This window comes from Hevea brasiliensis, chromosome 5 (assembly GCF_030052815.1).
Source record: "Hevea brasiliensis isolate MT/VB/25A 57/8 chromosome 5, ASM3005281v1, whole genome shotgun sequence".
Classification (NCBI taxonomy): Eukaryota; Viridiplantae; Streptophyta; class Magnoliopsida; order Malpighiales; family Euphorbiaceae; genus Hevea; species Hevea brasiliensis.
The window spans coordinates 20374826-20446914 of NC_079497.1; the positions used below are offsets into that span (position 1 = coordinate 20374826).

The 72089-nt window shown below is 31.9% G+C and overlaps 3 protein-coding genes across 6 annotated transcripts; 2 read left to right on the forward strand and 1 right to left on the reverse strand.

Moving 5' to 3' along the window:
- The first annotated feature begins 16978 nt into the window (after nucleotides 1-16978).
- On the forward strand, nucleotides 16979-23887 carry LOC110666769 (ras-related protein RABE1c). The gene is made up of 9 exons (XM_021827361.2): nucleotides 16979-17340; nucleotides 17494-17576; nucleotides 18585-18657; nucleotides 18747-18847; nucleotides 22608-22673; nucleotides 22919-23016; nucleotides 23100-23162; nucleotides 23249-23341; nucleotides 23605-23887. Exons 2-9 carry the CDS (start codon nucleotides 17504-17506, stop codon nucleotides 23686-23688), a joined length of 651 nt encoding a protein of 216 aa, XP_021683053.2. The 5' UTR covers nucleotides 16979-17340; nucleotides 17494-17503; the 3' UTR covers nucleotides 23689-23887.
- Nucleotides 23888-46531: 22644 nt separating this feature from the next.
- LOC110666772 (WAT1-related protein At2g37460) lies at nucleotides 46532-49189 on the forward strand. The gene is made up of 7 exons (XM_021827365.2): nucleotides 46532-46916; nucleotides 47021-47083; nucleotides 47188-47304; nucleotides 47411-47657; nucleotides 47748-47909; nucleotides 48553-48704; nucleotides 48786-49189. The coding sequence occupies exons 1-7, from the start codon at nucleotides 46720-46722 to the stop codon at nucleotides 48979-48981; spliced, it is 1134 nt and encodes a 377-aa protein (XP_021683057.2). The 5' UTR covers nucleotides 46532-46719; the 3' UTR covers nucleotides 48982-49189.
- Nucleotides 49190-49877: 688 nt separating this feature from the next.
- LOC110666770 (uncharacterized) lies at nucleotides 49878-54129 on the reverse strand. 4 transcript variants are annotated; one of them, XM_021827364.2, is made up of 6 exons: nucleotides 53999-54129; nucleotides 53400-53548; nucleotides 51049-52308; nucleotides 50899-50964; nucleotides 50583-50781; nucleotides 49878-50431 (listed from the first exon to the last, which is right to left on the reverse strand). In XM_021827364.2, exons 2-6 carry the CDS (start codon nucleotides 53400-53402, stop codon nucleotides 50364-50366), a joined length of 1596 nt encoding a protein of 531 aa, XP_021683056.2. In that variant the 5' UTR covers nucleotides 53403-53548; nucleotides 53999-54129; the 3' UTR covers nucleotides 49878-50363. The 4 variants fall into 4 exon arrangements, with proteins under 4 accessions (XP_021683056.2, XP_021683054.2, XP_021683055.2 ...); XM_021827362.2 differs by having other exon boundaries at nucleotides 50899-50967; XM_021827363.2 differs by having other exon boundaries at nucleotides 50899-50967; nucleotides 53946-54129.
- Nucleotides 54130-72089: the final 17960 nt, after the last annotated feature.

The window sequence follows — 72089 nt, forward strand, 5'->3', positions numbered from 1 at the left end:
CTTCTTGAGTTTTTCGAAGCTTCCTTCTTTACTCCTATGCTTTGGAACTCTCTTAAAACACCTGAAAATATATAGAAAACATAGAATTCAGTGCAGAGTAATGAAATTTACAAAAGTTCATGAATTTGATGATTATGCATGAAATTACCTATCTAAATGTTATGAAATGCTGTACAAATGTGCTTAAAAACATCTATATAATATAGGTGTATCATATGCAAATTCTATCAATGGGAGGTACTTATCCCAACTCCCTCTAAAATCAATAATGCAACTTCTAACCATATCCTCAAGTACCTGAATCACACTTTTTGACTGACCATTTGTTTACGAGTGGAAAGCTATGCTAAAATTCAACTTGGTACCTAAGGCTTCATATAGGTTCTTCCCAAACCTCGATGTGAACCTTGGGTCTCTATCAGATATGATGGATTCAGGCACTCTATGTAACCGAACTATCTCAATTATGTACAGCTTTGCTAACTTCTCTAATCAGTAGTTGGTTTTAATAGGTAAAAAGTAAGCAGACTTGGTTAACCTGTCAACTATCACCCATACTGCATCATGCTTCTTCTGTGTAAGAGGTAGACCAATGATAAAGTCCATTATGATGCAATCCCATTTCCACTAGGGTATTGTGATTGGTTGCAACAAAACTAATGGAACTTAATGTTCAGCCTTAACTTATTGACATTTCAGGCATTTTGTCACATAATTGGCAATGTATTTCTTCATGTCAAGCCACCAATAATGAGTCTTCAAGTTTCTGTATATCTTGGTGCTTGTTGGATGCATGGCATAAAAGCTGCTATGTGCGTCTTTAAGAATGCTCCTCTTAAGTTCTTCATCATTTGGAACATATATCTTCCCTTTATAATACAAGTGACCATCTCCTTTGATCTCATACTCACTCTCCTTCCCTTCTTGGATTTGTCTAATAATAGTTACCAATCTTTCATCTAACTTCTAAGCTTCTTGAATTTGATACAATAAACTTTGTGTTACTTGCAGCTCAGCTATAATAGCTCCATCTGGCGCTAGAGTTAGGCGAGCATTCATGGCTCTCGAAGCTACCAGAGATTTCCTGCTTAAAGTATCAACAACTACATTCACCTTCCCAAGGTGGTAATCAATTATGCAATCATAATCTTTCAATAATTTGATCCATCTTCTTTGCCTCAAATTGAGTTCTTTTTGAGTTGGCAAGTATTTGAGACTTTTGTGATCTATATAGAGATAACACTTCTCCCCATATAGGTAATGCCTCCATATCTTTAATGCAAACACGATTGCTGTAAGTTCTAAGTCATGAGTTGGGTAATTCTTTTCATGTGGCTTAAGTTGTCTGGAAGCATAAGCAACCTCTTTCCCTTCTTGCATTAGCACACATCCTAGCCCATTGTGCGAGGCATCAATATAGATCACAAAGTCTTTTCCCGACACTGGTTGTGTAAGAATGTGTGCTTTTGTAAGCATTGCCTTCAACTTCTCAAAGCTGGCTTAACATTTATCATTATATTCAAACTTGACATTCTTATGCAATAATCTAGTCAATGGAGTTGCAATGAGTGAGAACCCCTTCACAAATCTCCTATAGTAACTTGCCAACCCTAAGAAACTTCTAACTTCTGTCACATTCTTAGGCGGCTTCCACTCCACGATGGCTTCTATCTTTTTGGGATCAACCCTAATCCCATCAGTTGATACTATATGTCCAAGGAAAGAAATTTCATTTAATCAGAGCTCACACTTAGACAACTTGGCATATAGTTTTTTCTCCCTTAATGTTTGCAATATAATTCTCAGATGTTCATCATATTCCTCCCGATTCTTAGAATACACCAAAATATCATCAATAAAGACCACTACAAATCGATCCAGGTAAGAATGGAAGATGTGGTTCATAAGGTCCATGAAAGTCGCTGGTACATTAGTTAGCCCAAATGGCATTACCAGGAACTCATAATGCCCATAGCAGGTTCTGAAGGCTATTTTAGGCACATCAGACTTCTTTACTCCCAATTGGTAATACTCAAATCTAAGATCAATCTTAGAAAAGATGCTTGCTCTCTTCAGCTGATCAAACAAATCATCTATCATGGACAAAGGATATTTAGTCTTCACAGTCACCTTATTTAGTTGTCTATAATCAATACATAATCTGAGTGTCCCATCCCTCTTCTTCACAAATAACATTGGTGCTCCCAGAGTGACACACTAGGGCATATAAACCCTTTATCAAGCAACTCTTGTAACTATATTTTTAACTCCTTCAACTCAGTTGGTGCCATCCTATAAGGAGCAATAGATATTGGTGCTGCACCAGGCATCACCTCAATAGCAAATTCTACTTCTCTCTCTAATGGCAAACCAAGCAATTCCTTGGGAAATACATCCAGGAAATCACACACTGTGGGTATGTCATAAATACTAGGCCTTGCCTTTCTACTTCAACTACACTAGCTAAGTAAGCTTCACAACCCTTCCTTATCAATTTCCTTACTGTAATAGCCAATATGATATTAGAGAGAAAATCTGTTCTCTCACCCACAATGGTTAACCCTTCATTGTTAGAAGTTCTCAACCAATCCATCCCCAAAATCACATCAAACTCATGAAAAGGCAATGCTATCAAATCAGCTAGAAACTCATGTCCTTGAATTCTCAAAGGACAATCCCTATAGACCTTGTTCACTGTCATACTATGGCCTAAAGGGTTTGTAACCAGAATATCTTGTTCAATTGTACCCTCTTGTAAACCCCTCTCATCTGGTATAGTGGTATAAATATATGAATGTGTAGAACCTGGATCTATCAATGCATGTATTGAGGAGTCAAAGAGAGTAAATATACCAAAAATCACATCTGGTGTGTCTTGCTCCTCACGGGCTCTGATGGCATAGGCAAGTGCTGGTGTTCGGGTGTCAGGTCTCTCTACTATCTCAGATGCAGCTCTATGAGTACCCCCAGCTACTCAGATCTGCTAGGTCTCCTACCCCTCTGTGATTTAGGAATGAACCTCTTTGTCGATGGTGCAGTGGTAGTCCTCCTCTCCTCCTATCTTCAAGATAAATATGGTTGATATATTTCTTCCTGAACTCAGCCATAAAGAACTCCCATGTTAACTCAACAAGCTGGACCACATGTGATACTGTGTTTCACTACTGATATACATCTTCCTGAAGTAAGGCAACTGCACATTCTAAACTATGCTCAGGAGTATAGTGTAACTGTTGGAGAATCCTCTCTGTCCTCTCTAACCAATACTCAACAGCTGCTGGATCATATTCTTTCTTTCCCTTAAAATCCACTGCCCCATATTTCCTAAGCTTCTTCAGGTGGGACTTCTGTGAAGGCTGAGCTTGTGGGATGGCTCCTGTTATCTGTCTCAAGAAATCAATTATTTGTTGGAAAAAGAACTGCTACCAATGTGCAGGCTGTCCAGATGCCTGTGCAGCTAGATCTCTCATGCCTCTGTCACCACTACTACTAGGGGCATAACTTTCTACCTTTTCATCAACAGCCTTCTGTAATTTTGACTCTATTCTTTAACCTAAAATAAACAAGAGAGTATATCTGCATAAGTGTCACCTCAATTCTCTATAGATGCAATGCATAATCACACACATGTCATGTCTTTCTATCTATCTAGGTCTAGGAACACCTAAACCAAAGCTCTGATATCACTAAATGTAACACCTCCTACCCGATCTACTATGAAACTGAGCAAGAAATGTCACATTCTGTGCACGGAGCATCTAAACTTATATTTGAATAATTTTCTTTCTTAATGATTACTTTTAATTTTTAATTATAAATTTCAAAGGAAAAAACTGTAAGAGTTTCCCCTAAACTTTTTAACATTCACCTGTTAACAATACTTGTTAATAAATATATTTTCAATTTCAACAATATTAATAATCAACTCTTATCATACTTGTAATAAATTCATTTCTTCATCATATGTGAATATTTACATAATATATATTCAGACATAAATTTGTAAATGTAACAAAGTATGTTTATAGTTAATTTATAGTCATCGAAAATAAATTTACATTAAGTATTTTGATACATGAAAATTAGAATACAGAAATGAGTGACCAAAATTACATCTAGTGTTGGTAGTGCATCTACTATAAAGTCCAAGTAGGAGGTGACTTCGGACTTTCTTGCAGATCTACTCCCTCCTCTTCTGTCTCTGGTTATCTACCCTTTACCTTCTGTACCTACGCGAGGAAAAACCTAAGCACTAAGCTTCACAGCTTAGTGGTGCACTAATAATTTAAAAAGAAAAAAAAGCAAAACTTGTATATATATCATAAGAGATTTTATAAATAATGTTCAAGATTTAACATAGTTCTTATTATATTTATGTGCATTTCATTAATTAAAATCATATTTTAAGATTTGTCATGTGCCCACAGTAACCTATGATAAAACCATATGGACTGGATATGGGACTCCTAGTACTGAACAGTCGGTGCCTCTGACCGATTTAACAATGAGCACTCAGTGCCTCTATATAACTGTCTGGATATGAAACTCCCGGTACTGAACACTCGATGTCTCTGACTGATTCAACAATGTGCACTCGGTGCCTCTAATAGACATTCATCGATCCAGTATCATAATTAATGCAGTACTGCTAATGACATCCCCTATTGGCATGCTAATCTATCCAAAACTATAATTCACTGTCTAGGTTTACCCAGGCTTAATAAGGTAATTATTATTTTTATTTTTCACATGGTGTAATCAAAAATACTTGTATGCATATAAATTTATGCTATTATCATATTTTCATATTGCATGCATGTAAATTTCATACATTTACACAAAATTCACAACTATGATATCCACTGTCAAATTCCAATAAAAATCAGACTTTATGCATTACTTTACTCAAGCATTTTGACCTAGTAATTGCAGGATTTAAATTCAACTTTCTTCATGAGATTTTTAATATATGTCTTAACTTTAATATAGTTTTTGAATCACTTAATTTGGATTCAAGGATCAAAAGTCATAGTCAATTAATCAACAGCTGTCCTTAAGCACAATTTCTACTTTACTAGTTACAGGGCAGATTCTGAACACATTTTAGAGTCCAGATTTAAATAAGTTACAATCAGATTTTGCCAATTCATTCTTCATAAAAGTTGATCCCTTGGATCTTAACTTTCTAACAAAACAAGAATCACCTCATTTGAAGTTTCTTAGTTAAGTTATACCCTTTTTACTCTAGACAGTCCAGAATGCACTCCTACCAGGTTTCAGATTCTGTGCCATATATTCTAGTTAATTTTAAGGTTACTTACCCATAATTTTTGAATAGTATTCCTTCATAAAAGTTTTAGCCTTATGTCTTAACTTTCATTTAAATCAATAATCACTCTATTTCAAGGTCTAGATCTCAAGTTAAGCTCATTTTTCTACATACTGTCCAGTTTCTACTTGACTCGGTTTGGATACAATCAGAATTCATGGTTCCTATTCATAGGCCAATTTAACTATCTTAAAGACAGATTCAATTAAAGTAGTCTTCATAAGATATATTCTTACATGTTTTAAGTTTCCAATGGTTCAAGAATCACCTAATTTGGAAAACTATATTGTGAGTTATAGCTAATTTATCAACTATTGTTCATGGATGTAGTGTCATGAGAATTCTAGGTTTTCAGATTTCTAGTTTAGGTTTGCACTCAACTTTCAAATACGTTACACCTAGAATTTGTATAGAGTCTCTAAAGCAAAATTTTAGGCCTATGTCTTAGGTTTTCAAATCATCTATTATCACCTCAATTGAAGTTGTATGGAGGAAGATACGCCCTATTTACTGCACGGAGGTCACAGGACTGATTACTGGAATTCCAGGAATTCTAGTTTTGCAACTCCAATTTAATCTAAAATTTTAACCACTTTACCCTAAGAATAAGGTCCTGGTCAAAACATAAAAATTATAGGTCTATGTCTTAAGAAAAGTTTGGTATAAACTACATCTCAATTAGAGCTCTATAACTCAACTTATAACCAAATTAGTATAGATTGCTCATTGGATATACTATCCTGGCAGCCACCTACCAAGGACTCATAAAGTAACAATTTCTATAATAAGCTTAGACAAGCACTTACCTCAACCTAGTTCAAGCAATATACTCCCAATTGCAACCACTTTTCACTAAAAATTCCCAAGCCAAATCAGTGTATGGATCTTGATCAACTACACCAAAAATTCTGCCTCACCAATCTTGAATTCTTTCTTCACTTTCACTTTGATTTCATGCTTTGATCACCAAATCCTTCAATTTCAACACAAAAAATCATCTTAGATCTATGAATTAGGGTTTTTATTAGAGCTTGGATGAAAGAAAATAGAGGAGAATAGAGAAAGAGAGCTGGCTGAATGGGTAGAAGAAGAAGACCACAATTTTGTTTTATATGCTATTGATATTTACCTCTTCATGCCATGTGTCCCTATGCCATTAGTCCACTCTTTGACTTGTTTAATTAGTGATTAATTAACTCAATAAATTATACTTAATAATTCTAATTAAACTCAATTATGTGCTAAGTTGAGAAATTTAAAATTTTCCCCCCTAACATTATTAATTTTGCAAAAAAGTCCATAGGTGCCTTTTGCAAACTTTTACTTTAACCCCTTATTTAATTTAATTTTTATACCATATTCAATACTTGAATTTCTTACCAAAATATATTGAATACGGTCTATAAATTTTGGGCATTACAAGATCTGAAAGTTACCCCTAGGTACATGACACAGGTTATGTTTAAAAGGAAAGTTTAGGGAGTTGGACATGTTTTAGATCAGTAGAGTTGGTTATCACATCACTTTCATTTCCTATAATCTATAATTCATTGGTAGAATATACAAATAAGGAAAAAAAAATCTAATTTTAGTCAAGCTTCTAAATCAGATAACTGAAATGGAAAAGTCACTTTAGGTGATTAATAGAAGGGGCAAAGCCATTAATTTCAATCAACATGAGTGGCAAAACCACTAGCTTCGAATAATAGAAGTGGTAATTGCACTAAATTATATTCAGAAGTAGTGGAGCCACTAAACTTGGATAGCAAGAGTGGCAAAACCAATAATTTCATATTACTCCCTCATTTTAACCAGAGCCTTGGAAATCTTATCCATTTCTTTCTTCGGATTTATTTTCCTAGCATTTGCTTACATTTATCTTTTCATTCATAAAACTCTATTTCCATAATTACTTCATATAATTATCCAATCAGTTTAAATCTTGCAGTCTTAATTCTCCATGCTTAAAACCATCACCTATGATAGTCCATTTTCTTTCATGACACATATCAACATTAAGGTTTAAATTCTTAATCCTAATTACCATTCTAGAACTTTATTATTAAAATGATCTAGATCCCATATGTATAACTGTACCATAGCTAAATTCAGTATCTAACTAAAACTTAACACCACATACTGTTTCAATTTTAAATACACAAACATATCCAATCAAGATTATCTATTCTCTAAAAGGCTTCCTTTTAACACACATGTAACATAGCTAAAACGAAATCATTAAATAAAGTTATAGACGTGGCTAAGCCACAAAATCTAGTAATAATAATAAATACTATTAAAGTTTGATGTGGCCTAACCGTAAGTGCACAGGTTGTTCAAGTAGTATAGAAAAGTTATCATTCCCTCGAAGAGTTGTGTTCTAAATTGAATTTTTGATATGAAAGTTTACTAATCTAAACTAAATTTAAACTAAAAATTAATTAAATGAAGAGATTGGAGATTTAATATGTATATATGCAAATTCAGCAAAGAAACTAATTGAATGGCAAGTATCACTATAATTGCAAGCAATAAATGCAGCAAAATAAAATATGGCAAAATTAAAGTAATAAGTAATAAAAATTAATGATTAACAATAAAAAATGGTGATTTCAGAGTTTTGAGTTTCATATTTAAGCTATTTTGGGATTTTAAATTAATTATTAATGATTAACAATGAAAAATGGTGATTCTGGAGTTTTGAGTTTCATATTTAAGCTATTTTGGGATTTTAAATTGATTATCCAAATATATGGAAATTATAGGTTTCAAGGAGATTATTTCTTAAATTCTTTGGACACTCTTTCGAGTGAGACAAAGAGTACCTTAATTAACTCCATCCTACTTTTGTGAAGTTGAAATTAATTAAGACCCCTTAGGTTCCTTAATCAATCTATTAATCCTCTTAATCCTTAGTCTATTTCTAGATTTAAGTTAATTAAATCTAATTTCTTAATTATCTATCACTGGGTTTTCTCCTTTCGATACTTTAACCAAGGATTAAGAATAATACTTAATAGGATCCTACACTAAGCATGTCATTAGGCATACAAGAAAATGGATGAAACCTCATAATACCCATAAAATCTGGATAAATTAACTCAAATCCTTAAAATATCTCAAATATTACATACCCAATTCCAGAATCTAAAAAGAACTGCTCATTACTCATTTTTTATACAAGGATTAAGAATAATACTTAATGGGATCCTACACTAAGCAAGTCATTAGGCACACAAGAAATTGATAAAACCTCATAATACCCATGAAATTTGGATAAATCAACTCAAATCCTCAAAATATCTCAAATACTACATACCCAACTCCAGAATCTAAAAAGAACTACTCACTACTCATGTTTGATACAAAGATTTTAGCAAACTAAGGAAATAAAAGATGAAAAGAGAACTAAAATTGAAGAAATCCGATGAAATAAGCATAGAAAAATGGTGGAGAAGATGAAGAATTAGAGCTTCAGATGGAAAATAACAAGATTGGCGACTCCTTTGTCTCCTGCTCTCTCAATTTTTCTTCCTTTTGCAAAATGAGATAACAATGCCTTTTTATATGCCTTGACGTCAACCCTAAAAATGGACTAAAATGGTGTTTGGTGAGGTTATACATGTGTGATAAAATCTTGCATTTTCAATCAATTAATGAGGAGTTGCATAGCCAAAATTATGCCCGTGCAGCATCTTATGTAGAGTCAAAATTGGAAAGAATGAGTGAAAATAGGTTTGCATGATCATGCATGTCCCTGTACATGTTTTGGTAGGCTTTGGAGAGTTTCTGAGGGGGTGCATAAGTAATTGCATAAGCAACGCGAGAGGTTATGCACATTTCGGCAGGTTTGGGAGGTTTTTTTATCAGTTGCATAAGGTCTTGCATAACTTATGCATAAGGTCATGCAGATTTCAACAAGCTTGAGATCATCCTCTGTGAAGGTACATAAGCTATGCAGGAAGCCATGCGCATTTCGGCAGAGTTGCAATGCTTCTCTGGTCTTTTGCATAAGATGGTGCATAGTCTATGCATTAGGCTATGCAACTTTTAACAGTCTTCAAAAATCTTCAATTCTAAGCTTCAATTTTTACACTTTTAGACTTGAACTTCACTTCGCACTTGTAAAATTACTTTTTAGCCCCTTTAAACACCATTTTATTTACAAAACAAAAGCAAAATTTTAAATTAATTTGAAAATTGGAAATTATGAAAAATTAAGTAAATAACTAATAAAATTAACTAAAAATAACTAATAAATGGCTAAAATGACTATGAAATTTAAGCTAATGACTATATGAGATGCATATATCAAAGTTTAATAGTCATTAACTTTCACTCCATTACGCTTTATGAAAAACAAAGTCAATATCATCTTTTCCTTAAATTTGTACTAAAATAAAGTCAAGGATTCATTTAGGGAATTAATGCCTTGATAAAATTCAAAATTCCCTGTTTGTCCTGTGAACTATATGGCACAAGTCTGCTACTATTAGAATTATGACTCAAAATCCTAGTGGGATTTAGAGAGAGATCTTTTTCCTAATTTGAGTGGGAGAAATATTTCTTAATAGGATGGAAGAATATTTCCTTTAATGAGTAGAACTCTTATTTTAGTATTATTCCTAAATTAAGTAGGACTCCTAATCAGATAAGGATTGAGGAAATTAACACTATAAATAGGAGAATGATGGAAAAGGTTATTTAGCTTTTGCCCATTGAAGAGAGTGGCTTTTAGCTCATGGAGTGAGGCTGTCGCCCATTGTAGAGAGGGGCCTTACCAATTACTGCGGATTTGGCTCTGCCCATTGAATAAGGGCTTTTGCCCATTACAGTGGAGAGAGGTTTCGGCCTAAGATGGAGAAAGGACATAGAATTCAAGAGAAAGGGATTCTTGTCCATTGGTGAGAGGGCACTTGCCCATATAGTTGAAAACACTCTTTGTTGTGTAATGTTGTAATAGTAAATATATTGGGTTATGTCTAGAGGAGACTGAGAGGGACTAACTAATATATTTACTATGAGCAGTTTGATGTAGTAAGGGTTCTCTTGGGTGTAATTGGGTTTATGGGTAGTATAATTTTGAGCTTGTAATGATGATTTATTACTATTGATAGTGGAAGATGGCATGCCCGTAGATGTAGCCCTATGTTGAGAGGGTGAACCACGCAAATATTGGTGTTTTGTGTCACACCTTACCCCTCTGTAAGGCATAACATGATCCCGTAGAATACTTAATGAACTACCAAACTTCACCTACCGATAACTCATTAAGTACCCTACAAGGGATTTTAAAACAATTTTCTTACATTTTAGAAGTGGTGAGCATTTTGATAAGAATTTAAAATCATTTATTCAAGTTTAAATACTAATAAAAAATTTTATCCATTTTAATTTTGTCGCAAATTTTATAAAAATTTTGACAGAGTTCCCTCTGTATTTTGAGAAACCAGTTCTTCAAAGACTTGTAAAAAGCACTTCCAAAAATATTTCACAACTCCCAACCTTCAATGACTCAATCATCTCAAAATATTTAATATTTCCATTCACAAAGCATAAAGCAGAAAATTCATATGAACAAATATTAAATTTACAGAAGAGAATCCAAAATAATATTGTTACAATTTATTTACAACTGCTCAACTTACATTGATACAAATAACATTTCTATATTTACATCAAGATTATCTACAAGGGTATAAAATAATACCCGTACAAAATGGTCAGAGTAGTCCTTGATTCAACATCACCTCACTCTGCTGCTTTCCCCTTGCTCTTATCTGCGACAGCAAAATAAGCTATCGCTGGTATAAAAATATTCAGTGGTGCATAATAAAAATTTAAAATGCAATAATTAAATCATTCATTGCCAAACACAATTCAAATGTTTCTCAAACACATTTCAACAATTATCAAAGTTCCTAATAACACCATTTTGTCAAATAATCTATTAAACACAGTTTAGTCAAATAATTTCATAAACACAGTATTGCCAAAGTCATACACAACTTAAGCCATGACACAAAATTTCCGATCAATGCCGCGTTGTACACCACGACAAAGCAATCTCAACCCCATTAATGAAAATCAATGAGGGAGGTGGCTAGCTAGCTAATGAGTACTCATTCTATCTACAACCTCAACTGGCAAGCCAGAGAGGGAGGAAAATAAACGATCTCAACCCCATAAATGGAGGAGGAATAATAAGTAACTGCCATGCTAAGTGTGAATCAAAAATCCATTTCAAACATTTCATTCAAATATTGCATACAAAGATCAAATCAATTTCCAAAGTTACAATTTGGTCACAAGGTGGCAACACAAAAGTTCATAAATTCATAATGCATACTAAATCAATTTTTCAAGGATAAAATGCTTAAATAGGGTTTATTGTGCACAAACCTCAAGCGAGTCGTCCCTTAGCCTCGACTCGGTTCCTCAGGTTCCTTCCCGATATTCTTTTCAACTGAAACACACAATTTTACAATGTTTCAGTACTAGAACTTAACATAAATCCAAAATAAATTTAGCTTCACAATTACCTAGCTTTAACGTGCTAAATTCGACGTTCTTTAAATTTTGTATTTCGGGTTACTATTCACTGCACTATTTAAGTCAAATAGTTGAATTTCTAAGGCTTAATAGGTATGGGAATTCCAACTTCACCCACATACCACATTTTGGTCACTAAACTTGTTGGTTTTGGTCATTTTCTTAAAGCTTAGGTCATTTTGGCAAAATTGCCAATTTTCGATTTTGGTGCTCCGAAGTTGCACTGTTCTATTGGTCAATCTACTGTTGGAATTTGGCAAAACTTCCTTCATAGAAAATGTTCATTATTGTCTTAAGTGTATTCTCATTTTTGGATCACCCCAATCGGAGTTTTGTAGCTCAAGTTATAGCCAAAATACAGTTACTGTTCATGTGCACTGTTCATACTGCAACTATGGTTCTGGCAGGTTTTTTATCCAAATTTGTTCAGTAATTTGATCAAGTTAAGTTCATAATTTGGTCTAACTTTCTTTATATGAAATTTTCTACTATGTCTTAGGTTTCCATCGGTTTAAGAATCACCTAAATCAGAATTTTCTAGAGAGAGTTATAGCCATTCAAACATTACTGCTCAAATGGCAATCCTCTGATTTCTGATCTGATAACTCAAATTTGCTCAATAATTTGAATGGGTTAATGGCATAATTTGGGTTGGTGTTCTTCATGAAAGTTTTAGATCTATATCTTATCTAATTGCTGGTAAAATTTCAGGTCAATTTGACCTGTCTAGCTCGAATTATGACTAAATGAACAGTTACTGTTTATTTAGTCGGTTAATCTTGATGTGCAGCTGCTCTCATTTCACTTTGGTCAACTAGTTCACCAAGTTTTAGTCAGTTTTTTGCCATGGTTCCTTAATGAAAATTGTGGTATTTTATATCTATTTTCATCTCCAATTGGTGGCATATCAATTGGACTTGTAAAATTTCTGTTTTGGTCCTTCAAAGTTGGTTTGGTCATGCTGCTGACCTACGAATTTAACTTCCATTCTCACAATTTCCACACATCTCTTTTGGTCATTATTGACCATTTTTCATCTCACAATAGACCAAAGTCATCATTTATGCATTTCTCCAAAATTTGCCTCAAAACCCTAATCTCACTACTTTGTTGCAATTAATCACATTTAAGAATTTCAACTTAACCATTCAACTAATTAAAGCTTTTAAACTCATTCTAATGCATCAAACCTCAATTACATGTTCAATTCTATCAATTCCATCAAACCCTAACCCCCATCAAGTTGGCTGAATTTCCCTTTTTTCCTCAACACAATATTTCTTTCCTTTTTTCATTAAATTTTCACTTGCTCAACATCATTTTCATAAGTATAAATTAATTTAAGTTAGGAGAGGGAGACTTACCTTTGATGAAGCTTTTCCCAACTTCAATCTCTTCACTTTTTCTTCCTTTCTTTGCTTCTAAGTTCTTAACCAAGGTCTAATATCAAGATTTGGTGTTGGGAATTATGGGAATTATGAAGAAAATTTAGGGTTTTATGAGCTTTAAATATTCATCAATGGAGGATTTTTGAGAGAAATGGTGAGAGAGAGGGACGGTTGGACATGGGGAGGAAGAAAGTGATTTTTTTTTCTTTTTAATTGTTAGTAATTATCCCCTTTTAGAAGACCAAAAATCCCAATTTAATAAAATAAAATAATTAATCCTTGATGACATCATGCATGATGTCATCACCTTTGACTTTTCCATCTTCTTTTTTTTTATTTATTTATTTTTTTCTATTAGTTCTTTAATTTAATTCTCGATTCCGAAATTTTCTTTTCTCCGATTTTATTTGACAGTTAGGTCAGGAGTCAGCTCTCGGGGTCAATTGACCAAATTGCCCCTCGCCGGTTCAACCCGGTTTGTAAATAATTCCATATTTCTTCCGGCTCCCTGAACTAATTATTTGACTGGCTTAACAGTTCTTTTTCGTGATTTTTTCTTTTTCACTGTGTTCATAAGGGTCCTAAGGACTGCGGCGTCACTTTTTACGGTTCGAAATTTGAGTTTAAAATGACTTCGCAGTCCTTCCCGAGAAGGTCACTCATCGCTGTGACTCTCGGCTCGTTTAACCTCTTATGTTCTGTTTTTCTTATTTATAGTTAACTAATTAAACATTATTAATTATTTGTGTTTATGGCTTCTCAAGTTTTCTTAAGTGTGGCCCTAATCCCATTAATTGTCCGGACCGACACTAGTCACCGGAACAGTGAAATATACCAGGCTATACAAATAGAGGTGTTACATTTTGTGTGTTTACTTTATTTCTTTGCAGTTTACATACTTCCACAGTGCACAACAAATTGGTATCGGAGCATGGGAATGATCTTTGTGAGTTTGATTAAAGGTGGAGCTATTGTGATATGTGGAAAGTTACATATGCAACAATGATGATGCAAGTTCAAGGTGATGGAGAGATAAAATTTAGGCGGAGGTCTTGATGCAAAATCAAGATGGTTGATGACGTGAAGATTTTTTTAAGAATAAAGCAAGTTACACCCAAGATGAAGATTAAAGAATTGATGATTTGAATGGTTCAAGCTCAAGCATGGAGATTTGATGATTTGATGACTTGATGACACCCAAGAATTTGAGGATGGAGGAATATTTCCTATAATGAGTAGAACTCTTATTTTAGTGTTATTTCTAAATTAGGCATGACTCCTAATCAGATAAGGATTAAAGGAATTAACACTATAAATAGGAGAATAATGAAAAAGCTTATTTGGCTTTTACCCATTGAAGAGAGTGGCTTTCAACTCATGGAGTGAGGCTGTCGCCCATTGTAGAGAGGGGCCTTGCCAATTGCTGCGGATTTGGCTCTGCCCATTGATGAGGGGCTTTTGCCCATTGCAGTGGAAAGAAGCTTCGACCTAAGATGGAGAAAGAACATAGAATTCAAGAGGAAGGGATTCTTGTCCATTGGTGAGAGGGTTCTTGCCCGTATAGTTGAAGACACTCTTTATTGTGTAATAGTAAATATATTGGGTTATGTCTAGAGGAGACTGAGAGGGACTAACTAATATATTTACTATAAGCAGTTTAATGTAGTAAAGGTTCTCTTAGGTGTAATTGGATTTATGCGTAATATAATTTTGAGCTTGTAATGATGATTTATTACTATTGATAGTGAAAGATGGCATGCCCGTGGATGTAGCCCTATGTTGAGAAGGTGAATCACATAAATATTGATACTTTGTGTATTTGCTTTGTTTCTTTGTAGTTTATACGCTTCCACGGTGCACAACAGCTACACTACTAATCTATCCCTAATTCCAGTTTATCACAGTCAAAATTTAAACAGTTTGTTCCTAATTATTGCTTTTATATCCCAAAATTTACCTCCAATGGTAATTTAATTTAAACCCTTCAAGTTTTTATATTTATGGCTATTTATTCTCAACAACTAGTCACATTTAATTCAATTTCAATTCAAATAATTTGAACTTAAATAAATAATTTATAATTTAGTTCATAAAATCAATAAAACATGTAACTCAATTTCAATTTAACTATGTATTCCATAATTCATTTCATAAAAGCAATTAAACATCTAACTCAATTTCAATTTAACCAAATATTCTAGAATTCAATTCATAAAAACAATTAAACATATAACTTAAGGTGTTTAAGGTTCAAATACTCACATATTTTATCATTCATTCCCATCTATCCTTACTAAAACACCATTAACTACGTTTTCATCTTCAAATACAATCTTTCATGATTTATATTTAAGTGTATTTCAACATGTGTAAGGAATTTTGAAGAAAAAAAAAAAACCAAGAATTTGAAAGAGGTATATACTCACACCAGTCTTCAATTTTAAACTCATAATCTTTAATTGTCCAAAATTTCATTATAACATTCTCCAAGCTAAAACCCTAAGTCAATCTTCCACTTTTTCCTTTTCCTTGAATTTTTCCATGGTTTCAGATATCATTAGAGACCTTGAGCTCTATGTAGAAGCAAGGAATGTAAGTGGCAACGTGAGGTTTTCTTCTTACCTTAGTGTATCCGAACCTTAACTCGATTTTTCTTCTCTATTTTTGTTTGAATCCTCTAGCAATCACACCAAATCTTCTTTACAATATGAGGTTGATGGGCTTTATGAAGAAAGTTTTGAGTTAGAGTGAAGATTAACAATTTATTTTGATTGAGGGAAATGAAAAAAAGAGTAAAAAAAAGAAAATTGATTTTTCTCAATTTTTTTATTTGGACATCAAGTAGAGGAGAGAAAGTGAGATAAAGTAAGAGAAAGGAAGAATAAGTAGTTGAAACTTTATTTTTAACTCTTTATAGTTAACTCAAAATATTTTTCTCTAAATTAGTGAAAATTTAAGAAAAATAATTTAGAGTAAAATATGGATAAATGAATATTATTTATACTAAAATATTTAAATATCATTCTCCAATATAATAAACATAAGAAAAAAATTAGGATATAATAGTTATTTCTTTCATTTCTTTTAATAAAGAAATTATATTTCTTTTATATACTAATAATCTATTTAAATAATATAAAATAAAATAATTTTTTTCCTTTTTTTCCTCATTTTCCTATTTAATTTCTTTCCATTTTTCATGTTAAATTAAGGATCATAACAAGAGGTAAGGTAAATTTGGGTTATGGTTCTCAAAGAGTGGCGGGAAAAATAGGAATGAAGAGATGGGACAGGAATTGATTGGGGGAGGAAAAGAACTGGACAGGAGAAGTGAGGTTTCCATAACCCAACACCATACCCTTTTCCTTCTTCATTTTGATATGTGAAGGAGAGAAACCCACGTGTCTTTAAATGATTTGATCAAAGCAAAATGTCTCCTTAACTCTTTTAACTTAATTATATTGCCACTAGCCATTTTCTTTCTTAGTTTCCCCGAACTATAATCCTAATAATATGTTCTCTACCTTCATTAAATATAATTAGATCCCTCTACTCTGATAGAACAGTAATTTTACGAGCATTATTTTCAATATACATATAATCACTAAAGATTTCATTTAAATCCCTTTCATGGATTTGCAGGTCACAAAGGATTCACCGTGGAATCCTTCTTTCTAATACCATAATTCTTCTGTTGGGCTAAACGAACCTAAAACGCAGTAGATGACGTCGTCTCAGAACTTTACAAATTAAACGATATCGTTGCAGTTAACCCGAATAGTAGAAAATCGTATTCCGCAGTATCTCGGCATTATCATCGACTTCAATATCGAGCGTTGGATATCACACAGATCTAATACAATCCATAATCGAACGGCCATAAGGTGAATACTATAGTTAAAAGTTGCATCGAAGTTTCTCTCTTAACAATCCTCTCTTTTGTTCTCTTTCTCTCTCTAAAAATTTTTCAATGGCCGACCGGTGCTGACGTGCTTGAACAGGAAGACACTTTGCTTCTTCGTTACTAATCTCCTCTAATTAGATAGATCTCGCTCTCACCTTCCCGATCTGGTACTTATTCTTCGATTAATTTGCATTTTATATTATTTTTTTCTCAATTTTCACTGTCCTTCATCATTCATGTTAATTTATGTTCACTGATGCATTTTCTCTCTAGGGTTTTTTTTTTTTTTTCTTTTTTGTTCTGATTGGACTTTGTGATAGTAATTCATCAATGGCTGCTCCACCTGCAAGAGCTCGTGCCGATTACGATTACCTTATAAAGCTTCTCTTGATCGGCGATAGCGGTATGATTTTTATGTTTCTATCCTCTGGTTTGAATTGAAATGTGAATTTCTGATTTTTCTATTCAATTTGAGGTTTGATCGATCATGTACAGGTCGATGAGAATATGCTTACAAGTATATGCTCTGGATCCTGGTTATTAGGCACGAAAGTGACAAGCATTTCAAACGTTTGATTGTATAATGCTTGTTTTAAGCTTACTTTGGCTCGACTTTTAGGTCAATATTGAACGTAAATTTTATCCTAAGATTCGACATCCAACGGGTTTTTTCGAGAAGTGATTAGGAGGCCACCACTATGACTTTGGAAGTGCATATCTTTATGCATAGATGCAGGGAATCATTAAGTTTTGATCGAAATTGCTATTTGTAATAATATCTAAAAGGATGAGTGTTTTATCAAATGCATTGTTTTATGAAGCGGACTTGTGCATTATCAAATTGATTTGATGTTTTTGGCTGATTAATTCTGATTCATTATCTAATTCCTAATTTACTGCTAGCATTGACTCCGTGTGTATGTAGTATTTAAATTCTGCACTCCTTTGCTTTTTTCTAATTACTATGTATGTGACTTAATACAGAGTGGTAAACGCATTGGCTAACTACCGTGTTTACATGTTTGCTCCTCTTAGTCAAAACTCAAGTAAATTGGGTAGGATCTTTAGTGTAAGCTGGTGCAAGTTGATTTCATGATAATAATTTTCTCAGTTGTTGTCCTTGATTAATTATTAATTTATCAAATTACATGAATTGGATGAAGTGGCTGCTGGAATGGAAACAACCATGTCAGGTTTTCCAATGCCAAGATGATGCCTATGGCACCACCAGAGCTTGCCCTGTTTTTCGAGTTATATGTTTTAGATGACTTCGAAAGTACTCCTTTCTTTTGTTTTTATTTTTATTTCTAAATATTTATATTTGTCTGGACACCATTTTTGTTTAAGTTTTATGACTAACTCAGGACCATAAACTTTTCATTTTTTATCGGTTTGATATGTACCTTGGCAGGTGTGGGTAAGAGTTGCCTTCTTTTGCGTTTCTCAGATGGTTCCTTTACAACTAGTTTCATTACAACCATTGGGTAGGTTTTTCTGAACATATATATATTAGGGGGTTCTTTTTGTTTATTCTTGGAATTGCCATTTTTAGTGGCCAAATTTCCTTTTACAGAATTGATTTTAAGATAAGAACAATTGAGCTTGATGGAAAACGGATCAAATTGCAAATTTGGGATACTGCTGGTCAAGAACGTTTTCGAACTATTACAACTGGTTGGTCTCAGGGCTTAATCCTTTTTTTAAATGCCTTTAAAATGTAATCTTGCTGCCAATTAAAATTACAATGTGGATATTTGCTTTATTCTTTGTTAACATTCTAGACAATACTAGAGGATAGCATATTTTCTCAGTTTTACTTGTAGAAATGTGAGCTTGTTTCCCATGCTAGGCCTATATGATTGGAAGTGCAAAATTTTTACTTGATTTGATATCTAATTAAATACAACTATGTTCTTAATAGTTTCTCTAACCCCTTTAGTTTTGCCTTGAATTCATACGTTGTATTGGAGCTCTAGAACTATAAGGTTGATTTCTTAGCAAGTATGGATATAAAAATGGGATATAAGGGGCGGGGGGCGGGGGAGATAAATTTCAATAGTTGTCCCTGAACTTTAGGGGTTATAACAAAGATATCATTTAACTTAAAAATGTAACATAAAACTTCATGAACTTTGAAATTTTGTACAGTAAAATTCTTCTAATTTTCAATAGCTGATTTATAAGTAACACATTGATGTGGACAATCCAGAGTAGCAATAACGTGGATAATTGTTGCCGTTTTTTCGGAATAAAATCCCTCTAATAAGTTGTTATATATCTAGCACTTCATTATCCCATACAATTGAGATTTTTCATCATTGATCTGTGAAAAAAATCTTAATCGGTTTTGTTGTTGTCATATAGAGGAGAGAGAATTGTTTACGTCACCGCTACTCTAAATTGTATAAATCGGCTATTGGGAGTCAAATGGATTTTACTGTGCAAAATTTTAAAATTGAAGATGTTTTGTGTTATATTTTTAATTTTAAGAACAACTCTGTTACAACATCTAAAGGTTAAGGACAACTACTGAAATCTATCCTAAGATATGGATACATGTGTACATTTATTTTTGAAAAATTAAGGATACTATATGGTGGAGCTATGCTAATGAATTGACCTTTTTAAATACATGTGCACATTTATTTATCTTTTTCCCCAATGTATAAATTTCAACAACAAGAACAAGAACAACTATGCCTTAATCCCAAATTAGTGGGATCAACTCAATGGATTATTTTTTGGCATTTAGTTTTATTTGAAACCAATTATGCATTTAAATTTAAAAATTTTTAATCTTTTTATACTACTTCTTTCAACATTATTTTAGGTCTCCCTATTTCTCTTCTCACTCTTTCTACCATTAATTTATCCTACTTCCATGCTAGGGTATTTAATACTTTGTTGTACATGACCAAATCATCTTCATCGATCATATGTCATTTTATTCTCAATATGTGCTATGTGCACTCCTTAGTGAATGTGGTCATTTTTAATTTATCCATTATTGTATTATTAGATAAATATCCATTTTAACATTTGTATTTCTGTCATACTCATCTTGTGAGTATGTTGTACCTTAGATGCCCAATATTTTCTCCCATGCAATATAGTTGCCTTAACTACAATTTTATAGAACTTATCTTTTATTTTGTCAGACATCCTACATCACATGGCATACCCATTGCTCTCTTCCATTTCATCCATTTTGTTTTGATTTTATGAGTTGCATTCTTATCTATTACTTTTTTTCATGGATGATAAAACTCCAACCAATCAAACCTCATCTTTGATCTTTCTATGAAAACTAAACTCACAATGCATATATTATGTCATTCTTTTGCATAGCCTAAAATCCTTACTTTTAAGAGTCCGTCACAACTCTTAACTTTTGGTTAATTCCTTTACTAGTTTCATCCATTAAGATGACATCATCTACAAATAACGTGTATCATGGGATATCATCTTGAATATGACTAGTTAATTCATCCATAATTAAGATAAATAGGTGCAAACTTAAAGTCGATCCTTGATATAAACTCATTGTTATGGGAAGCTCGTCCTTGTCCCCTCCCTATCTTTCTATAAACTGGAGAAAATCTAGGAAATAAATATGTTGTTGATTGATGCATGTTGAATTGATAAGCCATCTAAAGTTTTATTACCAAACTTGTACATTCTTGAATATATATTGAGAATTTTGTTGTCATCGTTGACAAACATGACTATAGAAAGAAATTAAAAGTCAAAGAAAGATAGGCCATAAGATGCCAGACTCTCTCCGTACCTGTACCTCTACCTTTTTCCTCTGTCTGTCTGTCTCTCTCCACAATCCTCTGATATTTCAAATATCAAACTTAACTGCGTAGAGCATCTATTTGGGTCTTTCCTTATTTTTTCAATTATCTCCCATTTATGCTGTCTGAAGTTTGACAATTGTATTGGCAAAAAAAGATAAAGGTATTAGGATAGTTTTGATGAAAATGGAGGATTAGTTGTATGATAGATTAAATGAGGCAAAACCAACTAAACCATATCCTATACTACGTTTCTAAAGCTACATGAATCACATGATATACGATTAATGATTTGATTTTGAATATCAGTTTTATGGTTATTTATTTATGATTTCTATTAAATTTCTTAACAATATAAATAATGGTTATTATTTTTATATACTGAGTGTAGTTTGTAAAAGCTACACATTTTGCTATATATAACTAATATTTGTTAGAGCAAAAAAAGGTCAAGCGTATTAAAATTTGTGTGTATGATTTTTTTGAATATTTGTGAATTTTTTTTTATTACAACTTAAAGCTTATTCAGAAAGATATGATTTTGACTCTTGTTTCCTTTGCAGTTAAGTGTGTGTGTGTGTGTGTGTGTGTGTGTGTGTCTGTGTGTGATTTTAACTCGTTTAGGCTTGTGATCTGAATTCATACATTGTGATATTCGGCTCAGCTCATTTGCAGCCCTCCTATGTTGAACAAATGCTGATCTTTTATCTCCTGATTTCCACCAATGGAATCAAGATTTTTTCCAGCAGAGGAGGCTCTGACCTTGAAGGATATGAGGGATGGTGGCATATTGTCCAACCATATCCCTATTGTATTCAATATTGAGATTATATTCTCTTTTTTCCTCCTTGAAAGTTTAAATGCAGCTGTATATTTAGAACATTTTTCATATTCAATATAGATTTGATGAAGGGACACCTGCAAGTTTTGCCATATGCATGCTTCCTAGCTTCTCAGCATTAGACTGACTTTGGTTGGAGTCTCTTGTCAAAAACTGAAGCATGAAGGCGTGCAATGTACCCCAGAATTGGTCTGTTACTCTGTTTTAACTTGGAATTGAAGTAAAGGGATGACTTTACAAAGAAATTGTTGAAATATAGATTGAGCTGCTTTGTATGATTGGTAAACATTTCCAAATTTATCTTAATTTCATTTTGTTGCTGGTCTAATCAACTTTGTTTACTTGGGAGTTAAATGAACATGCTGAATAGACCTGAGTCAGTGAGCCAGATAGAATGTTTCATCCAACTTTCAAGATGATGGCATGGTACTTTTTTTTTTTTTTTTTGAGGTAGTGGGATGTTGTTTCTTTGGTACGCTTGTTTGTTTCGACTTTCTTGACTCATATACATGCACATATATAGCAGTTTTAAATCTAAGCATACAGATATATCTGTCTGGTTTCGCTTATTGAATGATCCAGCATACGCTTATCCAGTGCTTGGATTCTATACCTGCTCTCGTGGTGACTTTGGATTGAATTCTGGGAGTCTAGCTTCTAGATTATCCTTTCAGATTTTCTTATTTGTTTTTGGTGCCTTTTGTGCAATTTTTTTATTTTCTTTTCTTGTGTTCTTAAACTTCTTGTTTCTTTTAATTGGTTCTGAAGTTTGCTGAAGTACAGTTATCTTTTGCAGCTTATTACCGTGGAGCTATGGGTATTTTGCTCGTGTATGATGTCACTGATGAATCATCTTTTAATAGTAATTACTTCCTTACTGCTATCTTTTGAAGTTTAGATTGCCATGCTTCTGTCTATCATTCTTATTGATTGGATCTCTGAATCATTTGTATTATATTCTATCAAACTATATAATTGTGGACCTTATCATTGCTGATTCTGTTATTATCACTTATGAAATGTGAATGTCAAGGATATCATCATTTATTATATTTTCCATCCTTATTATTTTCTTCAATTATAGTTAATTCATTTATTTATTTCTAGACATTAGGAATTGGATCCGTAATATTGAACAGCATGCTTCTGACAATGTGAACAAGATATTGGTGGGTAACAAGGCAGACATGGATGAAAGCAAAAGGGTCTGTTCTCTCTCTCGCTCTGCATTTCTGTATGTGTATTTTTCCATGTATTAAATAAAGTTGATGAGGAACTTCATTTTTAGGCTGTTCCTACCTCAAAGGGCCAGGCTCTTGCAGATGAATATGGCATCAAGTTTTTTGAGACTGTATGTGGATTTTGTTACTTATGTTGAAATTAGTTTGAAATCTTTTTTATTATATATATATATATATGACAAAGAAACTCTTACAGAGTGCAAAGACAAATTTAAATGTGGAGGAGGTGTTTTTTTCAATAGCTAGGGATATCAAGCAAAGGCTTGCGGATACTGACTCAAGGACTGAGGTACAAATTATTAGAACTTTTCCCTCTAGTGTCATGTTTTTTCAGCTGCAATTTCCTATGTATAATGTAGTTGGTAAACATGGTAATTGTTTTCTTTTATTTAGTTTCTCAAAATCTAGTCAGTATTCATCACTTTGATGTCTCAGAATTTTCTAATCATTTCAATATTTCGTGCTACTAACTAGCCCAAACCCACATTTGAGTTTGTTGCCCTGCCCTCCTGTGTTTTCCGATATGAGCATTTCCCGTGTTGGATTTTGCAGCCACAGACCATCAAAATTAACCAACCTGACCAGGCAGGAGGGGCCAACCAAGCTGCCCAAAAATCAGCTTGCTGTGGTTCTTAAAGAAAAGCCATATTGAAGATGGGATCACGTGGCTACATTCTGGAGCATGTTGATGGAAACTAATTTTGTTACAACTATGTGATTGGTGCTTGTATTTTTTTCCGTGTCGTTATTTTTTACAACTGCTGCACGTTTGGGTGTGAACATTAGATCCTTTCTATTTTGAGAAATTAAATTATATTTAGATGATTTCCCCACACTTTATTCTTGGTGACCTGAAGAAACTCTTCTCATCTTCTATTTGATTTCACTTTTTGTACTTCGAAATTGGCAAAAATGTGATGAAATCATGAAACTAAACCTAAAAATGGAAGTTATCCAGGCTGGGCTTCAACTATTGTGCAAGGTGATCTCCCAATTTGCTATGATGAACCTAATAGAATCCGATCTTCTTCTTTTTTTTTTTTTTCGATCTTTGATTCTGATTAAGGATGAATTGGATTTTTTCAGTGAGGATATAATTTTAGAGATATGGACTTTACAATTGTATCACCAAGTCTTTTGGTGAGTGGGGATATGTTGTTGGATTTGCATGGGAAAGTAGCTGAGTGGGGGTTTTATTATCAATAAATTCTCCTTTTTCTTTTGGTGGGTGGGGATCTCTTTAAGTCACCTTTGGTCCTGTTCTTTAGACTTTGGAAATTAAATGTGCAAAGAAAGGGATTCGTATCCAAAGTTCAAATTCCAAGTTCATTTGGAATCACGTGTGCATATAAATGGATTCTTATCCAAAATTCTTATTCCAATTTGATTTTTAAGATTATTAACTATAATTTAATGATAATTATAAAGGTATTCTTAAAATTTATTGCTATTTTCACACAAGTGTAACATATTGATGTTGATTATTATGAAAAATTGAATGGAAGCTTAATGGGTTGAATAATAATTGAATGGCTAGGAGTAGAATGTAGTTTCTTTTAAATGAAAAAAAATAATAAAAATTTTAAATTAAATAGTATTTGTTTTCAAATTTTAAATTATATATCTGATCATCAAGTTTGAACATAATTTGTTACAAGCCAATTATTAAAAATGAAGATTATCTAACAGTTATGCTAAAATACAAAGCCATTCTTATATGTTCTTGGCAGAATCACCAATTGCGTAATATGATGATTGTTTTAAAGATATTATATTATTTGAGAAAAATAATTAATAATTATTTTAAAAATAAAAATTTAATTTTACTTAGATATATAATTATTTAAAATTTTAATATAAATTTAATTATATATAAAAAGATAATATAAGTTTAAAAATATAAAATATATATAGATTAAATTATATTATTAAAATAAAATAATAAATAATCCGCAAACCATGCAGATAAACGAAGGGAAGACGAGGGAAAGGGAGCATACAATTTTTTGTTTTTTTTGTTTGAATGGATGGAAGGGAAAGATAATTTTTTTAAAAAAATATAAATAAATCCTTGATTTTTAAAATAAAAAGTATAAAAGGACAAGAAAAAAGTTGTTATAATAATAATAATAATTATTATTATTATTAACATAGGGCCCAAACTAAAGCGTAATAAATATCTCTTCGCGAGGAAGGATGATTAGTCTACTTTCTCGGTTTCTCCTCCTCCTCCTCCTTTTAGAAAAATTTAAGAAAAAAAAAAAAAAAACTAAAAAGTTGACAATACGAACTCTCTTTCCTTTTCTTCATTTTCCTGCATTTATCTCATAGTTTCGTGCCCATAAATATCTAAATTTGATCTAGAAATCTCAATGCATGTGTGATTAGAATGATATAATTTAATTAAATAAAATTCTAATTTATTTTTAATTTCATTTTTATTTTATTATATTTAATATATTTATAAGGCAATGTAATTAAATATAATGTAATAAAATAATTATTTATACTTTTTTATTTATTAAAATTTTGTTTACATTTGTAACAAAAGAGTGGATTATACAGCATGGCATAACGAGCTGCGATTTCATAACTGGAAAGGGCAGAAAAAATAAAAAAATAAAAAAAAATTCGTTGGGCTTATTATGAGAAGACAAATTGCACAACAATATATGTGACAATTTTTTTATTTATTCTACCCTACACTCAGTCACGGCCGGTTTGAACCGTTAATCAAATAAGATCAACAATTTTGATTTATAAATAAGTCTGAAGCTAGGTTACAAGGGGGCTAATTATGATCCCTTCCTTGAACCCGAATCGAAACTGGTTCAATACTGACTTGACTCAAAAAAGACTTTTTTTTGTTTTTGAAAAACTATATTAAATTTATATTTAAAAATAAATAAATAATATCTGAAAATTAATTATAATTTGACAATACCATGGTTGAATCTGAATTGAATCAAAATTATATTGAACTAACTTGTTTTTGAACCGAAATTGGTCTAAGAGGCTGGCCAAATCAACGATTCTGGCTAGAACTGGCCTATGACCATATCTAATCCACCCATCCTATTGATCAATGATTTATTTAAATTTATATTAAATTAAAATAATTTAATCCAAATAACTCATAACTATTATAATCAATTTTATATAAAATTAATTCGTTTAAATTTAATTTTATAATTTTAAATTTTATTTAAAAATTAAATTAATAAAACTATTTCAAAAAAAATAATATTATAATTAATTTATTTAAAAATAATATATAATCTATAAATTAATTTAATTTTATACATATTTATAATTTAAAATAAATTTATATAAGAGTAATTTATAAAAGTCCCTAAAATATAGTAAAACTCACAAGTTAATTCCTAATTTATTTTTAATAAGAATTTAGCCCTTAAATTTAAATTATATTAACTAATAAGTTCTTATCATCGACTATTTTTTAATTTAAAACAATTTAATCCTTAAAATTTTATTTTATTAATAAAATAATTCATACATTCAAAATAATTTTATATAATTATTTAAATATAAAATTTAGATATAAAAATTATTTTGTTAATAAAATAAATTTTTGTAGATTAAAATATTTTAACTGAAAAATAGTTAACGATTAATTTAGATAATAAAAATTAATTTATTAATAAAATTAATTTTTAATGAAGACAAAATTATTATTACTAATTTGTAAATTATTTTATTGTAAATTATGTTTTATAAAAATAAAATATAAAATTTGAAATAATTCAATTTCACACTATTAGACTTTATCTGTCTGAGTTTGACTTCACCAACTAGGATTTGTATTTGTAGGAACCACCCTATCTAAATTTAAATTTAAATAATATATTTAAAATTTTAAATTCATTTAAAATCTAATTAAAATTGATTCTTAATTATCTAAATCGATTTTAAATTTAATTATTATTATTTAAAAAATATTTTAATTTATTTAATTTTTTATATTTTAATTAATAATTTACATAAAAATTTATTAATAATTTATATTTTAAAATTTAATAATTTCATAAAATATTAAATTATATTTTTTAAACAAAATATATAAAAATTTATAAATATTATTATAAAAAATATATAATTGATATTTAATTAAATATTTATACAAACGGGTTGTATAACGGATATCCAACTTGTAAAATTTAAATCCAATCCAAAATATTACAGATATTATTCATTAAATCTAAATTCATCCCAAACTAAATTATATATCATCCAAACCCATTATATAAGAATTCGATCAAATCAAATACTAGTAGCACCCTTACCCATTACTATCTCTATCCCCAACTTCCTCAATCTTCTTTCTTCATCAATATAATTTATAATTTTTTAAAAAAAGATTTATAGATATATTTAATCCATTATATAATCGGTAAATTAAATCAATTAAATTACTTTACATTATTAAAATTTATTAAAATTACACGATTAAATTTTTTGAATCAAAATAATTACTATTATATTTTATATAAATAATTTATTTTAAATTTTTTTATATAAAAATATAGTAATATAAATTTCATAGTTCATATTTATATTCTGTTTTTATTTAATAAAAATTTTATTTTTTATTTTTAAAAAAAATGAAAAATAAAAATCACATATTTAATTATAATTCTATTATCATAAAATAATTTAATTATCTTAATTTATAAATAACATGATAGACTAAATCTATTTATAATTTTTTATTTTTTTCATTTTTCGCTTTATTTATAATTTAAATTTAACTTTTTTTATAATTCTAAAAATAATTTTAGTACCACTAATGGTACATATAGTAGGATTAGACTTTAATGAAATGGTTTTCTATTTCAATTTAACAACCGAATTTTTCACCCATGCTTAACAATTTTATTTTTTTTTTTTCATTTTGCAATTTATTTTCAACTATATAGTATAATTTTAATATTATTAAATTTGATTCATGAGTTATTAATTTTATTTTAGCTATCAAATTATGATCTTATAAAATTTTTAACATCATCTTAATTGCTATTTTGCTATTACATAGGACTCTTGTTTTCATTTATTCTATTGGTTGACATAATTTTTGTATGCATATACCTGATATTATTATTATTATTATTATTATTATTATTATTATTATTATTATTATTATTAAAACATACAAGTATTTTATATATCAAAATAAAATAATAAAAAGAATTTGATATTTCAAACGTTTATTTAATGATCATCTTATTGGTTGACAAATTTTTTTTTTTTAAACTTGATTTACTATGAACTTAATATACATGATATATAATAAAATTTATATGTTAAATATATAAAATCCACATATTTATGTTATGAGTTTATGATGGACATGGTCTAAATAAGAAATTCGCTTAGCTAATGTAATCTGTTTTTTTATTTTTTACTTTTTTATTTGCTTATAGGGATATGCATATATACTTGATTCTCAGTCTTACTATTTGTATATTATATGCCTTACTCTCATCTTACTATTTTGTGGAATAAAGGTTATATATTTGAAATGTGTGTTTATTTTATATGGTGGATAATGTAAATTAACATAATCAGTATGACTTAAAATTCTTGTTAAAGTTCAAAATGATTTTTTTTAAATTTTATTTTTAAGTGAGAGAAATAATCCTTGAAAAATATTTTTTTAATTTTTTTAATTTAAATGAAAGAAATAATTCATAATTGAATAAAGAATTATTTTTACAATAATATTTAATTTGCCCTTATATTTATTGGGTATGTTCAATATATATATATATGATTTATAATAGTCAAAGATTTGTAGCTAGGATTCGAGGGAAGAGGGATTTGAAAGACAAAGAGGAATTCTTCAAAGTTAAAGTGTGTATAGAGTTTTGTCTTCACCTTTAAAAAAGGCAAATGGTGAGTTTGAAAAAACTATTAGGACATATTTTGTAGAAGGGAAAGTTAAAAGAGAAAAAATGAGTATATGAAAAGAAAAATTATTATTCTCCTCACAATTCTTTTTCATGGAGAAAGAGAAAAAAAAAAAAAGATTTGATTATTTTCCATGTTTTAAAACGAGGAAAGAAAATTAATATATTTTTATTATTATATTCATATTAAATAAATAAATTTATATTAAAAAATATTTAAGAAAAGAAAGATATAATGGAGAAAAAATAAAAAAAAAAATTAATATTATTTTTCTATTTTTTTTCGCACAACTTGGATAGAAAATTAAATAAAATAGCTCAAAATACTAATTAGTTTGAATCTGAACGTACCTGATTTATATCCACTCGATGGCCTTACGTGTTCTGCATTAAATAATAATTTAAAAGTATTAAATGATGGAAGAAAGTTTTGTGGTTCTCAAACGACACAAAATGTTTACTATTTATAACTAATATAATTAAAAAATAAATAAATTTAATTGAAAAATCTTACACCATTAACTTTTACATTTAAAGTTTGATCATTTAATGATTATACGTTATAAAATAATAGCCACAAATTACAAATGAATGACTATTAAATATAATTTATTATTTTATCTTTTTAAATCATATATGACATAATTTATTAAAGAAAAAAATAAAATTCAAGGAATAAATAAGAAGCATAAAATTGATAATATTCAATTAATATAAAAATAAATTACCAATTGTATTTTAAAAAATATCAAGAAAATAATGCAAAATCGCCACTTGAAATGTCACATACCTGAAGGATTTAAAAAATTGACAATTGAAATATCACATGGTGATCTCTGAAGAGTTTAACTTGTTTTACACTACAAAAAAATAATCAGTTTTATGATCGTTATTATAACTAACTGAAATTGATGACTGAAATTAATTATTATTAGTAATTAATTTTATAATAAATTTGTGATTTTAATTTTTTATAGTAAAATAATTAATTTTAAAAAAATTTAATAATCGATTTATAATTAGTTACTAAAATCGATTACTTTGATTGCTAATATTAGAAAAATCTTAAATATATGATTAGTAACTGATTTAAAATTGGTTACTAAAATCTGTTATTAATAGCAATCGATTTTAAAATTGATTGCTAACAGCAACTGATTTAGGAAATCGATTACTAAATTAAATAATTATTTTAATTAACTTTAGAATTAGCAACTGATTTATAATTAGTTGAAAAAATTAGCAACCGATTTGCAATCAATTACTAAAATCGGTTGTTATTTACAACACATTCTTTGTTGGTTGTTATTTGCAATCGATTTTTTGTAATTATTATTTAATAACTGATTTTTGCAATCAATCGTAAATTGGTCGCTAAATTTTTTCTTTAAAAAATTCTCGCCCATTTTTTTTCTTTTTTTATTTACAATCGATTTGTGAATTTATTGTTAATGGCAACTGATTTTTGCAATAGATTTTCCTCTTTAAAAATTCCCGCCCAATTTTAATTTTTTTATTCGCAACTGATTTTTGCAACTGATTAAAATCAGTTGTTGTTAGCAGTCGATTTTTCAATTGATTTTTTTTCTCCAAAAATTCCTGTAATTTTTTTTTTATTTGCAAGTGATTGCTAGTCGGTTGTTAACAACAATCGATTTTTAAAACTGATTAAAATCGATTCTTATTAGCAACTGATTTTGCAATCGATTTTTTTCTCCAAAAAATTTCTGCCTATTTTTTATTTTTATTTTATTTTATTTTGATTTGCAATCAATCTATAAATTAGTTGCTAAAAACAATCAATTGAAAATTGGTTGTTATTAACAATCGATTTTGTAACCAATTGTGAATTGACTATAAAATTTTTCTCTAAAAAATTTTTGCCCAAATTTTAAAAGAAATTAATAACCGATAATCGGTTGTTAAAATCTATTACTAATTCACTTATATAATTTATTACTCATGTTTTTTTTCCTGCTGCTTTTTTTTTCCCTAATATTTTTTTTCTATCTTTCTTCTCCTTTTCTCTCATTTTTTTCATTATCTTTTTCATTCTCATATATTTTATTTATAATTTTTTCTTTTTTAGCATATTTTTTTCACCATCTTTTCTTTCTCGTCTATTTTTTTATTATTTTTTTCTCATTTATTTTTTTCATTATTTTTTTCTTTCTCATATATTTTCTTCTTCATCATCTTCTTATTTCTCACCTATTTTCTTCTTTATTTTTTTTTCTCATATATTTTCTTCTTCATCTTTTTATTTAACCTATTTTCTTCATTATATTTTTCTTTATAATCTATTTTCTTCATCTTCTTTTTCTTTCTCATCTATTTTTTTTTCTTCATCATATTTTTCTTTATCATCTATTTTCTTCATCTTCATCTTATTTTTTCTTCATCATATTGTGCCTCTCACATGATTTCATTTCTGAGATTGTCCACGTCGGGCACACATATCTTGGAATCTTGCATAAGGGCGCCATTATTAGCAAATCCAAACTCACCACCTTCACCCTGCTGTACTCTTTCTATGATCTTCATCAATTGCTTGTCTCTGTGCTGGGAAACTATGACTCTATCTCGCAGGTCTGGTCTCACTGAAAAATGGGCCAACAATACCCCCTCATCAGAAAAATCTAAAATCAAACATTGATCCATCAACTCATGTGCTTTCTGGATCAATGGTCTCTTCTCCGTTGATATGTGCGCTAAGCTGCCAAAAGATTTTCTGCTCAAAGCGTCTGCTACTACATTAGCTTTCCCAGGGTGGTACTAGATGGTACAATCATAGTCCTTCAGAAGCTCTATCCATCTCCTCTGTCTCAAATTTAACTCCCTCTGTTGGAAGATGTACTTCAAACTCTTGTGATCGGTGTATATCTCACACACTTCATCATACAGGTAGTGTCTCCAGATCTTTAGTGCAAAGACTACAGCCGCCTTTTCTAAATCATGGGTGGGGTAATTCTGCACATGCCTCTTTAGCTGCCTTAAAGCATAAGCCACTACTTTCCATTCTGCATTAAAACACACCCTACGCTAACTCTGGAGGCATCACAGTATACGGTATATCCTTCACCACTCATTAGTAATGTTAATACAGGGGTGGTGGTTAGACACTCCTTAAGCTTTTGGAAACTCTCCTCACAATCATCTGTCCAAATGAATGGAACATTCTTTCGAGTTAACTTAGTTAGGGAAGCTGCTATCCTAGAAAAATCCTGCACAAAATGCTTATAGTAGCCAGCTAGGCCCAGAAAACTTCGCACCTTAGTGACTGTTGTAGGCTTACGCCAATCAGTTACAGCCTCAATTTTCTTGGGATCCACTTGAATGCCTTCACTAGAAGCCACGTGTCCCAAGAATGAGATGCTTTCTAGCCAAAATTCATATTTTCAAAATTTGGCATATAGCCGGTGCTCCCTCAAAGTCTGCAACACTATCCTCAAGTGCCACACGTGCTCTTCCTCGGTCCGAGAGTATACCAAAATGTCATGTATGAATACGATGAAAAAATGGTCCAATAATGGCCTGAACACCCTGTTCATCAAGTCCATGAAGGCCACTAATGCATTAGTGAGTTCAAAAGACATCACCAAGAACTCATAATTACCATATCTTGTCCTGAATACTGTCTTGGATACTTCCTCATTCCTAATTCTCAACTGATGGTAGCCTGATCGTAAGTCTATCTTGGAAAAGAATCTAGCCCCTTGAAGCTTATCAAACAAATCATTGATCCGAGGAAGTGGATACTTGTTCTTCACAGTCACCTTGTTCAGCTGTCTATAATCAATACACAACCTTAAGGACCCATTTTTCTTTCTCACAAATAAAACAGGAGCACCCCAGGGTAAAGTGCTCAGACATATGAAACCCTTGTCCAAAAGCTCCTGTAGTTTCTCCTTTAGCTCTTTCAATTCTGCTGGTGCCATCCTGTAAGGCGGTATTGATATGGATTTTGCACCCAGCACAACATCAATTCAGAACTCCATTTCCCTTCCTGGTGGCAACCCTAGAAGCTCCTCCGAGAAGACATCCATGAATTCTCTGACAACAAGAACATTTTCCATGTTGACACCTTCTACAGATGTATCTCTCACCAATGCCAAATACCCTTGACATTCACGCCTCAATATTTTTCTAGCACTAATTGCCGAAATGAAATTATATGGAGCCACGCTCCTGTCACCATCAAAGCTAAACTCTTCCACATCAGGTATGTGGAAATACACCCTTTTGTTCCTGCAGTCTAAAGTGGCATAATGATTTGCCAACCAATCCATTCCCAAAATTACATCGAAATCCATTACTGGTAGAGGAACTAAGTCTGCTGAAAGGATTCTTCCATCCACTACTATTGGACTACCTGAAAAAATCATATCTACATCTATGTTGTCACTAAGCAGGGTAACTACAGACAAAAGGGCATTCTAAAGTTGTAGGGTTCCTACCCAATCTCATGGCAAACACTGGGGAGACAAATGAGTGCGTAACACCCGGATCTATCAAAACACGAGCCTCATAGGAACAGACTAAAAGAATACCTACTACAACTGCATTGAAAGCCTGAGCATCCTGGTGGGTTAGGGTGAAAACCCAAGCTTGACCCCTATCCTGGGTTGCAGAACCCTGATATTGACTTCTACCTCCTGACGTGCCTCCAAATCCACGTCCTCCTTGTCCTTGGCCATGTTGGCCACTGAACTTATTGCCTGCCATGCTGGAAGCACCAGGATACAACTGATGAGGAACATTTGCAACAGAACCCTGTGATCCCATCTGTGGCTCGCTGAACACTGGACATTCTCTAGCAAAGTGACCCTGCTGGCCACATCAGAAACATACTCCTGAACCTATCATATAAGGTCCTGAATGTCCTCTTCTACACTGTGCATAAGGTATAAAGGAGGATCTTGAACTAGATCCAGAACTGCTATAACCCGAACTGTGACCACTGCTGGATCTGTACCCTGGTCTGAATCCTCGAGATTTGTGTTTAAAACCACCCATTTTGTTGCTTCTACCTCTTCCTCTGTAGTGACTTTGACTGCCACTATCCGTGGTACTCGTGTAGGGAACAGCTGAAGCTGCTCTATTCTTTTTTGCTCTCCCATTGTTATCTCCTGTATAGCTAATCTCAATCTGTCTGGCTCGATCAACTACCATATCAAAAGACTAATCAAACATCATAGCTAGGTTTGCATACCTCCTGTCCAGCCCCTTTAAGAACCTTTTTACCTTCATACTTTCTGTAGCCACTGCGGTAGGGGCATACCTGCTCAGTTCAAAAAATTTTGTAGCATATTCATATATAGATCTGCCATTCTGCCTTAAGGCCTCAAAGGCCCACTGCTTTTGATCTCTAAAACTTTCTGGCACAAACCTGTTAATAAATAGTTCCACAAACTGGGTCTAAGATAATCCCTTAATACGAGGTGGTACATAGTCTGTCATCCACTGTCTTGGCACTGGCCCCAATACATGCTGCACACACTCTATAAGCCTCCTATTAGTCAACTGCAACTCCCTCCCTACCTGTTTGCAGGAATCCAAAAACCGATAGGCATTGTCTGACACATCATAAGTACTAGGCACCAACTTCTTAAAATTAATTATTTTTTTGTAAGGTTCCCCTCTTGGTGCGGTGGGCTGCTGCTGTTGGGGAGGGTGGACCATATACTGTGCCATCATATCGATGGTTCTCTACAATACGGTTAAGGTAGCTGCCATTGGGTCTATGGGACCCTGAGCCATAAAAGACTGATCCTGAACTAGTGACAACTGCTCTTCTACTTGAGCAGCTCTAGGCCTCCTATCCCACCTCCTCGGGGCGGGCGCCTCATCCTGTGCCGACACCTCATCAGGCACATCTAGTTCTGGTGTAGTAGCAACTCTTCTGCTTTTACGCATTTTCCTGAAATTTAGTAGCATTAGCCCACAAAATTCAAAATGGCATATTACACAGCTCTATAGACTTATATTTACACACAATTATATAAAGCAGAAACTAGAAGCAAAGATGACAATGCAAGATGAATGTGGACCCTATTCTCTGCATGTGACTCCTATTAGACTCTTCCCAACACTTTAGACAAAAATTCCCCATGAATCTGGAACTTGGCTCTAATACCACATTTGTAACGACCCAACCTATGGGCCAGACCGGCATTAGGACCTGAGCCAGCCTAAAGCCTCTGAGGCCCATAGTAAGCCTAACTATTCCTCAACCCAACTCTAAGGCTCATTTCGGCCTAATTTCAAGAATTCAACCGGACAGAGTCCGGCCATAAAATGGACCATTTAACGGAGAGTTTTTTACTTGCCCGACCTGTAAACACAATGTACAATAAATTGGGGAGCTCAGCTCACCCTCCTCATAATCAAATTATCATAATTCAAATGGGAGCTCAGCTCCCTCATCAAATCCCATCATGCATGCAAATAATAATTTTACAGGTCCAACATAACTTTTATAATACAGGCCTAAAATAAAATAAGTGTTTCTAACACATGCGGAGTCTAAGAATTTAACTCAATGGTACAAACACATTAAATACTATCAATGGACCTGCGAAGAAGAAGAGCAGATTAGCCACAACAATTAATCCTCCTGTAGCTTGAAAAAATAGATGAACATGAGTGAGCATTTGTAGACCCTTATTTTGTGATGAGTATGTGCGTTGAGTCTGTGGGAAACCCAATGATAAAAAATTATATGACTATAAGATATAATTGAAGGCATGGAACTGAATTAGTAATTCCGTGACATGATCTTGAAAAAAAAAATAATATTATACTTTTTGGGAAATTAATTTAATTTAAATAAAATTTTGTTTTATTTAAATTTAAAATGGATAGTTCTTAAATGGACCTAATTGAGTTTAATTGGGCGTCATGGGCCTAAGAAAGCCTAGTTAGAAATTTTAAATAGGACCCATTTAATTTATTTCTTGAAAATTAAAATAAGAAAATATATTTTTCTCTATCCCTCTCCTATACAAACTCTCTCTCCCCCATTGGCCCCACTCTCTTCCTTATTCCCTATTGGTACTACCCCCTTTCCCTCTCTTCCTATTAGTTGGAACACCTCACCCATATCCTAGTCTCATCCAATTTCTTCAATCCCGGTTGTTTAAGTTATCTGAACCTTATCACACTAGGACTTCAAACCCCTTTGACCCCACTCTCTTCCTCACTTTCTATTGGTGCCTTCCTCTTCCCCTCTCTTTCTATTGGTTGAAGCACCTCTTTCTTATCTCAGCCTCATCCAAATTTTGCAACCCTATTTGTTTAAGTTATCTGAACTTTATCACCCTAGGACTCCAAACCCTATCATACCTCTCCCAAAACCCTCTAAATACCTCACTAATAAAAAATAAAAAATAAAGGAAGAAAAAAAAAGGAAGGGAAGGAGAAGACAAAAAAATAAAAAAATAAAAAAAGGAAAAAAATTAAAGAGAGGAATAGCCAAAATTTTTTTAGTTCTTCTTTCTTTCTAGTGATATTTCTTAAAAGTTAGTTCTTTTATTTTCTTTTCAAGATCTATGCCATGTAATATTTAATTCTATGTTCCTTTTTTTTTAATTTATTTTATATGTTCATACAGATCATGTAATCATGTTTAATTTGAGGGAATACACAACTCTGCATATGTTTAGTTTCTGTCTATCATATTTTTATTATTTTTTGTTATTTTCTGAATCTGCAAAAATTTGTAAAAATTATATTCATATTCTACACAAAATTCTATTAATTTTAGACTTAAGAATCACTAAAAAAGCTTTAATATTTTATAAGTTATGGCTATTTGAAGTCAGGGTTCCTGTAAAATTTAATTTACAAGATACCTGACTTGTGGAGTCCATATCTGCCTTGTTTCTTAATATTTTTTTTGTAAATCTGGTGTCTAAAATTAAGTTTTGAATCTTGTAAATCTTTTCCAATTAGTTTTGCATTCATATCTATTATGGTTGGTGAGTTATGAATTTTACAAAAAAGTAGTGCGATTCTATTACTGGAAAAAGTTACGATTTGTGTAGACCATTGGGCTAGGGTTTTGTTTGGTTTATAAATTTTATGATGTTGTATGATGTTTTGGCTATCTTCTGTAATTTTTTCATAATTTTTAGGCTTGTCTAACTATTTTTCAAAAATCAAATTTCTTACTACTATCAATCTGCCAGAATTTAGAAATTGTATGTTTATGCATGTTCTTGTATTTTCTTGGTTTCCAATTGATATTTGATCTATTTTCTGTGCTTTTTTTTTAATGCAAGAAGTGTTATGAAGTATTTGGAATATGTTAGAAGATGTGGACCCTTAGATAGTTGTAACTAATTAAGAATCTTAACCCTTTAGGAGACTAGAGTTAGAATCCAATGTAAATTGTTATTAATATTTTCTTATTTTCTTTATTTCTTTTATTTTCTTTAGTTTCTTTATTTTTTATTACAAACAAAATTGGTAAGTAGCTCTAAGGTAAGTACCAAAGAGAGCATTTGCATGGAGCTTACATGGAGCTAAACGGGATTAAGTCAGGGATATTATTATCATAGTAGAAGAGAAGACCCTTTTTAAGGGTAGCTAGCTTCAATGGCAACTGCAATTACTAACAAGTAAGTAATCATAAATTCCTAGAATAACCATTGGTATGAAATTATAGTAATAATAGGATTTTTATTTGGTAAATTAAAATTAACTTTGTTTTTAATTTAACTGATGTTTGCATCTAATTAATTTAAATAAATACTTTATAAATTGAAATTAATCTTGTTTGTAAATTAAACTAACATTGGCATGTAAAATGAATTTAATTTAATACTTGGTAATTATAAAATAAATTTGCATGTTAGAAATCTTTATTAGGTTGTGGTTGTTTGGGCATTATATGATATTAAAATAAATTATACATGTACATAATTAACTTAGTTCAATTATCCTTAGGGTAACTTGGTGAAAATTAATTAATTAGGTTAAATAAAAACGTAGGGTTATTTGAAATTGAATTTATTTATAAATTAAATTCTCAATAATAAATTAATTTTAGTCATCTGGTAAATATCATTTAAATAATTAGCAACCTCATAGATAGAAATTACTTGTGCATGAAAATTATTTGTAAACAACAACCCTTTTATGAATTACTTGCGTGTGTAGGATTAGAATTGCATTTTTAGGATAAAGTTTAATAAAGGAATAATAAACAAGACTTCTAGAAACATTAGTAGAAGACTGGCACTCGAATTAATGAGGTTAGACCAGGTGTAAAGGGTGCCTAACACCTTCCCCTTACGTACCCACTATCCCGAACCTAGATATTGGGCTATGGTAATGACGGTCGTGGAAACTCTGCAAGGAGTAAGTTGCCATCTATGACCCTTAAACGAAACACTGAATATGTGTCAGTTATTACCCGAGTGGCGACTCCTGTCTATCTATGCCTTCGTGGCGTAAATCCTTAATATTGTGGTAGTATTATGGGAAGAAGGTACTTACCAGTGGTTTGATTCTATTAGGATTGTATGAAGTGCATGTCTAGGAAATGCTATCTAGGGAGGTGGTACTTAAGTTAGACCATTGTGACTCCATCATCTTTCCTGGGCATTACTTGGTGTATTTTATATAATTCTAATGGATGATATTTGGCCTCACGCCCCCTCCTACAGCGTTTGACTCAGAGAGTAAAATATCAATTTTAACCATAATCTTTATAGCTATCTAAAGCTAATGCACCATGTGGAGTGAAACGCAACATCGTCATAAATTTCATACAAATCATATCAAAAAGGCAATTTGGAGCACTCACACACCCAACACTGTCAAACAATACATATATGGGAGCTGATCCCCTATACAGCCCTCTTAATCTAACCTCTGCCAGCGAGTGTCTCTCAAGCCAGACTTTCGCTTAATAAAACAAATACGAGGTCCTAGCGAGTGTCGCTCAAGCCGTGTCTATCCCGCAGGGTCGGGTCCCAGTGAGTGTCTCTCAAGCCGTGTCTACCCGTCCTGTCCATATCCAATACCATATCACACACAAGCCACGCACACACACTGCTCTAAATTATAACAAATAACATCCATGGCACTTCAACAATTATGAATGCAATATAAAACGTGCCTAGGGTTTAACTAAATAAATACATATTTATAAGTAATGCATGGACATGCTTGAACATATAATAATATCGAAATTACAATTAAAATTAATATTTTATTCATAGACTCAACCGAAGTCACTGTGGTGGCTAGGCAGAGGAGGAGGGCTGTTCCAACTCACCTGATAATTTTATTACAATTATTTAATAAATTTGACTCAATACAAACTAAGAAAAGACCAAAGATATCCTAAGTCGTGTCGAAAATCCGGCAGAGTCTCCCCTATACCTAGGACCTACCTAACCTGCAAAAGGGCTTAAAATGCACTTCTATATCCACAAACCACACAGCCACAACTCAATCACATGACATAGCCCCTCCTGAGCCCATCCAAACAGTCAACAATCTTAATATGAAAAATTACAGTTTAGTCCTTATAATTAACCCTTTTGTAAAAACTATTCAAATGAGCTCTAAAAATTCTAAAACTTTGCCCCGCGGTCCTTAGAAATATTGCTAAGCTAATGCAAAAAGAATTATAATTTTCTAAGCTGCCACGAATATTCTATGGATTTTTAATCCAATTCAAGCACTAAATAGTTATGAAAAAGTAAGGTTCGGGTTTACCTATGCCGATTCCGACCCAGGGAACGCACTCGAGACGTCTGACAATAGTGGGGTAGCTAAAATCTCGACCCAATTCCAAGACTTTTTCAGTAGCTTATCTGTCCGGCTCGAAATTTACAGACCCGGACAACCGTTGAATTTTTGCGAATTGAAAGTACCTACACGAAGCCCACAACACGGGGGTTAGTATATAATTTTTATGAAATTTTCTAAGCTCATTTAGTGCTCGGAAAAATATTACGAAGTTTCGTGGACCTATCGAAAAATGATGTCGAAAAATTTTAAAATTTATATTGCCGCGAAGCTCTCGATGAGTGAAGCACTCCGGTACTCTTAGTTTTCTCGTGGGGTTCACGGTTTGCGAGAAATTTAGCCCAAAAATCGAAATGAGCTAAAACTTCCCGGACAAAAATTGGGCAAATAGCTAGATGAATTTTGGTGTTCTTGGTGTCTATGGAAAACTCTCGATATGTAGAAGAGTTTTGACACAAGACCCGGTCCGATCGGTGGCCGGATCGGCCGAATTTTGCTCGGGAAGGTGAAGCGACGTGCGTGTGCAGGGGGAAACTTCGCGTGGGTTTTCTGGCTGCCTGGAGCGTCGGACGGCAGTGGGGTGGGATTGGGGCTGCTAGCCAATGAGGTGGGGAGGCTGGGGTGGCGGCAACGCGTCGAGAGGAGGTGAGAGGAGAGAGAAAATGGGAGGGAGAGAGGAAGTGTCAGGCATGCGCGAGAGGAGGAAGAAGAAAAGGAAATTACCGGTTTGATTCAACCGGTCAGATATGGTCCGGTTCGATTCGGTCAATCCAATTCAGGATACAAAATTTTAAATTTTTACTTTGCCTTGGTACAAAAAATGAGGTCCAAAAATTTCAAAAAAATTCTAGAAAACTCAGAAAAATTCGTAGAGTCCAAATATATTTTTAGTTTTATCACGCGGTCTTTAAATTAATTTTTAAAAATCATTAAAGTTTTATATTTTCGGAAAATCGAACCCGATTTCCAAAATCTGAAAAATTTCAAATAATTTTCTAAAATTTAAATAAAATAAAATATTAATATTTAACCACAAAATAATAAATTTAAAAATTAGGAGTGTTACAATTTTAATATTTTTAATGTATTAAAATAATTATAAAATATATCAATTATTAAAATTTATTTTTTATATTAATTTTTGTTTATTAATGATTAATATATTTCAAAGTTTTATTGTGATTACAAATTTAATTTAATATGATATTTATTATTTTACAAACATTTTATTATTATTATTATTATTATTATTATTATTGTTGTTGTTGTTGTTGTTTCTTCTAATTACACTTTTAGAACTTTTTTCATAGATATAATACTATAAAATTTAAATATTAGTGAAAAGTCCATCATCCATCTTTCTAATACAAACTGAAATTATTTACCATGATGCAGGTGATAATGACACTAATGATTATATTGACAATAAGTGCTACCTTGTGAATAAGTTGTTAAACTATTGTGAGAATTTATTATTTTTTTTAAAGTATTTGCAATAGTATTTGGCTTAATGATTAAAAAAAAATCTAAACATTTATAAGTTCTTTTAATTTTAGCAAAATCTTTCAACTTTATCAATTTAATCCTAAACATTTACATTAGTTTCAATTTTTATAATTAACTTAGTTAGATAATTTAATTGATAGCAATCATTTAAATATTTATCAACATTATTAATAGCAATCAATTATTTTATTTTATTTTTTTTTATCATTTTAGCCATTATTCTCAAACAAAATTATTTTTTTTATAGTACTTATTGTTTTAGAAGTTATAATTAGATTTATTTTAGTTATATTATTTATTAATATTTTATGTATAAACATTTGAATTTTTTTTTTTCATTTATTAGGCCTTAAATTCGAAATAAAATGATGAAAAATATGTGAATTAAAAGTATAATAGAAAGAGAAAAAAAATAAAAATTAAGATAATAATATTAGATATATTATTGAATTATTATATTTTTATCAAGAGGAATTTTGTTAAAATTAATGAAAATATTAAAATTATTGAAAAAATTAAATAGATTAACTAAAATTGAAAAATATAAGTGAAAAGATTTAAATAATTTGTCAGTTGATCAGTTTAATTATTTATAATTAAATTTAGTGCTAAAATTAAAAACAATATGAAAATTTTATGATTAAATTGATAAAATTAAAAGGTTTTTTTTTTATCATTTACCCATAATTTTTTTATGTCGAGGAAAATTATAGATTAAAAATTATAGTGATAATTTATTATTTGATGAAATTATTTTTTTTTACTTTTATTATTATTAAATATTGAAAATTTACAAGCATAATGTTTTCTTTTCCCTCTTAATAGACAGTTTATTATTATATAATATTTTTATTTTGAATAGAGTAAAATAAAATTTTTTAACCCCATGATCCAATTTATGTGACTTTGCCTCCTCATCCACATCCACATCATTTATATCACAACTAGCTAATTAGTGATGTAGAAGAATTGAGAGCATTGAGTTAGGTGACAAAAAATTCTTCCTTTTGCAATGGTTGCTTACGAGTGGAATTCACTTAAAAGAGATTCATATATGGCCGCACTAGCAGCTAAATGAGAAGGACTAGGGGGACTTTACGCTGTCTATTTAAGAAAGACTAGTGAGTGGCAATCTACTACGAGATAATCATCACACAGGACAAGTGATTTCCACGTTGGTTGGGTCCATAAACTCTACATTATGGAAAGCACAAATTAGTGGACTTTCATGGAAAATGGCAATGCCCTCATAAAGCATTACACGTTATATTTTATCGTTGGCTTTAAGGGTTGAAAACGCCCACTGAATCCTTGACCGTGAAACGTCCCTTTTGGAGAGAAAAAGAAACTGAAAAAAGCACTAATAATTAAAAGCAGCATTCAAATAGATCAGATTTTCTGTACGAAGAAAATGTTCAACCATAAAATTATTTTATATTGCCACGGCCTTTAATAATGTCTTATATCTATGTAAAAAAAAAAAAAATTATTTTATATTTTTTAATATTTGAGATATTTAAAAAAATATATCAATAAAAAATATTTTTTAATAAAAAATAACTTTATATTAAAAAAAATTATTTTCTTAATTTTAATAATATAAAAATATTTATATACATATATAATATAAATATATATCATTAATTTAATATTATAATCAAACAATAAAAATTATTTTTCATAAAAAAATATTTTTCATACATAAGTTATTCGAAACAATAGAAATTTGATAATTTGTAATTTTGAAGACAATTTTAATAATATTAGCTTTGTTCCCTAAGAAAAAAATAATATTAACTTTGTCAAAATTCATTGATTCTGCTTATTATTACTTCATTTAATTAATTTTATTTCTGATGTCATAATAGAAGCAACAAATTTTATCAAAATTTACAATGAAATTAACCGTTAAATATTATAAATCAAAATTAACTACATATCAATAAATATTATAATCTATAATAATATATATAAAAGTAGCTAGAAAGAAGGAGAAACATAATAAGATAAATAAAAAAATAAATAATTAAATTTAATAATTACAAATTACTCTCGATTTTAACTACTAAACAATAATATGCAAAATTATTATTATTTAATTTTTTAAAGTTAATTAATTATATTGATTTCTTATTTAAATTTATATTGTATTCTATTAAGGAATGTAATTATTTTATTAAGATTTTTTTTAAAAATCTAATTGAAAATTAAATTAATCAAAATATATAAACATTGTTTAAGTTAAAAAAAAAATTGAAATCTTATCGCCAATATTGTGCGTGCAAGAAGAATAGAAAACAAATAATATTATAAATACAGCCATTTTTATTTTGATGTGTATAAGAAAGCAGGGTTGTCGATTAATGCGAAATAATGGGAAGTTCTCCGTTCATGATTTTCCGGTGACTGGACCTCCGAATCAAATCTTTCACGCACAAATTAATAGATATGCCTTTGAAAGCTTTACTCATTAAATGGCTAAATGTTTAGCATTGCATTATTTTTTTAAATAAAAATATTATTTTAAATATTATTAAAAAATAATTTTAAAAAATTATTTTATTATTTTAATATTTTTATCACTAAAATTTATTAAATTTAATTTTAAATTATTTTTTAATATTATATAATTAATATATTTAAAAATATAATTTTCTTAACGGCAGTTTCAACGACAACATTAAACAGGCCTTGAATGAAAAAAGAAAAAATGATAATTTATTTAGATACAATCAATTTGATTGAGATGTTTTGAACTCTTTAATTTATTACGTCATTGCACTAAGTCAAACTTAAATCGAATGTGATACCAGTAAAACTTCTTAATTAGAATGAATCATCTGAATTGAAAGTCGATTAACTATTATTTGGTAATTAATTAATAAATGAAATATTTATTAATTTGTTTGTTGACATTAAAAATTTGAATTCCACAAGAGAAAAAGCAGTAATGAAGTGGGTTTCTTTGCCTAGACATGGAATGAATGGGACAGTAAATTGTAGGAAAAAAAAAAATTATTAGAAATACCTTGTTGATCTAACAGTTTACAATTTTCATGTATTAAAATTGATTTAAATCCCTTATTGAGTATTATTAAATCAATAATTGGTACTACATGATTGTATAGAAAATTAAGAATTTTGATAATTATTATTTTTCTATTTTTAAATTATAAAAGAAAAATTATTATTTAGTCCCTGTAATTTAATGAAATTAATTTTTTGATTTATATATTTTGAAAAATATACTATTTAGTCCATATATTTTATTTTTATTGAACTCTTTAATCTCTCCATCAAATTTTCTATTAATCAATGGTTTTTAATGACGGTCAAACTATTATTTAATTTTTTTATTTTAGTAAAACTAATTAATTAATTTTTATATTTTAAAAAATATATTATTATTTAGTCCATCCATTTTAATGAAATTAATTAATTAATTCATTTATTTTGAAAACACAATATTTTGAAAAATATATTTTTAGATGAAAATAAAAATTTTGTTATGTGAAGACTAAATTAAATAGTAATTGGATTGGCATTAAAATTCATTAACTAATGAAAAAATTGATGGAATGACCAAATAGTTTAATAGACTAAAAATAGATAGATTAAATAATGTATTTTCAAAAATGTAAGAACTAAATATTTAATTTTTTTTAAATGTAGAGACTAAATAATAATTATTTCAATTATATATTGATGCCTTAAACTATAAATTATCTCTATTTGATGGGTTAAAAAATAAAATAGAAATTAATTATTATATAGAAAAAATCTGCTATTTATAAACAATATAAATATTGTAATTATAATGTGCTATTTATATTGTAATTTATAAATGTGCTATTTAATAAACAATATAAATATTTAAAATTGTTTATAAAACCGAATTTAAAAACCTAAGCCATGAAGTATTAAGTTAGTTACTTTTATTCGATCGAATTTCTACCATGGAAAGAAAGGTTATTGATTTCTCCATCCTTTTTTTGAGATAGCAATTCGTTGTGTCTTTGATTTATTTTTATTAACAAAATTAAAAAAAAAAAATTAATGCTATTTTTATTTGATAGTATTCTTGTGTGAAAAAAAAAATGCTTTTGATATCTTTTTCTTTGATAAGTTTACTTTAAAAATTTTGTTTTTGTTTTTAATAATTATTTAATGAAAGTATATTTTAAGTGTTTTCTTAATTTTGATTTAAATCCTTACTTTAGTTTTTCTAATTTTATTGTATTATTATATATTTGCTTTGATAACAAATTTTTATTAGTTTTCAAATATATTAATTAATTAGTATGGAATTTTTTTAAAAAAAAAAAATTCATCTAAAAAAATTAATCACAACTGCATATAATTACCAACACACAAAAAATATTAATTATTTTTAAAATTATGATATTTTAAATTAAAGTTTCAGTTAAAATTAATAAAAAAAAAGACTATTAAAGTTGAATTGAAAATCTAGTGACTATAGATAAAATTGAGCAATATAATATCACTATAAAACTGGTGGCCAAATGCCAACCACAACCGTGTAAAAACAATGGTAAGGCAAAACGTGCAAGTGAATTATTGCTAATTAAAAATTTAAAACAAATGGACCTTAACCTAACAATGGTTTAGTTGAGAATCTCTTTATTGCGTACTTTGAGCTTTTATAAAAGGGGAGAAAATCCGAAGGAAAGGAAATATTTCCAACCCATGAAGAAACAATGAGCTCACTTTTTTTTTTTTTTAAATTCATTTAGTTTTTATAAAAGTATTTAAATTCGAAATTTTATAATTATAGATGGCAAATTTTTTGAAATAATTAAAAAAGAATGTGACTACTATAATCTTGAATCATATGAGGATAATCGTTGAATCAAATGTATTTTTATAATTATTTTATTATACAAATTTTAATTAATTTTATATAAATTTTAATATAAATATTTAATTTAATAATTATAAAATTTGTTTTTAATATAAACTCGAGTTTATAATAAAGCAACGCCATTAGAACACAACCTGTATCTCAACCATGCAAAAAAGTGGCAAAATTTTAAATTAGAGACAGGCTCTTAGGTATACAAATTTCATGAAAGTTTTGATCGGCCAAACCCATATGGCCCTTTCTTGTATTTAATTATTTAAAAAAAAAATTTAAATGGGCATTAATTATAATAAGAGAAGCAGAAACTCAATAGCTGAAACTTCGCTCATCATAGATTTGAAAAAATAAACATATAAAATTTATCTATTTAATAAATGAGTCTAGCTATACATTTTATCTTGAGTCTACAATAGATTAGGCACAAAATTCCTTAAAGCAGTTCTTGATGCAACATCATCAAGTGAGTACAAACAGTGTCATAAACTCATTGTGTATATATATATATATATAAGAGAAGCAATAGGCGGCAATGCCATTGCAAATTGTTCTCACTAAGTTGAAAGATTAGCAATCTCAGAAATAAAGAAGATGAAGAGCCAAATAAGAAGTTTGTTTACGAGAATGAAGCCATTCATTGCAGTAACATTCTTGCAAGTTGGTCTTGCAGGGATGGATATTCTTGCCAAAGCTGCACTTAATAGAGGCATGAGCAATTACGTGCTTGCTGTCTATCGCAATGCTGTTGCCACCCTCGTCATTGCCCCTTTTGCAGTTTTTCTTGACAAGTAAGGCCTCTCTCTCTCTCTCTCTCATATAAATATAAGATAATATTGGACTTGGGTCACCTATGAAAATATAACACAAGGAGGGGTTTTGTTTTTTAAACCAGGAAAGTAAGGCCAAAGATGACTCGGTCAATCTTCATCAAGATAATGGTGCTCAGCCTATTGGAGTAATTTTCTTGGTTTCAAGATGAATCTCCTTTCAATTTTTTTTATTGTAATTAGCCTTTGATGACCATGTAATATAATTGGTAATTAATGTGTTTATGGGCAGGCCAGTTATCGACCAAAACTTTTATTTCTTAGGGATGAAGTATACAACGGCGACGTTTGCAGCTGCTATAACCAATATTCTTCCTGCAATTACCTTTGTAATGGCTTGGATTGTTAGGTAACCATATCACTTAAAAACATATTTATCTTTTAGTTAGTTCTTGCTATTTGAAAGAGAAAATATTTACCACTGCCTCTGACAAAGTGTAGTCACAAATGCATAGGCTTGAGAAGGTGAAAATAACATCACCACACAGTCAAGCAAAGATAGCAGGGACAATAGCAACAGTTGCAGGAGCCATGGTGATGACATTGATGAAAGGCCCACCTGTTAATTTGTTTTCTACAACAAGAAACGCCTACCATGTCCATAAACAAGCAATAGGAGGTGTAAATGTCCATAACTCAATTAAAGGAGCAATAATGATCACTATTGGGTGCTTCAGCTGGTCCTGTTTCATGATCCTGCAAGTAAAGCCATTGAATCAAGAGTCTTTTTTTTTTCTCAACTTAATCTTGTTCAAGAAATTTTCCTTTTTAATCTCTTTCTCATCTCTTTAGGCAATTACACTGAAGACATACCCTGCTGAGCTCTCTCTCACTGCTTGGATTTGCTTGCTTGGTACAATTGAAGGCACCATAGCAGCACTCATAATGGAAAGAGGAAATCCTAGCGTCTGGGCTCTCAATTGGGACACTAAATTAGTGGCAGCTGTCTACAGTGTAAGAATTTAAACCACAACTCCATAGGCTCTTGTGGGCTTTCTTTTCTTTCGCAATTAATTTATTTGCTAGATTAGGGGTGAAAACTGAACCCAAACACCCACACACGCACATAAATATATTAAGAATTTTTTAATATAATCACAATCCATCACTTACCACCCACCACCACTATATGGCCACTACCAAAGTTCAACCAATATGAAATATTTATTAAATTTATATTCTTATTTATAAAAGTAAATGTGATAATTAGCTTTTTAATCATTATCCTATTTTTATTATACTCTGAAAACTATTAAAAGCTAAGGAACCATAAAACTTTAATCCTTTCACCTGCTATGGGACAAGTACTCGAAAAATACAATACTAATTTAATAGCTTAATCATTGCATCTTTAATAATGTACTTACGTAACGTTTCAGCCACATTCATTGAAAGAAAGGGACAAGACTACCTCATTATAGTGGTGTATTAATCTAACCACTATATTAATATCACTAAGCAACATCATTTAGGACAACTATAGAGGCAAGCTTCACAACTTGAAATTATGAAGTTAATAGTAACTTATTGTCCATAAAGCTATTGGCTAAAAAATCTAAAGTTGCAAGTTCTTATATAAGAAAATGAATCCATGCAGGGTGTCATTTGCTCAGGACTTGCTTATTACATTCAAGGAGTAATAATGCAGGACAGAGGCCCTGTTTTCGTGACGGCTTTTAGCCCTCTATGCATGGTTGCAGTTGCTGTCATGAGCGTCATCATTTTGGCAGAGCAAATGTTCCTGGGCAGGTATCTATTTTATTAACCTCTTATTACTAATATGATGACCATTGGCCCACTAAAGAACTCAACTAAAACTAAATTTTACAGGGTAATTGGAGCAATCATCATAGTTGCAGGCCTATATATTGTTGTGTGGGGTAAAAGCAAGGACTACAATTCACCATCTCCAACAGTTGATGACAAAATTATACCAACAAAACAAACAACAGAACCAGGAAATCATGAGAAAGAAAACTGTGATCAACAAGTTGCACAACCGATCCATCAGATAGAGATACCATAATTAGATTTCAACATCTTTTTCAGCAAAAAGAAATGTAATCTATTTGTTTCTCGTATAACTATGATGAGTTAATGATTAAAAGGAAATGACTATCTACAAGAACTCAACTTAGGATTTGATAGAGTTGAATAGTCATTCACCAGATTTCAAAATGTTTCACTATAGCATAGTATTTTTGAAAACCAAATCATATGGTTTCTTTATATAATTTTCAACAAATTGTATATAGACTTGCCCCATAAAATACTTGCCAACATTACACTACCCCCATATAAATGGACGAAACCCACTAAGAGGATTACATGCTTTACACCCCATGAGGCTAGTCCAAAAGGAAGTGACGAACAACAAACGGAAGCAAATGAACTACTGTCTTTTGAATGATTTGCAGTGGGATGTTATAATGAGGTCCAAACTGCGAGAACAAAGTCCTGAGCTCATTTACATTTCAACAGGTAAGCATGTCAGAAGTTAAAGGACAAATCTTTTTTGCAATCAGAGGATTCTAAATAGCATAATGGTAGAGTTGAAAAGATGGAAAATATTAAGAAATTCCTGAATGTATTTGCTAATAGAAGGATCCTAGGAGAAGAGAAAGAATTAGTTATCAATACATCTTTTGCCCAAAAAGAAAATAACACAAAAGTTAGCATATAATATTGTCCACAATGTATTAGAACCTGTTAACATGCCTTTTTAAAACAAAATGAACTAGGAAAAGGAAATATACAGCACATCAATAAAATTTCAGCATGATGAACTCTAATGTTATTTCCATAGGTATACAAGACAAAATTGGTGCAGATAATTTTTTTACACTAAAACCAGTGGGCAAGCATCTGCTTTAAAAGGTTGAGCTAAGAGTCCTGATTTAAAGATGATTTTTCAACAAAAAGTGTTTAAAATATGGGGACCAAAATATTCATTTCAAATTGAAACTAAATGTAGTTCTCACAGGATTGGAGTTGAATGGAGCAATCCCAACAAATAAGACAGTTTGAAATTTTGGAAAAAGTAATCTACTCATTCGAAAAAAGGAATAACCTGTGATGGTGATAAAGAATAACAAGAAGGAAATCACCACAGAAAAATTACAAAAAGTTTCCTTGTGTTACCAAGTAGCACAATTTTGGATTTCATTTGCCCTTCAGAATGCAGGCTATGCGCTGCTCTCATAAATCCAGTGACAAGATTAAAAAGTTTTCTTTGCATGTTGGTCTCCGACTTCCAACATGATGTTCAGTTCCCAAATTTGCAAACACCCATCGCTCTTAAGTTAGTTGTGCAGCCACCCTTATCCAGTGCAAGTTGTGGCCAAAAAGATCACTCAAATGCACAACACAAAAATGATCCTACCTTACAACTTGAACAAGGCTGCTTTATTATAATGGTTTCCCTTCATCTTTTCCATATATACGTTGAAGTTCACGAGTAGCAGCTAGAAAAGACTCTGTTAAGGAGATGATAGCATAAGTGAGAAGGCAGGCAATCGAGGCAGTGTATAAAGACCAGAAAATCACCAGGGAAAAACAACAGAAGAAGAATTAAAAAAAAAATGCAAATATTAGAGCAACACAATTGAACCAGACATTTTGCATCACCTTTCCAAAGTCGAAAGGACTTCTGGTTGATAGGTGATCCGGTTATTGTCTGAATAACTTCAAACAGCATACTCTGAGGTGTGCTTCTTAACTCTTGGACAATGCCATAGATAGTCTTCCCATTCTCAAAATATATGTGATTATTGGGGTGTTTTGTTTTGCAGTTAGCATGTCTCTCAAATTCATAAGCATTAATTACCTATAAAAATAAATTATTAATATATTGGGCACACATTCAACAAACTATTCAGAAATTTTTACGAAAAGTATTCCTGGAACCTTTCTTTGACAGAAGGATCATAATGAACACACTCACCTTCGAGAAATTGCATGCCTGACAGCCACATAAATATCCAGAACCTTTTATAACACCACGAAGCTCCTTCTATTATACATGAGAAGAACCAGAAAATGTCATCACAGGACAATCTTGTCTTATAGATTTATGCATAAAATTAAAAATTACCTCCCGTGACCATGCTATATACTTTACAGGAACTCCATCCAGCATTCCGGTGGACAGCAAACTTCTGACATTTGAAGGGAAGTTGTTTGGAGGAGCGTTCTTAGATGTTTTTAGGTCCTCTTTCTTCTTAGACACATTTTCAGCTCCAGAGGCAGTTGTATGGACAGCAGATGCAAGTGCATCCACATTTGAATTGACTACCCCTTTCTCATTTATTACTTCTGAAATCTGAAGAGAAGATTGAGCCATCAACAAATCATAATTGGATATGAGCTGTCCTGAGGGATTTGTATTATCTTCATCATAGCCACCAAAGGATATTATAGTACTCTCTCCTTTATCAAAAGACTGACCAATTGACAAATTGTTGTCATCACCTTTGTCATAGGATTCCATTAAAACAGTACTGTCATTGCCTTTGCTGAAGAGGTGGCCAATTGATATGGGGCTTTCATCTAGCTTGCAGGTTTGACCCACAGATATGATACTGTTGTCACCCTTAGTAAATGTTTGACCCATTGCTATGGTAGTGTTATTCTCTTTGTATGTTTGGCTCATTGATCTACTGTCATCTCCCTTGCTGTAGGGTTGTCCCATTGAAATGAAAATGTTACTCTTCCTGTCATAGGTTTCACCCACTGACATGATGTGGCCATCCCCGTTGTTATAAGCAAGACCCATTGATATGGTATTTTCGCCCTTCTCATAAGGATGAGAGGTTGACATAGTATTATTGCTATCAACCCTATTGTAGTCATGTTCCATTGACAAATGCATGATATTCTCAGATTCCTTGACCTGGCTAACTTTTATTTTTCTAATCCCACCATAACTTAAACTTGATCTAGGATCCTCCAGTGTGTGAGACATAGATAAATTAAATGAGGAATCATTCCCAAATGGATCATCATCTACCTTTCTAGCCTTTTCTGAGCAAACCAATGGAACGTTTCTGTCATCAAAATTTGCCATCCTTGCTGTATCAGAATCAAATAACCGTTCAGAAAAATGGCCAGAGATTGACTGAAAATTAGAAGCATTCCCCCCTGGAGAAATATTTGAATTTAACATTCCTGAAAATAAATTGTTGGTTGGAACTCCCACTGCCTGTTTCTTGCTAAAAAATAGCTCTGCCTCGGAACCATCCATAAACCATTGATGAGAACGCTTAAGCTCAATTCTAGATGGATCATAATTAACCTCACCATCATTTATTGAGTCAGACCCTTTTGCCATACAAAAACCTTGATTCTGGAAAGACTGCCAAACAAATTTTACTTAGAAAGAAGTCGTCCCTTATCATATCTATAAAAGAACAGTGAGAACAGAATAATCTCCTTGCCAAGTATGTAACAAAAGACGAAACATTTTGCATCTTTTCCATCTAATCCTAAGAGTAAAACTTTTCAATAGTAACCAAGACACGTGCAAAATTATTAGAAAAAAAAAGGTCCATTAACCAATTACTGTCCCTTTTCTGCATTTTTACTTTTCATCCATTAAGTGAGCCATGCAGAATTAAAGCATCCAACAACTTCATATTTAGTGCAAATTTTGACATACATTATCAGAGCCAATCCATCCCAAATCATTATGGTGTTCTTTTAATGCTGAAAAAGAGATAGCAATCAAGTAAAATGCGACAATGTAAACTTCAAAAGATGCTTGAAAGTATCCAATTACAGGAATTTCTTCTTTCTCTTAAGATATTAAAGGGATTTGGATGCTTGTCCTCTACATACATTGACAAGCTCAAATAAAACTTATAATACAATGCTACAATTCATTCTTGTCTAAGCTAAGACTTAGTAGATTTTAGATTAATAGTAAGGATTGCAATAACAAAATTCTGTAAAGTGTAAGCCGATAAAAATTAAATCCCCCAAGCTAATTACCCTTTCTGTGCAATAAAATATTCAAACAAACAGATGTATGCAAGATTCTTTTCAGTATAGACTGTTCTTGAAGAACAAAAGGAAAGTAAATCAAAGATTCATAAGTGACCCCAAGCCAAATAAATATTAAACTGTATTTTTCATAATTCTCTTCCTTGGATAGGATTGAATAAGATTATAGTAATGAAACAATTTCAGCCACTATTATACAACCCATGATTGCCACACCCACTTAAAGGAACCCAAGCCTTTTATAACAAAATTAACAGGCCTGTAAGAAACTAGAGCACAGCTTGTGCAAATTCCTTTAGATAAACCAATAATAACACACAAATTCCTTAATACTTAACTTCTCAATTTCGGTCAATATTGGCATACAAGATCTGACATTGCTAAAAGCACACCTAAAAATCTTGACTTGAAGTTCAAATTTGGTAACAGATACAAGAAACATACCATTTATCTTTCTTTTTCCCTTTATTCCTTTATTTGCAGTGAGCTATCGATACTTCTAGTTTGTAAACAAACTTTTCTATTATTACAAATTTCTTCAAGTCCTGGTTCAAGCAGAAATTCAATCTCTAGCAGAAAACTAATAAGGTTACCTGCCAAAGGGGGAACAAAATCAGTATGCGTCATTAAACCACTGTTTGGTAGCAAAGAAAACTAAATAAAATAAAATAAACACACACACACACACACACACATATATATATATATATTTCAAATCCTTCAGGTTTTCACGCACCAGATGATTAAAAATTCACTGAACCAAGGCCCATGCAGCCATAATGAGAACAAAAGAGCCATAAAATTCGAAAATTTTTGGTTTTATTTTTCTTCATTTCACTAGGAACCAAATGCATAACCAAGCAAATAGCAAATGCTATAATAAGAACCCAAACCCTAATTCAGAACCAAGAGAAAGGGGGGAAATTTTAATTTAACGGACAGGTAATTGGAACAAAATGCATAAGATATTTGAAGCTTCGAGAAGCATACGATTTTTTTTTTCCTTTTTCTTTTTAACAGGAGATCAAGGATAGTCCCAGCACCTATTGGCCGAGAATATGCCGGCGATTGTACGGACAGAGATTTCGGCGAGATCCAGAGAGAGGAAGAGTTGACAGATTTTGAGACTTGAGTAGTTTTCGGTAAGGATGGAGGAGATTTTGATTCGCTACTTTGAGGTACTCCTCAATTTGCAATAACCCGGTTATAGATACGCGTCAAGCGGGCCGGATCTTGCAGGTTGGACTTTCCTAGCCCGAGCCATTCTTATTTAGATTTCTTTTTGCGGGCCGGATCTTGCAGGTTTAGACATTTTTAGATTTCTTTCGGCCGAATTGCAAATAATTATTGAAATTTGGTGTTTTCGACTGCGTGCATATTCTTATAAAAATTGTATGAATAAATTGTTTGATAGATTTTTTTAATAAAAAAGCAATTATAAATTGATAATTTTATAAAAGTATAATTTTAATTTTATTTATTTTATTTTGTAATAAATATATATTGTTAAAATTAAATTTATGAAGTGCAATTAGGATTGAAAAGATAGATACTTCTATTAAATAGAAGAGGCCAATAAAAAAAAAAAGTCAAATATTTGTATACTTTTGCATTTTAATCGTATCACTTTAATTTTGATAAAAAAAATCAAAATTAAAAGGTTTATAAAAATTCTATCTAAATTTGAAATCTAGTTTGCATGGAGTGTGTCATTGATGATATGGCATTTCACATGAGTTTTTAATTTTTAAAATGTGTGATCCACTTGACACATCATGTAATAATTAAAAAAAATAACCCTCTCTCTCTGCTTGCATAGTTTGGCATAAAAGATCTTTCTTCCCTAAATTCGCTGCCATTGTTTTGTTATCACCAAACAAAGTTAGAGGAAAGAAAATACTATACCCATTACCATGTCATTATTTCATAAAGTTAAAGGAAATATTATACAAAGACCAGATTCATGGTTTCCAGATTATGAACTAATTGCATACAGAGACAAAGAAGGACATAAAATTACTTCCTGCCCAACCATGTCAAGTGCTGTTGATGTTTTGCTACAACTACCTTGTCAGCAGCTTTATGCTCAAATGTCCTCTTTGCAAGTCGGTTAGTTCTATCCTTTGGAGCCTTTTTCTTATTCGATTCATGTGATGAACCATCACATGAGTCCTAGCTATTTGGTTGATAGATTGGCCTTGCTTCTTGACGCTTAGCCTTAACATAACTATTGTCTTCCCACCTCCGATTACTAATACGAAGGTTTGATGAACGACTTAAGTAAACTTCAAGGTTAAATGGAAAATTGTAGATACTTATCCATATTAACAAATACTTCTCTATAGTACAATTTCTTTCCCTCTTTTTATTTATTCACAGGTATTGATGACATTCCCAACTCTTCCTCGAAACCCTAAATTCTCTAAGCATTTTTTCCTTTCAAGAGATGCTTGCAATATATTCAACAATCTGAGCTAAATGAATTGAGTTTTAAGCCAAAATTCAATTCTAACGATTTGGAGGAGGATGAAACCATGAATGAGTTCTTGTTACAATTTGTGTGGATAATAGGCGGAAGTTGTTTGAAGTTTACCAAGATTGTGATAAATAGATAATTGATAATATGCTTTTAATTATAATTGGCACTCATAAACTTGAACACAAGCTTCATATTTTCCTTTATTGATCTTACATTTTTTTGGGTTGGCATCATAGAGTTACGAGCATAGGCTTGCATGAGCATATCACAAACTTAATGCTGATAATTTTCTACACTATATATTTGAGAAAACATGGTTTTAAAGTTTTTACAGATGATTCCTACAATATCTACTCACTTTGCATGCTACTCTCTAGTATATCACCGAGCCTAAGGTTTGATGAAGGACCTTACCATTTGTGTTAAATGAGGCATGATATTCATTAGCATTGTTTTCATAATTTGTTAAATCTTTTATTCCAAATTATGCAAGTTGAGAGGGAGAGAGAGGGGGGTGGGGCGAGGAAAAGAGAGAGGCGTTAAGATGTGTCAAGTGGATCCCATGTTTTAAGAATGAAAAAAAAGAATTCAAGTGGCATGCCACATCATTAAAGACACAATCCTCCTAAATTAAATTTCAAATTTGAATAAAATTTTTATAAACCTTTCAATTTTGGCTTTTTTTGGCAAAATTGAAACAATATGATTAAAACGTAAAAGCACGTAAAGATTTGGCTTTTTTGTATGGTTTGGCCAATAGAAAATGTATCTACTATTATTAAGTATAAATTGTGTATATTAAAATGATGATATATTACAATCAATAATAAAAAAAAAAGGTTTAAATTTATGAGATAGCAAAATATTCTCATAGATGATAATGGAGATGATAAATATGTGGATATCTAGTTTTGTGGTAAATGGAAATATATGGGTGAGGAATTAATTTATTACGGTAAGAGGAATTTGAGTTTCATCTCAATTGCATAAAATATGCATATGACTTGCAACTCACTATCTTAAATGTTTTTTTTCTCCCTTGGATATCAGTAAGTGGGACTTGTAAGTTTACATATCTTTGTATGACAAATATTTTCACTTATGTTTGGCATTAACATCATCTTCAAATTTTCTGTGCATTCATTGAGAATTTTTTTTATCCTCATTTGGCCCATATATATATATATATATATGCAACACCATAATTGTAAATACCTTGACTATTAGTGGGGCCAATAGCCTTTTGGAGAAAAAGTAGGCAAGTCTCTTTCATACTAACATTGAAAAAAAGATTAGTTCCTAATAACATGGTTGCTTTAATATTTGTCGTAAGGTATTTTACGGTCGCCCGAATGAAGCTCTTCACCGAAGTGGGAAAAGTGAGGAGTCGCCACTCTAATTTTAAGGGAAATTAAAGAAAACCATTTTGTGAAAATAAATTAAAAGGAAGCTACTTCACAAGAAAAAAGAGATTCTAGGTTCGGGGTCCGTAACAGGCGGAGAAGGTGTTAGGCACCCCGTCTCGTCCCTCAGTGAGGGTGAACAGATTTAATGTTATACTCCTTATAAATTAAAAAGATAATTAGAGGGTTGGGATAGGGGTGGTGTTAATCCTTTATGCATAATAAAGGAGTGTTCGATATTTCACTTATTTTGGATTGCTCAAGAATACGAATTCGTGAGACGGCCCTTTAGTGAATAAGTGTCAAATAGAGTTATCTTGTATATTGGAGTTGTATTATTTTAATTTTGATTTCGTTAATAGAGCTTGGATAAGAAGTTTCTACCGATCTCTAGTTATGTTTTATTAAGAGTTTTAGGCGGGAGATTTCGGATAAGAACTCTCCTCCGATCTTCACATATTTTATTGAGGTTTTGGTTGAGAAACGGGTAAGAACTCTCCCCCGATCTCTTAGAGTGTTCGGTTCAAAATTTTAATGAAGGATCTCGGATAAGAACTCTCCTCTAGCCTCCGTATTTTAGTTAAATGAAAATCGGGTAAGAACTCTCCCCCCAATCTCTTAGAGTGTTCGGTTCAAAATTTAAAGGAAGGATCTAGGATAAGAACTGTCCTCCGATCTCTGTATTTTATTTAAATGAGAATCGGGTAAGAGCTCTCTCCCGATCTCTTAGAGTGTTCGGTTCAAAATTTTAATGAAGGATCTCGGATAAGAACTCTTCTCCAATCTCCGTATTTTATTTAAATGAGAATCGGATAAGAGCTCTCCCCCGATCTCTGAGAGTGTTCAGTTCAAAATTTTAATGAAGGATCTCAGATAAGAACTCTCCCCCGATCTCTTAAAGTGTTCGGTTCAAAATTTAAATGAAGGATCTCAGATAAGAACTCTTCTCCGATCTCCGTATTTTATTTAAATGAGAATCGGGTAAGAACTCTCCCCCTATCTCTTAGAGTGTTCGCGATATAAGATCAAACTTTTCACCGATCTCCCAAGTGATTACCTTGTCAGAATTCTTTGGCCAGCTATATCTGATTTCTTTCAGTTACTAGTCTGGAATCCGATCTTATCTCGATTCCCGCTCTATTATGCTATCTCCTAGACTCGTTTAGTAGCCCGACCTCATAACTTTTCCTCTGATCTTATTATTCAACCTTTGGTTATTTTTATTTGTCCGAAAAAACTTTCACGTTAAGATACTTCTACCAATATTTTATTAAGTTACCTACAAGTTGCCCACAACCAGAATACCTATTTTCAAAGGAAATGAAAACTGAGGAGGAATAAATAAAGTTTACGGACAAATAGAAGAAGTAAACATCGAAAAATAACTATTTGCCTGAATAATCTACATTAGGACTTTAATGCTACTGAACTTGATGGAAAAATAAAAAAAAATAAACTAAAACACGAGCATTCAGTGAAATAATAGTCTAGACACTTACCTGTGGGAGGTTGAGGATCTTAAGCGAACTCTAGTGTCCACAAATCTTGTAGAGGTGGAAGTTGATGGTCCAGAGACTAATGCTTACTTTGAAATAACGAGAACCAGGTCAGAATGCAGTTGAGCATGAAGCGATGGTAACCGGGTCGGAATGAGATCAAGCTTGGAGATTAATATGCTGTTATTAGGGTGATGAAGACGAAACTAAAAAATGGTAGAGCAGAGTAATGAACAGACTGAAAATAAAGAATTCCAGGGTCTAAAGCTCCTTCAATGGAGATACTTAAGAAAACTTGTTTCTGAAGTTTCTCGAAAGCTCAGAATGGCAAGGTAACAAGACTGAATTAGATTTCAGAGCCTTTCCACTATAATCACCACCACCTTTTTTGCCCGTCCATTCTACAGTATTGCATGTAGGTATTTATAGGGAACGGGTGCTTCTAATGAAGGGTCAAGATCTCTCTTGGGGAGATGGAAGGTCTAAATTTCAAAGGACATGATCCGATGTCTGAGAATTAAAGAGAATCAAAATGGACGGCTGGGATCCTATTCAGAATATCCATCCTTTCTCTTCCTAATCCAACAGCTCAGGATCTTGCCTTACAAGACGGATCCGAAGGCTGGGAATGAAAGGCGCTGGACCTGTCGTGTGCTTTTGATCTAAGGGTTCTGAGTTTGTCCTTGCAAGTATGATCAATGGTGGAGATTGTGATGTACAGAACTGCCATAACTGTTTTTGGCGTCTGTCAGCAATGTGGGCGATTCTGCAAATAAGATGTGTGGTGAAGATTTGATCACACCTGCAACGCTTTAACTACCTCAGCTTTGATTATGTAGAGAGTTATTAGAAGCCATCTCATCTTCTTCGTGCTTTCCGATCTCTATTCCTTCTGATCTCTCTATTATGACCTTCTTCTTTTTCGATCTTTCTCATATTGGGTCCCTCATTGCTTCCCGATCTCTCCCATTCTAGAACTTTCCTCTTTATTCGACCTGCCTTAGTTAAAGTAATTAATTCTTCAGTTATCGATGCATCCACTTCGGTTTCTGTATGTAATAAATGCTCAGGCCCTATATATATGCACCAGCGAGAAAACTTCTCCACACTTTATTTCTCTTTCTTCCATTTCTTCTAACTTCTCCGGTAACAATTCCGACTATGGTGACTGCTTTTGATCTTTTCTAGCTATTTTCTTTGCCCCTCGCCTGAAAATTTACGATCCCGGTGATCGGAGAATCATGAGAACAATACCTGATGATAGTGAGGGAACGAGACTAATTTACTGACCAAGATCGAAAATGACGATCATGCCGATCTCGAATCGGTCCACCAATATAATTGGTAGGCCGATCTCGAGCAAGAGTACTACTAATTTCGATCTTAATGTCGGTGACTGCCTTTTGAAGTTCATTTGGCTCCTCACCACATCGGGCGTCCCGACTGTAGCTCGGTTCTGATCAATGACATCGATGATGTCTCCACTTACCATCATGGGAGTCATAGTCACCCCATCTGAGCTGCACATCTATCTAACACTTGTGGCAGGCTTTCTGATCAAATGCATCTTTTGATTCAGCCACAAGACTAGGCGTTGACATAGGTCCTTACTTGGTAAGATGTAGTGCTAATCTTTAGAGATCGCCCAAATGATGTAATCTAACCTTTAAAAGTTCTCTTAATGATGTAATCCGATCTCTTGAGATCGCTCAAATGATTTAATCTAACCTTTTAGAAATGAAATGAAATTTTATTTGAGGGTTATTATTTAATTATTACATTGGTTGTTTTTTCGATCTCTGATGTGCATATCTAATATGATCTCTTAACTAAATCATCATTAGCCAATCTGCGGCTCTGAAAATTCGCATAATCCAATAACCCTAACTAGCCGACCTCATTTTATTCGATTTTATTATTGCGTTTCTGGAACCTTCCTGCGACGTGTCAGGAAAGCGGGTCGATTCCGCTAACTGATGCACCGCTTGGAACTTCGTGAGCATTAAATGCTCAGACGGGTATAAATAGGGGGAGGGTCGATCAGTTGCTTCCTTATGTTACTTTTAGCACTTTGCTAGCAATTTCAAAATTCTCTCGTTTCTTCAAGTATTCCCGGCACCGATCACATTCCGATAAGGGTTTTGATCCTTTTCTTAGTTAAACTTCTTTGGTTTCTTTGAAAATGAGTGGCACTGAGGGTCAGAGAGCTGCGAGTCCATCATCTGTCCACATTTCGTGGACCACAGAAGAGGGCGACGTGATTAGATCGGGTGGTCAAACCAGCACAGCCCTCGTTCCGATAACTGTTCGGCTGCCAGACTAAGGTGAGGGGCATCTTTGAGGAGAGACAACTTGCCAATTGATGAGTTGCCTTCAGTCTTGAGAGAAACAGATCTCCAATCTATAAGCCAGGAGTACAATCTGCGGATCGAATCCTTTGAACTGATCAAATGCCATGGCTATCATCGGGCCGACCATTTCTTTGATGAGGGCGATCTCATCATGGTATATCAAGAGCAACTGAAGGCCAGGCTCCGTTTCCCTTGGACGAATTTTACAAGGCCGTCCTAAAATTCCACCATGTCTCGGTAGCCCAAGTGCATCCGAACTCCTAGCGGACTCTAATAGCCTTCCGGGGCCTTTACCGAGCTAAGGAACTGGAACCCATGGCCAAAGTTTTTGCCGAGCTGCATAGGCTCGCTCGAAGGAAGGATGATGAGTTCTAGTTCTTCCAAGCTAAGCCCAATTATTCTCTCTTTACCGATCTCCGTTCTTCATTGAAGAATTGAAAAAACCGGTTCTTCATTTTGAGGAGCAAGATTCGGAATAACTTTGAGGGCATCCCACGGAGTTGGCAACACCTGATCGCTCTAGTCCCAAAAAAGATTACCTTAAATAAGGACGAAGACGCCGTGGTGAAAGAGTTAAAGCCTCAGGTGTCCACTCAGAAATTCTCTTGCTTGGACGCGGTGATGGCCGAACTGAAGTATTGGATGATGCAGCTGATCACTGACGAAGAATACGAGCTTCAGCTCTTTGACCTCGGCCTTGGTACTACCCATATCTCTGGTCTCTGAATCTTAGTGAACTCACTGACTTCTTTTTTATGCAGGTATGGCGGGCGGTGATGCTTTTAAGGAGAGCCGCAAACGAAAGAGGCAGGTCTCCAGAAAAGTGAGGGCGATGAAGGGGGCCACCACTGCCGATGCTCAGACCCCTCCTCGTGAATCAATAGAGGTGCCGAGCTTTCCTCCCCGATCTCAGGAGCAACCGATACCTGAGGTAGAGGTCATCTCCCCGACTCCTCAACAAATCGAGCTTCCACCTCCCCCTCCTTCTCCGACCTCTTCCAATGTAGAAGGGTAGTCTTCCAGTCCCACGGTCAGGACACTTCCCTAGGGCGCACAACTTCTGATCTAGTCATTGGAAAGGAACTGCTCTACTAGGAGGAATCCCGGCCTGGCCAAAGTCATAGGAGCTTCCATTTGCTTCCAAGAAGATCGGAACAGGTTGGCAGAGGAGAGCTTTGATGATATCTTAGCTCAGACAATGAGCTTAGACTTAGAGGCCATTGCAAACCAACATATACTCAGAGAGAAAGCCCACGGCTTGAAGAAAGAGATCCTTAAGGCGGTCTAAGATGCCTCTACTGCACAAGTTAAGCTCTCCTCTACTAACGACTACATCGCCAGAATGGAGGATTAGATGAAGCGTTATGAGGAGAGGATCATTGAGGTGGAACAAGAACTTGAAGACTCTCGAGTTGGTTAGTCTGCCAATCTCGCTCGTTATGCTAAAGACCTTTGGGCGAAGGAGGAAGAGCTCTGAACCAAGGATGAGGAGCTTCAAGCTAAGGAAGAGGAGAGCACTACGAAGGAGGCTGGGCCTTATGTGAATGCCCATAATGACCTTATGGCCGAGCTAAAGAAACAGTATCCTGAAAAGGACTTCTCCTGGATGAATAAGCTCTCCCCAGAGGCCGAAGAGGAGAGCAACGAAGAGCCCGAGAGAGACAGAGGAAATGAGAGAGATGATGATGTACTTAGAGAACAGGCTGGGGGAGACCCTCCAGCCGAATGACTTGTAAATTTTTATTTTGAAATGAAATGAAGTTCTCTCTTTTGTTCAATTTCTTGATGAGATCGAAAAGCATCCCAATTGTATGAGTACTTGATTGTTTGAATGTATTAGAACATCAAACTTAAAAGCAACTATTAATCTAAGTATAAGAAGTCGAAAAAACATTGTAAGCATGAGATTGGACTAAGCTATGACCAAACACCGGGTATAACTTTAGAACATTAGAATTGGAAAGACTTAACTCAAATTCTTAAGATCGGAATCATCATTAAATCGGACAGAAACCTTAACTTTATGTTAAGGAATATCTGGGACATACAAGTGAGGAACCTGGTTTTAGCATTAGCTAAACGACTTTCCACAATATTTATAAAGAGAGAGATCAGGAGGCAAGACTGGAGGGTATGGAGACCTGAAATTGGTTCAAACCCCTCTGATAAGACGGAAAACAATTTATTAAGTGTAGGATCGGTTTATTTCACGATCGAGCAATTGATGTGTTTGGAAAAGTCATTTGTTGATCGAAGGATGTCGTCTGGGAGTCAATTTAAAGTCCCTTGACCTCGGTGATCGGCCAAAATATGGTGTCGACAATATTTCCTACATTAGATAACTTATTGATCAATAGTTGAAAGTTTTGCTTCAAGGTTTGTTAATATTTGAGGAGAATAAACAACATCATACAATTTCTTGCAACTAGAAAAAAAAGGAATTGTGATGTAAAATTAGTTTAGTAATACAATAATATCAATGAAAGGAAAGTGATAGAGAATAAAATAGTTTACTATAAAGTAACATTTGCAAAGTTTTTTTTTGTTGTTTTTTTATTTTTATTATTTTTTTTTCAAAATGAGCAATAAGACATCATATGGAAGAGAAGTAATGAAGTCGTTAAGGAGGCATGTTTTTTTGGAGTCCATTTAAAATTTATTGAATTATTATGAATTGTAATATTAAAATTTATAGATTTCTTAAAAGGTTTTTGGAAAATCATTGTGGGTTACTGCTTTTTGATGTTATAATAATAAGATTTAGTTTTAAAGTTGACGAATGTATAATTTTAAAATATTTTTTCTTCTTATTTTTATTAGTGCAATTAAGATAAAGTCAAGGAGAAGGTTCTTCCCCTCTTCCTTGTGTCTATGACTTTTTGTGGAAATTTCAAAAAGTTTTTCTTTTTTTATTTTCTTTTGATTTCCTAATTTTTTTATGTTACGATATTATGGCATAAAAATGTCAAATTTCATGAAAAATCACAATGTTAATAAATAATAATAAAAAAATAGAAAATAAAAAGTATCACTATATGTATTTCCTTTCAAAATAAATGTAGGTTAGCATACTATTGATAAAAAAAAATTTCAAATAATTATTTATTAATTATTTAAAAATTTATTGAATCTTCCTCTTTTTATTATTATTTCGTAAAAAATTATTAAATAAATATATAATATACATATTGTTCAAAAAATAAATATAAACTCAAACATTAGTACAGAAAACCAACTTCCTAACTATTTTTAATTAATAATCCATTTATTAATTACTTTAAAATTCATTGAATAATTTTTAATTAACAATACATAAAAATATCTAACTAATGATTATTGAACTTTATACTAAAGGTTGCCTTCAATAAGAAGGAGAAAAGAAAGAGAATGATCCATATGGAACCTAGTGGAGACACTGTAATGCTTAGATGGAGCCTAGCGGAGACAATCCTATGCTTAAATTAGTTTGGGCTTTAATGGAGGCAAAAGAAATGAGAAGAAAAAGAATATGTAATTTAAGGGATATACAAAAAAAGGCTCAAGAAGAAGATACTTGTTTGATGGGGTAATCTTTATTTAGTGGCTAGGCGTGAGCTCTTACATGATAAGTTATTATGATAAGCTATTTGTATGCCATGATAGGATTATTTGCTACCAATGAGACAAACGTGATATGACTTAATAGTGGATGTGTTAGAAGGAAGGATGCTTAGTGAATGCTTTGTCCTCGTCAAGCATTAAATGCAAACTCTTTTGTCTGAGTTCATTGGACTCCACCTAACATTGTCATTTCATTTGCATATCGTCTAACCATGCCCCTTGTCATAACTGCCTTATATATTGTGGTTTTTTAGCCAAGTGTCTACTTTGACTAAGAGAAAGCATTCGGTCAGTTCGGTTCTAAACCAAACCAAATTAGAAAAACCAAGAAACTAAATCGGAGAAAAAAATAGACTGAACCAAACTGACCTTTAAGAAGAACTGAATCAAACCAAAACGAAAATAGATGGTTTGGTTCGGTCAGTTACTGTAAATCAAAATCTTTATAAAATTACGTAAAAATTAGTTTACTCCTAAGAAATGAATACAAATAATACATCAAAATCCATACAAAAATCCATAATATGATAAATTCATACAAGACTCCATAAAAGTATAAATCCATACTACATAAGAGTCCACATTCCATAAAATTATAAATGTAAACTACATAAAAGTCCACAAGATTAAAACACCACACATTACTAGTTCACTACATAAAAGTCCAAACAACACAATATTACATAGAAATCCATGATCATAATGGATAAAATCTGTAAATAAAAGTTCATAAACATAAACTAGCATCACAACATCAAAAAACGACTATTCTAGCATCAAAGCATCACAAAAATTACTAGTCCAACTTAAAAGCATCACAAAAATAGCTAGTCTAACATCACAGCATCACAAAAAAGATAGATAAAGTCACAAAGAAGAGAGATAGCATCACAAGAGTCCTAGAGTAGTCCAACATTTGGAGACCTGCAACTGCATAAAGAAAATAGACAAAAATGAATATCATCAAAGAAAATTTTCAGAAAGCACAAACTCAAATAAGCATCAAACAATACTAAAATTTCAATAATTAAACTTACTTCAAAAAGGTAGGGGTAGAACTTGATCCTGCTAAACCAAGTGTAATTCCAACAGGTGGTAGTATTGAAATTTGAAGTGTTTATACTAAAAAAAAAAAAAAAACTCAATATATGTTTGAATGACAAATATGAAACAACAAAATTGAAATGAATACATGAATTTATTCCATACCCTTTTCAAGTTTTTCAAGTTTCTCCAAATCTTCCTTAAAATTTATTGATCTATTTGATAAACGAAGCTAATCTTGTGAACATATCAAGCCCTCCACAATTTGGGAGTCAAAGAACTCCTAAAGGCATCAAGCACTCTCCCACCAGTATCGAAAGCACTCTCTAAAGCAACTATTGAAACTAGAACTAGAGCTGTGCAATTTTCGGTCTGAACTGAAAAATTGAACAGAACCGAGCCATTTTGGTTCAATCGGTTCAGTTTTTTAGTTTTATCAGTTCGATTTAGTTTGAAAATTTTAATATATTCAATTTTCAGTTCGGTTCAGTTTTTTATCGGTTAAAACCAATTAAACTGAATGGCCTAAATAATTTTTCAGCATAAGATGCATAAGCCTCAAGGCCCAAGATGCACGGCCCAAGATGCATAACCCAACCCAAAAGAATAAAAATTTTAATATTTTCAGTTTAATGCAATGGAACCGAACTGAACAGATATTTTTTGGTTTGGTTCAGTTCAATTCTCCTTAGGTGATCGATTCGGTTCGGTTTACATTTTTAAGCGATTCAGTTTTTTATATTTGGTTCGGTTTGGAACCAAACCGTCCAAATGCTCTCCCTTAACTGGAACTGCCAATATATCTCTTGCCATTTTTCCTAAAACAGGAAATCTCTAAGAATTATCTTCCACCATTTTAGGACATCAAAATCTTCCTTGTCCTCTTAAATCGCCTCATTCAAATACACCTCCAACTCTGTTTTTGAATCTACATCACTAAGAGCCTCAAACTTTTGCTTTTTGTAGTGATGCTTCAAGAAGAATTTTGGCTTAAGACTTACTAAGGAACGTATATTACCACTTAAGATCTATGAATTGCTATCACTTGATTGCTTAACATCAAGTTGGTACATTCTCTTATACTCATTAAACAATTCATTCAATGATGTTTTAACTTTTTGGAACAACAACATAGCCTTTTTTTTACCATATATTTGGCAATTGAATATTCCATATGCTCAAATTTATCATGAGGGTCAAGCAAAATAGCAAAATAAATAAGTTTATTCATTTTATCTGGATCCCCCCCAATACTTGTAAAATTTGGCCCTCATTATTTCCCCTCATAGATTTCATCTCAATATCATTACTACCCATCCATTCATTCAATATAAAAGCCAAGTCACTTATCTCACTAAAGAAAATATTAGATTTGAAATATCAAGAACCTAAAATACACAAAGTAAGCTCATAAAAATGTCCCAACATGTCAGCCATTTTCCTAACTTGAGACCAATCATAAAAAATTTGGCATCCCATTCTCTCCAATGTCAATCTTGAACATGGGTTCTTATGACTAGTACCTCTCAAATGCTTTTTCATATTTTTGAGTTATGTTCAACATTAAGAAGGTCGAATTCCACGTCGTGGGTACATCCAAACACAATGAAGTATTGCCTTTAATTTTTTTCAAATTCAATACACTCCTTAAACTTTTTTAGCCTAGATGGAGAACTGCTAATATATCTGTGCATCCCTTACCTTAATTACTGAATCACTAACTTCTTTTAAGCTATCCATGACAACCAAATTAATTATATGTGTCATACAACTCATATGAAGGTAACTAGGATTAGCAAAGGTAACTAGAATTAGCAATACTAACACCCTAATTTGCAACCTTCTTTTTCAAATAACTCTGGCAAACAAGTCACAATTACTCTACCAATGGCCTCATCTTTATGACTAGAAATGAGACAAAAATTAATAATTCTCTTATGCAACTTCCAATCATTATCAATGAAATGAACATTTGAACAGTTGTGCATTTATAATTTATTTGTTGCAATGATGTCCATGTCAATAGTAAAACTAACCTTTTGACAATTTTCCTTTTAAAAAAGACTTCAACCTTGTCTTTTCCTCAACAAACATATGATAATAATCTCGTGGAATAGTCCAACAAGAGGAAATCCAAAATCTAAGACATATAGCTCTAATTAATCTTTTAAATCCCCCCCCCCCCCCCCCCCCCCTTCAACAAATCTAAAAGACAATTGATTAATGATAATCATTTATATAAGAGCCTTCATAATTGCATCTTCATCATATTTCCAAGTAGTAAGTGTGCCTACATCCTTTACATTCTCATTAGTTCAATTTGGTTGCAATGCTAATTATATTTGCCTTATCTTAATGACATGTGGGTGCTTTTTGCATGCATTCATGTGATTCCTAACTGCATTTATTCCATTTTTCTTTGGATCACAACAAAATTCTTTACTATAATAATTAAACTTGTCTTTCTTTTCATCCTCTTTATTTTTGAACTTGGTGAAGTGATCCCAAACTAAAGACTTTGGCCTAACTGGCTTTTGCTTCACTTTTGTATTTGATGTTATTGCATCTTTAGCTTCACTTTGATAGAATCAGTTGTACTTTTAGCTTTTGCATCTTTTTGCCCACAAGAAGAATTCATGTTGAGCTATTAAAAAGAATAAAGAAAGAATTAAAATTCCCATTAATTTAAATAATATATGTAATTCTCATCTCTCATTAATATAGATAATATAACAAACAAATAATTATCTCACAAACTCACACATACAGTATTGTAAGTGTAAAAGTAGATGAGATATTCTTATTAATAAGTAAAGCCAAGATAAATAATAAAGAATGATTATACTTAAATGAATAAAATAAAGAATGAATGGGATCAAAACATTTAGTAATTGATAAAAAAAAAAAAAACTAGCTCAACATTTATACTTAACGTCATTTGGGAATATTCTGAAAATGAAATAAATTATGAATGGGACCATAACATAATGTAAGTCTAAAACAAATAATTTAATATATTTTCTCAATTTTGGATAGAATTAAGGAATTAAGAATTAGGAAATAGAAACCAGTGAAGTTCCTCAAACCTCAAACATAAGTTATTTTAATTGTAGAGGTCATGTTAAAATTTCCATTGCATATCATTATAGTTTAAAAATTTATTTAGGCCAAAGAATGGTTATTATTTCTAATTAATATGCTTGAGCCTCTGATAATATATATGATGTGTTTTTTTGTATTTTCTTAATATATTAGAAGTGTGAATGCAGTGGCCAAAAAGAAAAAAATATCATTATAAACTTTCAAAATACTAACTCCTAGTACAATTTCTTTTGTTGGGTTATAGAAAAGGCATTTGTTTTTCAAATACTATAGTAAATCACACAACAGTAGACATTAGACAAAATTTTCATTTTCACAAATTGAATAACAAAAAATCAATAAGCATAAAAAAAAAAAAAACAAAAGAAGTAAGAAATCAAGTAGGCCAGTTTACTCAAGGGTGGTGACACAGGTTGTTAGAAGGATAATGAAGACAGTGAAAGTACAATCTGTTCAAACAATAACCCATTTGTTTCAGCAATTAATAGACTAAAATAAATGAAGAAAATCAATAATAGAGTATAGAAAAATGGGAGCTTACTTATTAGTGCAGTACTCTAACATAAGGAGGGAGTCCCAACCTTTAAACTTCTAAGGGATAACACTGACACACTGAAAAAAGAGGAAGAAGAGAGGTGATTGGGACTAGCAATTAGGGGAAAAAAAGAGGAGAAAAAGAGAGGCAATGGGAGTGAAGTGGCTAGTCACATGAAGAAGAACAGAGGAGAGTGGATTCTTTGTAGAATGAAATGACCAGAGTGGGTAAAGGATACTCTTAACTCTCAAATGAGCCTAAATGGCTAAATTTGTATAATAGTGCAAGGATACAAAATTCTTGGGCCTTAAAATGCATAGTCTTTAGTCAGTTTAATCGATTCTTTGATTTTAACCAGTAAAAAAAATCAAATCAAACCAAAAAATGAAACTAATACAAATCACTAACCGAAAAAAACTGATAAGACCAAAAAATCGAACTGATTGAATTGAACAAGTTTAGTTCAATTCAATTTGTCAATTCAAATCATATATCACTCAGGATTATCTTTGAATATTAAAAAGGGGTATGTATGGCTTGTTAATCTTCAAGTATCACCTGTTCCTTGATCATCTACTTTTATCCTTCATCAGATGCCAATCTATTAAGTGATGGTAAAGAGATAAGGCAAGTTTTATTTGTTCTTTGAAGAGGTGCAACTCAAACCTCAAACATAAACTATTTTAATTGTAGGGGTCATGTTAAAATCTCTATCATAAATCATTATAATTAAAAAATTTATCTAACCCAAAGAATGGTTATTGTTTCTAATTAATATGCTTAAGCCTCTGATAATATATATGATGTGCTTTTGTTGTTTTCTTAATATATTAGAAGTATGAATGCAGTAGCCGAAAAGAAGAAATATCATTATAAACTTTCAAAATACTAACTCCCAGTTTAATTTCTTTTGTTGGGTTATGGACAAAGCATTCATTTTTCAAATATTGTAGTAAATCAAACAATAATAGACATTAGACAAAGTATTTTATTTCACACAAACTCAGTAACAAAAAATAAAAAAAAAATAAAAAAACTAAAAGAAGTAAGAAATCAAAGAGGCCAAGTTACCCAAGGGTGGCTACACAGGCTGTTAGATGGATAATGAAAATAGTGAAAGCACAATATGTTTAAATAATAACCCATTTATTTCAGTAATAAATAGACTAAAATAAATAAAGAAAATCAATAATAGAGTATAGAAATATGGGGGCTTGTTACCAATGTAGTGCTCTAACACAAGAAGGGGGGGGGGGGGACTTTCGAATTTCCAAGGGATAACACTAAGGCACTGAAAAAAGAAGAAGAAGAGAGGTGATTGGGACTAGAAATTGGGAGAAAAAGAAAGGCAATGCGAGTGAAGTGGCTAGTCACATGAAGAAGAACAAAGGAGACTGGTGACTAAAGATGACAAACAGCAGAAAGTAAGAAAGGGATAGAGATTTTTAGGGTTCTTTGTAGAATGACCAAAGTGGGTAAAGGATACTCTTAACTCTCAAATGGGCCTGAACGACTAAATTTGTACAACAATATAGGGATAGAGAATTTCTGAGCCTTAAATTGCATAGCCTTTATTTAGTCTAATCAATTCTTCGGTTTTAACTTGCAAAAAAATCAAATTGAACCAAAAACCAAAACTAATATAAATCACTAATTGAACCAAACTGATGAGACCAAAAAATTGAACTAATTGAACTGAACTAGCTCGGTTTGATTCAATTTGTCAGTTTGGACCGAAAATTACTTAAGCCTACTTTGACTATTAAAAGAGAGTATGTATGGCTTCTCAAGCTTCATGCATCACCTTCTCTTTGATTATCTACTTTTATTCTTCATCAACTAATAATCTATTGTGTGATGGTAAAGAGATAAGACAAGCTTTATTTGCTCTTTAAAGAGGTGCAACTCAAATGTTAAACATAAATTATTTTAATTGTAGAGGTCATATTAAAATCTCTAGTGTATATCATTATAGTTAAAAAATTTATCTAGCCCAAAGAATGGTTATTGTTTCTAATTAATATGCTTACGCCTTTAATAATATATATGATGTGCTTTTCTGTTTTCTTATTATATTAGAAGTATGAATGCAGTGGCTGAAAAGAAGAAATATCATTATAAACTTTCAAAATACTAACTCCTAGTTCAATTTCTTTTATTAGGTTATGGAAAAGGCATTTGTTTTTGAAATAACATAGTAAATCACGCGACAGTAGATATTAGATAAAGTATTTCACTTCACACAAACTCAATAACAAAAAATCAAAAAGCATAAAAAAAACTAGAAAAAAAAGAAATCAAGTAGGCTTGCTTACCCAAGGGTGGCTACACAAGCTACTAAAAGGATAATGAAGACTGTGAAAGCACAATTTGTTGAAATAATAACCCATTTGTTTCAGCAACTAATAGACTAAAATAGATAAAGAAAATCCACAACAAAGTATAGAAAAATGGGAGCCTACTTACCAGTGTAGTGCTCTAACAAAAAGAAGAAGGCGCAACCTTCGAATTTCCAAGGGATAATACCAACACAGTAAAAAGAGGGGAAGAAGAGAGGCAATTAGGATAAGCAACTGGGAGAAAAAGAGAGGCAATGGGAGTGAAGTGGCGAGTCACACGAAGAAGAACATAGGAGAGTAGAGAATAGAGATGATGAATGACAGAAAGTAAGAAAGGGATAGGGATTTTTAGGGTTTTTTGTAGAATGAAATGACCAAAGTGAGTAAAGGATACTCTTAACTCTTAAATGGGCTTGAATGGCTAAATTTGTACAATAGTATAAGAATACAAATTCCTAGGCCTTTCAATCTATCTAATCGGTTATTCGATTTTAACCTACAAAAAAATGAAATCGAACAAAAAATCGACACTAATAAAAATCATTAATTGAACCAACCGATAAGACCAAAAAACTAAACTGATTGAACTGAATTGGCTCAATCAGTTTGATTTATTGGTTCAAATCAAATGTAGGTCAGGCTTATCTTTGACTACTAAAAAAAGGGTATATATGTCTTGTCAATCGTCACATATTGCCTTCTCCATGATCATCTACTTTTATCATTCATCAGCTACTAATTTGTTGTGTAATGGTAAAGAGATAAGGCAAACATTATTTGTTCTC

Bases quoted from the DNA above. Each gene is read 5' to 3' on its own strand.
- LOC110666770 (XM_021827362.2), bottom strand. The intron at 50,968-51,048 runs GTAATTTTTAAT...CATGTATAATAG, and splicing joins ATATAGCATGGTCACGGGAG to AAGGAGCTTCGTGGTGTTAT. The intron at 50,432-50,582 runs GTGATGCAAAAT...TCTCCTTAACAG, and splicing joins GTCCTTTCGACTTTGGAAAG to AGTCTTTTCTAGCTGCTACT.
- LOC110666772 (XM_021827365.2), top strand. From the start codon at position 46,720: ATGAAGAGCCAAATAAGAAGTTTGTTTACGAGAATGAAGCCATTCATT. The intron at 47,084-47,187 runs GTAATTTTCTTG...GTTTATGGGCAG, and splicing joins ATGGTGCTCAGCCTATTGGA to GCCAGTTATCGACCAAAACT. The intron at 47,910-48,552 runs GTAAGAATTTAA...GAATCCATGCAG, and splicing joins TAGTGGCAGCTGTCTACAGT to GGTGTCATTTGCTCAGGACT.
- LOC110666769 (XM_021827361.2), top strand. From the start codon at position 17,504: ATGGCTGCTCCACCTGCAAGAGCTCGTGCCGATTACGATTACCTTATA. The intron at 18,848-22,607 runs GTTGGTCTCAGG...TATCTTTTGCAG, and splicing joins TTTTCGAACTATTACAACTG to CTTATTACCGTGGAGCTATG. The intron at 23,017-23,099 runs GTCTGTTCTCTC...CTTCATTTTTAG, and splicing joins ACATGGATGAAAGCAAAAGG to GCTGTTCCTACCTCAAAGGG.